Here is a 72089-nt window from a genome sequence, read left to right on the forward strand (position 1 = left end):
TCGGATCCAGACTATACAAGCATTACTGCTGCAGTATTGCAGTATTGTGTGTTCGTCATTACTGCCGACTACATTGCTGCCGCAAATATCAAAAATCGGGACAGCAACATCGATTTTGACAGTGAAGTCTGAATCCGAACGGTACCTTTATTCGCATCGTTTCTACAGATGACTCACCTCCAATCTGTCACGTAGGAGCCCATTTGCGAAACACAAATTACCGTGGCAGCCCTAAGCTCCGGAAATATAGGAACTGCGCGCTTATTTCTACCGCGTACAGAGTGTTTGCTGTAGGATACCGCCAAGTGTGGCTGTAGAACTTTAACAAAATCCGGTTAAGTCTAACAAGCCCAAGCACAAAACAGTAATCGTTTGTCCTTATCCGTTAATTTGACATTTGTATTTGTTAGAAAGGGACAAAATTTAACAAAAGTTTGCTAAGTTTTATGAAACCGTGGGGCTATGTCTCAAGTTGTATGGGAATTTTAATTTAAAATTCTGACCATTTCCAATACCCCCCTGGAAACTACTTAAGCGCTAAAAATGGATGCCGTTGTACATGATGTCGCGACAAGCTCCATTGAGGTCCTTATAAACATATTTACAAATAAATAACATATTAAAGTATACAACGAAAATTATTGTTCAAGTGAGCTTCATGTAAATTTTGACGGAAAGTCGATGCGAGCCGATTTATGTTTTAAAAGGTCCTGCTGTTACCGTTAAGAAACTCGCTTACTAAAATATATGGGCCCATGTTTTCATTACTTATTATAATTTTATGAACTCTCAAAATTAGAAGATAATATACTTACGTACGTTTCGCGCTGCTTTTGTCATTAACCCGCTCGCTTGACTGCGATCTGTGTGTTAGATTTAACTTAAGTTAAGTTTAGTCTTATACTGGTTTAAATGAGATGTACTCAGCAAGCGATGATAATACATAATAGCCCTGCGCACGTTTCGCCCGTTTTCTACCGACGTCTCCATAAAGGTCCTTTTAGCATATAAATGACGGAGGTTTTCACGCCGACGCAACCGAAAAAGGAATCGGCGCTGTATTAACACAGTTGCTTCGTAAATGACTCGTAAGAGTCCGCAGCCAGGTCGGTCAAATCTCTCAGTCTATGCCTGTAATTAGTTTATATAGTTCCAGCTTATAAAACAAGCTGTATTTTTTAACTATGCTATCTGAAGCTACATAATCTAATTACAGGCATATATCTGATATACCTTATCCTATTGTAAGTACAAAGTTTCAGAGCAAGCTAGATGTTTTAAAACGAGAGCATAACTACGTTTGTATGGAGAACCGAGCTTGGTGCGGACTCTAATAATGATTATTTTTAATTCGTAGCAAATTAATGTTGATACACTTTTGATGAGGTTTAAATTGCCCTCATTCGCAATTTGAAGCACGGATTGTGTCCGTGGAGAAGTCTCATTTAAATATAACAATTAAGTTATTCAAAGGCATATCGTAGAAATATTTTTCGTTTGCCGGTGTACTTTCTAAAATAAATTAGGCGTTTGATAAATTTTACTTAATTATAGTTAAAAAATTACGAGTCTGGCAAACAGTTGCAAATAAAGACTCACGTTAAGTTAAATCTCAAATCAAAACCTATTAATATTCAGTTATATTCCCTCAGGTGACAACCAAAACTCACTAATTACCACCACAAGTTCATAGCCATAGTGAACCATATTAGTACTAACATAAGGTTGATTTTTGTTTAATTATTTCTTAGTAATTAGTAAGCTTTGGTTGTCACCTGACGATTTAACAATATATCAATGTGCGTCGTGTCCCAATAAAAATAACTCGTATTTATTATTATATAAGGTAGTAAAAATAGCACGACCAACTCATTTTTACACGACTGCCCAAAAAAGAGTGTAATGTTTTTGCTTGTTTATCTCACTGAATTAACAATTAAAGTTTAAAATAACTATTAGACTTTTTTGTTAAAATTACCCAAGAAACGGCAAGGTTTTTAAATTACTTTTCCATAGGTCGACTGTACCATAAAAACATAGAATTCAATCCTGTAAAATAATCTCCTCAAACGTTCTGCTGACTCGTGTGGTAGGCTAACGCAGCGTCTTACGTAAGCGAACAACTCGCGAACGCGTTCGCTACGAAATCGCCCACTTAGGACACTTCTATAAGTACCAAAGGATTGAGGAGACCCTTTACACCTCTAAGGATAATTTTATGATAATTTTTTTATTATATATATTTTATCCCTGACACCTAGACACTTTTACATCTCTAAACAAGTTTAGCACTTGTCTGTTGTTTGTATATTTTTTATTATTATTATTTTTGTGTAATTTGACATTTAGACGGGATACATCTCTAACAAAATATCTAATATTTTATTCATTCCATATTTGTAATTGTTTTTTGTAATTTTTTGTTAATTTTATTGTTTGTAAAAATTGACATGTAAAAGTGCCCCTGTGGCCTATTTTCTGAATAAATGTTTGATGTTTGATTCACCCCGCGCCGCATCGCTTTGTTGTTCGCCTACGTAGTACGATGCGTAAGTAAGCGCGGAAAACTTATTTTTGGCAAGATAAAACCATTTCAGTCGCCAGTACACACTTCTTACGTACGGATATGCTGTAATTCAGTCCTTATTACCATAGCATAGAGTCCACGTAAATTAAAGCGGCGTTGACAGTTCTCAAGGGCAGGACATCTTTGAAGGTCGACTTATCGACTTTTCAACTCCCCCACATTATATAGCTCTAACGAAGTATTTGAACATGAACGATATTATGTAGAAACTAAGGTCGCTTTTGTAAAAGCTAGAGTGTAATAACTTACGAGCTTGTGTAGATATACGGATTTAGATACCTAGCTAGACGCTTAATAATTTCTGACAAAGCCAGGTATCTTGTTACCAGAGTTGATATTGTCATTGCCAAGCGAAGGTATTATCTCAGCATAACTAATATCATAGAGGAACTTATACTAGAGCGGCGGTACTGTCATAGTAAATTTTGTAACCACAGTAAATTCACTGCCATCTATCGACACACTTTAAAACTAAAAATGAAGATTTATAAAAATACTATAAAATGTATTTAAATGTGGATAAATGTTTTTTTTTTATTTGCATTAATTTTTTTTATGATTTTGACCCATGTTCTTTCACTGATATGCGTAAAAATAGTTAAATAACAAACGAAACCGTCAACGCCATCTATACGACAGTAGGCCAAAGCTAGTAGCGCCCTCTGATCGAGAGTCAAATTTTCTTGATTTTCGAGGCACGTTTTTTCCTTAGACTGTATCCATCTATTACGGAGTTATATCTATCTTTGCTAATATAAAATTGTAGTTGTAACCCCTTCTTTCGATTTTGTGTATGTTCGCAATTTTTTTTTTTCGCTTTTATTATTAACTATTATATTATTACCTATTTAAAGAGATCCCAAGAAAAATCTGACGAAAGAGCATAGATATGGGTAATAAAGGTTGAACACGCCAAAATTGGGGCACTTTCTTATGTTATGTAGCGAAAAAGTTACAGATATCGCAATTTTATGCACGAAAAGTGAAATAAATCATTCGATTGATTTTATATCAATATCATAATTTTCAAGTTTGAATACGCCTCCAATAGTAATTTACGTCTGACAATTACCTATGTCCGTAAAATGAAGTATTTTCCCCGCGTTACGCCCGGATTATGAAAAAGTTCCCTCATTTATAAAACGAATTGAATGATTGTTAAATTTTCATTGACATTTGTTATCTTAAAAAATCTAAGCGCTGTCAGTTGGAAATTAGGAGATAAAATGAATGATTTGAACTCCAAAAATAATAAAAAATTAGTAATAGGCAATGGAGATATAACTGCGTCATTCATACACTTCAGTTATTATTTAGAGACCTTCGCTGCGTCTTACGTAAGCGAAAAACTCGCGAACGCGACGCGAAGCGCCGCGGCTCGGCGCGGCGGCCCACCGCATTCGCGTTCGCAACGAGATCGCCCATGTAGGACACTTCTATAGGTAGGTATTGACCTGTAATTTATATTACCAATAAAGTATGAGTATGAGTATCAAAGGATTGATTCACTCCGCGCCGCATCGCGTTCGCGTCTTGTTCGCCGTTCGCTTAGTACGTACCTATAGTACGCTGCGTTTGGTGTAAATAATTCACATATTAATTGTAGGTATGTATGTACACTTCCTATGCTGCGTCTTCCGGGCCGTGGTTGCCACTTTTTACTCCAACGCCCATCAGTTGTGCGAGCAATGTGCCCCCTACAAGATGGATCGACGATTTGGTCGAAATCGCAGGGACACGTTGGATGAGATCAGCACGTGTGACGTGACCGGCCGCTGCAGAGATCATTGAGGGAGGGTTTGGCCAGCAGAGTTCGTATTTCGGCTGATGTACCCTTTTAGTAATAAACTGATTATTTTTGTCAGGTGCGATATAGACTGCTAAATCATTATTTTTATGTTTCCTGTGTTGATTTAGTATTCTTCCTGGTTTTAAAAAGATTCTTGATGAATACAGATGCAAAACTTCGGTAAAAAAATTTGCAGAATAGATTTTTAGTATTTTAAGAGAAAATATACAAAGCCAAACAACACAAATAAATGTCAAGCCATTATAATAACTTAACCATTCAGAGCATCCAGCCAAACATTTCATTGACATTATTTCGTTGGAGAGTTATTAATTTGTAACGGTGACAGATCGCTTGGGCCGAGGCCAAGGGGACAATTCTGGCATAATATATACTATAGATACGAGTAGTCCATCTACAAGCAAAATAAAATACGCGCTCGCAAAATACAAGTATCGAGTAACGATAAACAAGTCAGGGTGTGTACCCCAGACCTGGGTCTAAATAAAAGCCTAATTCTTTCTGGACTCATGTTCAAATCCTTTATTTGTTTCAACTGTATGACAAAGGCCTGTACTGGACGCATGCGACCGACAATTTGCAATTTGCTTTCGTTCATTCCGCGGCCTTAGTAAAATGTAAATCATTATAGGTCTTCCACAAGGAAGACGCATCTTAATATCCTTGATTAATAAGAACAAACCACAAACCTTATATTGAACAAGAGAAGAAATTCTGTGAAAGATGTTTTCATTATGTGTTCTGGATTCTCAAACTAAATTCGTAGTAAGTACATACTTATTGATTGTGTCGCGAAAAGCTAGCCTATTTACGAAGTGTTCGCTGACAGTTTACTGTCATTGCCCTTATACTCTGTTTCCGGTCAAAGGCTGTATGGCAAGTGTTTCTATTGTTACACGCGCCATTTCGGTTTTGGATTTGGCACAGGCTCTGATGTAGAATCTGAAATGTTTATGAATTTATTACGAATGTTTGTTGCCGTAATAAATATTTGTTTTTATCCTAGCCATATTTTCCTATACATATAGATCAGTTTTCGATAAAAAAATCACTTTATAAATTTCCTTATCTGCTTCTCTATCGCTCTTATATATTCGAAGATATTCAATTCAATTCAATCTTTATTTGCAACCAAGTAGATACAGTTTACACAAATACACATGCAACTTAATGCTAGGTAGGTACATACATAACTACTAGGACCCGGTAAGGGCTTAGCAAAGTATTAGGGTTTTTAAAATATTCCTTATCTAGATTTCTTTGGCTTTCATTCATTCTTTCTTCCAATTGATAGAAGATAGAAATGCAGATAAAGAAATTTCGTTTTCAGATCACCTATTCGAAAAAGGGCTTTTTCTTTCCCGCTAGGAGGGATCAAAGTGGCATATTTATTTCCAGCTAGGCAAGTGGCACTTTTCTTTTCTGGAACAGGATTTTTTTTTCTTTTTTGCGTACAATTTTTTTTAGGTTAAATAATATTTTGGAACATAATAATTTCCTCATAGGTGATGTGAAAAACAGTGTGTCGCATGGTAACAAAATTATTTCCACCTTGAGCGTTAACACTTATTCAAGTATAAAGAAGTAACGCTTCTATTAACGATTCCATTTTAGAATCCTTCGCTTCGTTCAGGATTCAATTTACGCCCTCGTCGTTAATATGACATTTTGCTCCCTTGTGACACAATCTACTATTTTCGCGGTAGAGCCTCTGTTTTAGGCGACCCTACCTCTATATCAGCCAACTTTTCATCATCATCATCATTCAATATAAAAGCCTCTTGTCGGTGCAGCGTGATGAAGTTGTCTCCACATTGGTCGATCTGGAGCCAGCCCTAATAGTGTCCCGGTACGACCATTTGTGCCAACTTTTGTGAAGATAATAAAAGATATTATAGCAAACTAGAACTTTCTCATTATTACAGTTCTTAATGACCGAACAATTATTCCCCAGATAATCGTTATATCTTATGGACCGACTTACAAATAGATTTGTAAGACGTCCGTCCAATTTTATCTAAATAATTAGAATTCCTTCGATAGGAATTTTTCATTTAGTTCTCCGATATTAAGTACTGTTTCTCAGGGATCTCTTATATTTCTACTGTATTGAAATCCTGTTTCTTTAGAAGCCTCCGAACGATTTTATTTATAAAATGTTCTAACTTTATCAAAGGCCAAGTTTTTATTCAGTTTCGAGCTAATTTCCGGACATTCGCTCAAAGTTGACTTTCATTAAAGAAATAATGAGGTATAATATTATTTGGAACTAAAATTTAATTTAATTGGGTTAACTAAATGGGTTATAAATGTGCACTCCCACCCAGTCCAAAAACATGGCAACAATATAATAAACAGTGTTTTGAGAATATTTGTGGCGTTCCGTCAGAGAAGGGTCCTTAAGCTTCATGTGCAAAAATTCCAACAGAAATTCTGATAAAAATGACCTTATTGCACTTGAAACATAAGGACCTTTCTCTAATGAAAAGCCACATTTAAACAAAAATTATTTTTAATAAATCGAAACCATCGCCGTATTTAAAAAAAAAATACCGAAAACCTACGTGTTTTTTTTTTTCGATTTTTATGAAGGCACTGAACTTTTCACTAACTGTGAAATTAACCAAATTTTTGCTATTACATAATTATAGTTAAATAAAACGACACAGATGGATCTATCTGCAAATTGATTATAAACTAAATCCGAAAATTTTAAAAATGAGAATCAAATTCTGATGATTCAAACTTCACGTTCACATCTTGCCTGCTGACTCTTCTCACTTCTCTTATATTTAACCTATTTGTAAGCACTTCTTCTTCAGCCTCGTTTATAATTTTAAAAATGTCTCTTTTGACTCTGATTTGCACATCTGGTGGAAAAGTATTTACGGTTTCTCCTAAATTCGCAAAGAAATTTACCAATGTATTATTTTCTGTACTTTCTTCGTTATTTCTCTCATATTCTGGTACTGCATTTTGTGTGACTTCTACAAATTTGTCTATATTCGTTGATGAAGCACTTTCAGAGTCTTCATCTGCTAGTTCTGTGGGATCCGTTCTTTCTCTATTATCTATTATAGAATCTATAAAGGCGAATATTTTTTCGTACTTTATAGGTTTTATTTTTTTGAAACCTTGTGCTTTTTTTGTTTGACGTAGTTTTCGTGCTTTTCTGTAGTTGTCTCGTAGGCGCTTCCATCTGTCTCTGCACTCTTGAGCTAAAATAATAATATATTATTATGTTGTTATAATGAAAAGGTAGAAGAAAAAAATAGTTAAAAAATAACTTTTTTACCTGTTTGATTTGCTCTCTTAGCAATCTCCTGCCAAGCCGCCTCCCTCTTATGCTGGTCTTCATACTGCTTGTGTTCCGAGTCATACAGCTCACCGTGTTCCTTCACCAGGTTTATAAGTAATTCTTCATCCATAGTCTAAAAAATATAAATTCTAAATGAGGATAAACGCGCAAGACTAAACTCAGATGGCGCTGTGATCTTTAGAAAATTGATCAATGCCCAAACTTTGCTTGTTTAAAAGTCACCGAACCTAGCCGCCGCTACGCCATACAAAAACGAGCATATATACGGTCTCATTTGAAACGGCATTTTGAGACAAAAAATTTGACATGGATCATCAAGTATCGTAAATCTGTGTCTGGTACAAGTTTTTCTTGCTAGAAATTGTGATAGGGTGACTGATATAGTTATTGGCCACTACATAGTAATTGGCCACTCCTAACAAATTTAGAAAGAAACAAGCCAATAGAATTATTATTGTTAAGAGTGGCCAATTACTATGTAGTGGCCAATAACTATATCAGTCACCCTACAAAGAGATTAGAGCTAGTGGAAGTTATGTACAAAACTTCTACTAGCTCTATTTTCTTTTTGTAAAAGTTTTTAGCAACGATAACTAGTACCAGACATATATGTATATATGATACGTCAATGTTCATGCCAAGTTTCATGTAATTCTAGCTTGTCGTTTGAAAATGAGAGCGTAACTTAGAAGTTAAAAGCAGCCGCCAAAAGCAGCTCCCATACAATAGATTGTATGGGAGCTGCTTTTGGTGGCGGTTCGTGTGACTTAAACAAATTTGTATGTTTTGCGAATGTATCTTATGATAATGATTTTTTTTAAACGGAGCGATAGATAATAATAATATCATCATATTCCAAATAGTATAAAATGGATGGCAGAATGTCAACATTTGACATAATTGATTTGGAATTATATAGTGATTTATAACAGCCTGCTACCAATTAATTATATCCAACTAATTTCTCGGTAAATAATAAAGCTACCTCCATCCATAATACACCTAGGTACACAATTTAATACACACACATGTATATCTAATAATTTTAATATTAATGTTATATTAATCCTTTAAAAAACCGGCCAAGTGCGAGTCGGACTCGCGCACGAAAAAAAATCACGTTTGTTGAATGGGAGCCCCACTTAAACATTTTTTTTATTCTGTTTTTAGTATTTGTTGTTAGAGCGGCAACAGAAATAGGTACATCATCTGTGAAAAATTCAACTGTCTAGCTATCACGGTTCATGAGATACAGCCTGGTGACAGACAGACGGACAGCGGAGTCTTAGTAATAGGGTCCCGTTTTTACCATTTGGGTACGGAACTCTAAAAAAATGGAACGTCTATTCGAACACTTCACTCACACATCCAAGAGGGGCTTTAGCTAAGTTTTTTAGCTACATATATAATTTCGTTAGCAATTTTTATACAATCAAGTTTCACTTCTTCACGTAACTAAATCTCGTCGCCGTCTTAAATTGATGTTTGACAAAGCCTTTTTAGGGTTCCGTACCCAAAGGGTAAAAACGGGACCCTATTACTAAAAACAGATGTGGCGTCATTCGACTTTAGGTTTGTAATAATAGTTCATATGTCCTCATTTCTATTATAGTGTGTTTACTAACCACGTAACAACATAAATCATGACATTTAATAAGTTATTATTTTTACACTGACTTTGAAATAGTTATTTTCGATACAAGTGCGGAAAAGAGGAAATTCGAAACGAGTAGCGATAAATTATAACACGACTGCAGGGAGTGTTTTAAATCGAAACGAGTTGCGAATTACCTATTCGCACGTGTATCGAACAACGTTTTACAGTACATATGGCCCTTTAAACTTTCGACATATGCACGAAAAGTGCTATTTACGCACTAGTGCGAGAAAGTAGCACCATATGTACTGTAAAAAAAAATTAAAATATGACGATTCCATGGATTCTAGAACCACGGTAAGCACCCAAAAGTTCCAAGCATAGTCATAATAAGAAGCGGATGAGTGATTACTGATTAAAAATCTATATTATTTCCTAACTTACTATCTACTAGATATAAAATTCAAGTTCATTGTGTAAGAAATTAATTAATTATCATTACTTAATAAAAATAATAATTTTACATTGAATTCAACTAGGCCTGGGCCTTGAATAGGAGTCAAGGGTAAAGGTAGGACTCGTTTTGTTTTGGATAAAAAATCATCAACACAGTTATGGGGATACAAAGTAGAATCAAAACAATGCAACCAGCTCCAAACAATGATGTTGCTGGAAATTGAATTTTATTCAAAATGACATAAAGTTTAAATTTGTAGTGGATATGGATATGCGCGGGCTGTTGCGCCGCCGAGAACACGTGACGCATTTATCACCACGCGCATTATAATATTATACATACAACTAAACAGTGAAATAAAAGACTTTTAAATTGACAACGTACAAGAAACAGATTAAAAATCATTTTAATTAACAATAGATCAATTGACCATACTTTCTTCTAAAAAAATCATGTTTTTGACAGAAACACGGTATTTACCTGCAAAATAACCCCCACCGTTCGTCGCCGCGGCCGGACGCACAGTCGCACACTAACGGATCGAAGTGGAGCGGGGCTCGGCGGGTCGGAGCGGAACGCGCCTGTCTCACCAACGTCCATTGCAAATCCGACTTTACTACAAACTAATAAAGTTGTATTCTGAACGCACACTGTACGTAAAACGCTCGAGCGTTGCCAACATACCACGTTGCCGCTAGTTTATAGTAACCGTGAGTTAATCGAAAAAGGACGTTGAGTTCAAGATTTAGGTGTGTTTTTATTTGCTACAGATTTGTTAGTGAATGAAATTAAGTTCATAGTTCATACTCGTCTGGCGGTTCCACGTTGAGGCATACCAAGGCATACGGAGGCAGCTGCGAGGAAAATAAAATAAATACCCGAAAGATTATGGATACGTTAATTTTATCGGTCTATTTTATTGATTGGAGTTGGAGGTTTATACATAGTTTTACCTTAAGCGAGGTTTAGACTAGCAAGAACTTGCATGCAATTTTCATTACATTGCTGTATCTGATAAACATTTTGAATGCAGTTTACCTTAGTAGTCAGCAATATAACGTAAATTGCATGCAAGTTCATGCTAGTCTAAACCTCGCTTTAAGGTGTATTCGGATGATTTCGAGTCGCTTTGGAGTGTCGGATTATTCCGAAAATAGACTGATGATGGAATGATGGGTGATTTTCGGATTCACCAGACGTTCGGAAGTGATTTTGATCTACCTGAATAGGTACACTTTAGGGTACTACTATTTAACCCAGCGACAAGCGAAGGTCTCCGATGTTCTTTTCTACAGGTCGCATTCCTTAATTAATTCACATAAAAAAACGTGAGCAGGTTAAATAGTTACATCGATTTTTATGTGGTTTGGTTTTTTGGGAAATATTCAAAATGGTGGCAAATGGCACAAAGGACTTAAGCGGCGTAAGGGCCCGGTCTATGGCGTTTAAGTCCTTTTTGAGTTGGCTTTGATAATGACTCAATAAAATACATCTGTTTTTTTTATAAAATGTAACATTAGAACAAAACCTTTTTATAATCAAAACACCAATTTACATTTTCAATATTGTTGTGTATAAATATCAAAACCATTATTAGTACGAGGCGTTTTGGCTGTGATATGACGTTATCGTGTGATAGGGATACCTACATTCATGGTAGTAGGTAAGTATATGATACGATTGATACGGGTAGGTACATACAAATTATAGTGATGATATTATTAGTATTGGTACTTATTAGCGAGTGCGTAAATTAGTTTTCACAAACCTAGGTATTATGCAACTTTGTCCCCTTTCCCTATTTTGTATTGCATCCACATTGCATCAATATCGTGGCGTGGCTACTCGCGTATTCTGTTGTCAAATGAATTAAATACATTAATTATTAACATTGAAACATTCATCCACTCCACCTTCCTCATAGTTAATTAAATTAAATGTTAAATACGGTCCGTTTTCATGTAATCCACACTGTAAAAGATTCTTAATCTACTTATATTGAAAGTCCATTCTCCAATAACGCCCAATCCTTGAGACCTGGGCCTACCGCGAACACCGAAGTTCGTAAATTGCGGGCATCTTTCTCTGTCACTCTAATTACACCTTAGTTGGAGTAAAAGAGAAAGATGCCCGCAAGTTACGAACTTCGGTATTCGCGGTAGGCCCTCGAAGTAAACAAACATAAATCTTATTGCAGTTGACGTCGTCCTTATCGCATTAATATAAGGTCGGTTTCCGAATATTCCCGACTAAAGCCGAGCGATTCGTTTTGTCCGACTCGCCGCGTCTCGCTTCCTTTGAATCGTTAGTATTCGGTCGAATTCCGCGGTGGAAACACTATTCTTTAGCACTTTAGCAGGTAATCACTTGAAATTATGTTTAAAACACGCTTTCGATTTGAAAATTAGTTTTAGATCTTATTATAGCTTTTTAGTCTTATGTTGTTGGTTATTTGTTAGTCATAATTGTAATTTTCGCATAGGATTAGATGGTCTCGCAATACCGAATCATTTCGATGCTGCGCGTTCCGTAGTGCGATTCAAACTTCAAAGAAACGAGGCTTACTTTATTGACTGTCCGCGACAGTAGCGTTGTATTTTTCACACTGCTCCTGTGTGAGCGAGACAGTCGAGCGTTAGTAGTAGATCGCAGTGGATCTTATTGTTTGCTGTTTGCAGTAACGTTTACTAATATCAGTACAGTGCAGCAGTGTAATTAATAAATAACGGTTGGAAAAATACGTGCCTACCCTAAATCCGCCTTTAGTACATAACTTCGCCTCAACTTGCATTAAATCATAATTCCGCTATAAATTGTATTATGGTACTCAATGGGCGTATTCAAAATTTAGAATTTCAATCGGTGGCGAAGATAGGTTGTTTTAAATAGGTTTTTTTTTTACTTTAGGTACTTATTCTATTTTAGTGTGAATTCAATGGATATATTGGTAAAATTATTATTTTAATATTTTGCTTGGGTGAAGTTGGGTATCAACGACGAAGTTAGGGTTTCCTGTTTATAATGAATTGCAACATTGATAACGAGGTTGGTATTAAACGTGTCTATTATCTATCTGTTCTAGACCATGGATGAAGAAACGCTTATAAACCTGGTAAAAGAACACGGGGAGTTATACGACCCGGCGCACAGACAGTACCAGGACCAACACAGGAGGGAGCAAGCTTGGAAGAAGATCTCGAACAAAATGAAGATGCAAGGTAAGTACATTTTAAGGCCACCCCACACTAGCGTCTTTTGAGCGTCGGCGTCTAGTTAGCGCTATGGAAAATGGCGTCGCTGCGCAGTTGCGTCAGGCGTGGCTCACTCCGCGATTTCGTCGCGTCGCTACAAGTACATGCGGCCCACACCAATTTTGGTGTCTAGCCATAGTAGTTGCCGCGCACCGCTACGGAACGGATGCCTGTTCGCGCTTGCGCCATCTAGCGATCATAGTTTTATTCTAACTTTATTTTATATAATTTAAGTTACAGAATTATGGCCCGCCAAGTGCAAGCAGTATTATTTTACATATATGTCTTAGGTATCAAAAAGATCTGATGTAAAGGAAATGGGGTTCAATTCAGGCATGAATTGGCTCACGCTAAAGCTATGTATATAATTAAATTATATGACAGGGATACGAGGTGGGGCCATCCGCTTGGAGAGTGGTTTGTGGTTTTCCTGTTTCTTGTTTACACGCGTAGTCAATTTCACCAGTACGCTGACCAGGCAACATAGGATTATGGTGGTTCGGCTTATCATATCTGTCCCCAGGTTGCGTAATAGACGTAATAGACATATATATACCATATACCAGTGGTCAGATCGAGTCACTGTAATATACTATGTACCTACGTCCGCATATATACCGGGCGTGTATTCATTTTATTTTTTTGGAAACCCCTATACTGCTAGGTAGTTAATTTGCTCTAACCTAAGCTACTAAATTTACAGTCTGAGCGTACGAGGGAGAAAATTTCAACCCATTATATTCGGTGCAATTGGGGAATCCTCAGTAAATACATTTCTTATTTTCAGCTCATGAATGCAAAGAAAGGTGGAAAAAACTGCGTGAAAATTACAGAAAAGCAATTAAACTACGTCAAACACAGAAAGCCAAAGGCATCAAAAAATTTAAACCCATCAAACACGGACACATATTGACGTTCATAGATGACCAAAAAGAAATGGAATATGAAGAAGTCGATACTCACAAAGCCGGGCATTCTAGGAAAACAGAAATATATGCTCTAGAACCAAATCCAATAGATCCACTGGTATTAGAAAGGACCTACGAAATAGTCCCTAGACCTGACACAGTGGTAACTTTCTTCACTAATTTAGGAGAGACGGTAAAAACGTTTCCAAAAGACGTCCAAGTACGTGTGAAAAGAGATATATTTAAAATTATCAACGAGGCAGAAGAAGAAGTGGTGATGAATAAATTCAAGTGGTGATGAACAGTGATTAGACATTAGACTAGATAAAGTATAGTTGGTCAAACCAAATTGTCAGTAAATAAGAACAAAAAAAACTATACTCATCCTTTTCTTTTGGGTGCTAGTACTAGTTTAAGAGAAAGATAGTATGATTATCTCTGTCTCTGTTTGAAATAAGACAGTTCTTTGACAAACTATATCTATTAATCAAATCTTAAATAAATTATCGATCTTGAAAACAATGGTGTTCTTTTATTTAAATTAAAGCAGCAATTTATCAGTCTTCCACGTGCCTTTACTCTTATTAACTAACTTTTGACAACAAAAACCATTTAATTTCATGGGCGCTATCTTACTAGCGATTTGCGAGCCAGTTGAAAGCGAGGCGAGCGCGCAACGTGTTCGAATACAATATAATTACCGGGTGAGCATTACACTTTGATAAAATAAAATGAATTTAACCTCTTGTCTGTGTATGTTAAATTTGACCACTTCCCGACTAGTCATGCGCAAAATGTGTCACTAAAAAGAAAAGATTGATAATTATGCATCTTTCATACGCTGTGAAGTACTTTACTCTTTTAGTTCACTAGTTCAGTTTAGTTCAGTAGCTCAAAAGATCCATCTATATAAATCCGAACTGAACTAGTGAATGAAAGAGTGACATCAAGTGAACTTCATTTGAATCTTTCATTTGCAAACTACTCATTTCTATTCCCGACTTCCATTGAAGCTGAAAATTTGCATACATATGTAAGTCGGGTTACAATGCAATATTATGATACCAACGAGCTGATCTGATGATGGAGACAGGAGGTGGCCATAGGAACTCTGTAATAAAACAACTAAACCGGATTATGTTTGGGATTTTTAGAATGGTCTCAATGAGTATTAAAGTAGTTGCCTGTGGAGAAAAACGTACAATCAGAAAGCTTATACCAATAATTTTGCCAAAAAAATTTAAAAAAATTTTTTTGCTCTATTTATACAGTACAAACGAGGTTTGAACCCACGATTAAAGTTACACATATGAAAGTTTAATAGGACTGTGTTCAAAACGCGAAAATTGTAAATGTTAACTTTAAAACAAATTAAAATAATCCTATTGTATTGTATTCCTCGAAATATTTTTCTCGATCAGTTTCGTCGAAAGCTAATGTTTTGGGCATGCAAATCAGAGCCTTGGCGGAATATTTATGATCCGAGTTTTACTAAACGTTAATTGTTTTTTTGTTTCCGAGTTTCAAATTCATAAAATCAAAAGGGATCTTAACTGTCTTTCGCGTTTCAGCTGTGTCAGGGACAAATTGTATGCCTTCTACCAAAGATTTATAACTCCGTATAAGATGGATACTTTCTAAGAAAAAAACGTGTCTCGGGAGATCAAGAAAATGTAATTCTCAAACAGATGGCGCTACCACGTTTTACCACCTTTGTCCTATTCTCGATTAGATGGCGTTGACGGTTTCGTTTGTTATTTAAAAAAATTAACGCATATCAGTGAAAGAACATGGGTCAAAATCATATAAAAATAATAAATGCAATCATTTATCCATACATAAATACATTTTATGATATTTTTAACCATCTTTATTTTTAGTTTTAATCGTGTTTCGATAGATGCCAGTGAATTTACTGTGGCTACAAAATTTACTATGACAGTACTCTTGTTTCCTATATATCCTCTTTGCTTTTAGGATTTCTACAAAATTGTATAATTATTTTCTTGTTGTTAGTCGTTATTCATTCTTGGGGAGTCAAGGTCGTACCCTCATTAGAAAAGTTGATACTCACATATCACGTTCTGTAATTTTTTTTCGAATAGGTACCTAGTACCTACTTACTACGTTGATCAAATTTAATCACATTCAACATCGAAAAAAATCTTTTAATAATTTAATTATAGTAATTTCGTGACGTTTTCTAAAATTGTTACTAGCGTAGTGTTTTAATAATGTCAGACTATCCTAATTTTTTCGTAATTTTTCGTTAGATTTTAAAACAAAAAATAATGTAACCCTAAAAAAAATTCTTGTATTTCTTGCTAGAGGTTGAATTCCAATCCATAACTACACGCTACACGCTATGAAACGTAGCTACCCGTAGCGTAGCTACAATACAAACAAAGATACACGCACCACCATTTGTTATATAAGTTAAGAGGGTACTCCACTGGATACATACAAAAGTATACAATTTGCGTCTGAACAAACGAAGCTGTCTCAGCCGAGTCACGCCATTTTTCAGGCCGCCACAAGTCATTTGTTTTCACGAAATGATCGGGGGAATGAAATGAATTTTGAATCTTAAACGGGTAAAGGGTACCGGAAGTCATTTGAGAAGGTTACAGCGAAAATGTATTTTAATCCGTTTGATATTTTGACAAATGGTGTTCCTTATGATTGGAGCTTTATGGTTTAAATAGAAGGAGGCCAGTTGGAACTTACATTTTAATATCAAAATGATGAAATTTTGTTATCATTCGCGAGTGTATTTCGCTCATACTCGTATTGGCGCAAGCAGAATTAAAATTCCATCATTTTGACATCAAAATGTTAATTCATTAATTTTTTTGAAAGCGTCTGTCGTCGGCAAGTTCGGCAACGTATACTATGCAGTCTTTCTGAAAGCCCCGCCGGCCGCCAGTCGGCGATACCGGACGGTGGCTCAAACTATGGCGCCACTGTGACAGTACCTATGCGTTGACGAGGACTAGAATATTTAATTTTAATATACAAAAGTGCTGAATTATTTCAGCTCCCAGGACTCCGAGAGACGGTAATGTGCATGTTAGGTTAGGCTGAAACATTAACACTTATATTGTATTTTCATGTCCCTGCATGTTTTCCTCATAATATTGTCTCCCTTCTTAAAATATGTGTTGGTTCATCACTTTTCTATCGCAAAGTGCGAATTGCTCTTATTCTCTTAATATTTTAATTATTGTTAAATAATTTTAAAATCTTATTTATTAATAGCTTAAGTCAAAATGTCCTCATCATCATCATCATCATGTCAGCCGATAGACGTCCACTGCTGGACATAGGCCTCCCCCAAGGCTCGCCACTCCGACCGATCCTATGCCGCTCGCATCCACCGAATTCCCGCGACCTTCACCAGGTCGTCGCTCCATCTCGTTGGAGGCCTACCAGCCTGCAGCAGTTCGTCTTCCGGTACGTCAAAATGTCCTACTGTACCTATATTGTATGTCCTAAGATATAAGCTATAATAGCTGGTATAAGCTGTGGTTACCTATAGGGTGGGCCAGTGAAAAATTCTCTTTTCGTATCGACGTCTTTCGTTAAAATGCATTTATCATTGGCCCACCCTATATAATTGGACAAATATCTAACCTCAGTGTTATGTACGTTATAGATTAGTTTTTCATGATGTATTGTCTGTTGGTGATCCCAAATAAATAAAATAAATAAAACACATGGCATACACAACTTTGGGAACAAATCAAATTATTCATACACTGCATTATTATTACACTGGAGGGCTTCGTTACTTTTTCTTTAATATATGACATCTATTTCCGTTTACATACCTACTTATATAAGCTTGAGTGATTGTGCAAATTCAAATTGAGCTCCTTTTTGTTGTAGATTAAATTACTGCCAGTGAGATCGAAATCAATTTCATAAGAAGCGATATGTTATTACATTTACGATAGGTAAAATGGTAAAGTCTTAGTCCATAACGTTTTTCATCATAACTTTAATAAGACATATTATCGAGACATCATGAAATGAACTTTCAAATGTATGTCTTCAAATTTTTCTGAGTTACAAATGACATGTATATATTATGTGACGTTCTCAATCAAAAGGTACTACATTGTCGCTTGCCATAAGGATGCTCTAACAGGTTATTTGTAGGTAATTGTATTCGCAATAAAATTACCATTATTTTGATATATAACTCAAGCGTCAGACAGATGGGGTGCAATTATCGATTTAAACTCACCTGTTTAAACACGGCAACCTCATAATAGGGACCGGAAAAACATAGGCAACCTAATTTATTCATGTTGTAAAAGTTGTATACTTTCCATTGGAATTTGGAACTTATTTCGTTCGTCAGACAAATCGGTTAAATTTGAAGAATTTTTTTTTTTTTAAATTTATTAAAAACAGCCTTGACTATATTTCTTTAGGCAACCCTATTTATTTATGTTCAGGAACATATTTTCTTTCATAAAATATAAGTTTCATCTTACAGACGTATCGGTGAAGGTCGACCATATATAACGTATCTTAGACTTTAGACTAATAGGATTAATTCACCCCGCTCTCCGCGCCGCGCCGCGCCGCGCCGCGCCGCTTCGCGTTCGCGTGTTGTTCGCCTACGTAGTACGCTGCGTTATACTCATCAATTTTATAACCTTTGTGATTATAGTGTTTAATATAGCTCTTTACTATTAAACGTTGGACTATTGATGTTTAAATATGTCCATAAATCGTAATGGATATCAATTTCTGACTATCGAAATTCGAAACAATAAGTTTATAGGAAACAAAAGGATCCCTTGCCGCTGTCTTAGAAAAAAAATTGTGTGCAACGGTACATAATTAGGTCTTAAAATTCTCGGGCCCGTCTTTACAAAACTCAACTTAGTTTCGTTTCGTAACTTTGGCCCTTGAATTTTAAGAACCCTTATCAAGTCATTTTAAAACGACTTACCAGAATTGAATTACCAGAAGTTAAAAACTAAAACAAACACGTACACATAAAACTAAAGAAAAACACTAAAACTAACTAGAAAATACACATTATCTATACTAAACATAAACCCCATTCCGACCCCCACCCTGTCCAAACGTGCCAAATATACTTGCGGCATTGCCGCGCTGGATAGCAAGCGATATTTGTTGGACCAAGTAGGAGCCTGAACGGGGGTCGCAACCTCTATCACGTAAACGCCGCCCCAAGTTTCTTACCAACTTCTTCGCTTCCAAACACCACGGCCCAGCCGTCACCACCGCGACCGGAACAAAGTCGTACGCCGGTTCCAGATTGGCGTATTTGGAGTGCTTTAGGCTCGCGGCATTTTCAGCGGCCGCGCCTGCTAGCCTTACTGGCGGGAGCTAGGTGAGTAGGTGCAAATGTACTCACGCACGTAGCGTCCCACAGTAGGCAGCGGCCTTTGGCCCACGGATTACCAGAACATTAAAGTAACATTTATCTATATTTGTATCTTATCTTGGTATAAGATTTTGTTATTAATTAATTTAAATAAGCACAGAAAATACATCGAGTAGAAGTTTGTATGTGTTTTTTTTTACTTGCTGTACTTTCTTTGTATTACAATTTCTATCTTCGTGTCTTAATAGGTACTGGCACGTTGGAATCCTTTGAGACGCGATCCCGCCCACGATCAAAGGGTATATTTAATTAATGAAAACAATAACCAACCCTTTCCAATTGGGGTACGTAGCCATCAAATTTGATTTTAGAACTCCAGTGATCCGGTGCTCCTTCCTGTTTGTTTTTACAACTCGGAATTAGAAAATTGGTCCTTTTTCCGGGAATGCGTGAACTTGTGAATTTTGTTTTGCGGATCCTGTTATAATCGACACCCTGTTTGTTAATTACTGAGAGCTGGCTTGATGAATATGTAATCAAAAACAATGGAAACGGGTCGCATTGAATCAGTAGAAATTTCCTAATAAGGTTAGCTATTTTCACAGCTGCTTAGTGTTATTGGATTAGTACGTGTTGTAATCATTTTGTTACGTGTTTTAGTTTTAAAAACCGTATCTAAACGTAAGGAGACAACGTTAGTATCCAATAAATATATCGTTGTCTAAGTACGTATCCACAACACAAGCCTTAGGTGTGTAGTCAATTTGTGTCGTCGCTTCGCTTTGCGTTTGCGAGTTGATCGCTTAGAAGTGCGAGTCGGACTCGTGCACGAAAGGTTCCGTACCATTACGCAAAAAAAGGCAAAAAAATCACGTTTTTTGTATGGGAGACCCACTTAAATATTTATTTTATTCTGTTTTTAGTATTTGTTGCTATAGCGGCAGCAGAAATATATCATTTGTGAAAATTTCAACTGTCTAGCTATCACGGTTCATGAGATACAGCCTGGTGACCGACAGACGGACAGTGGACCCTATTACTAATAATAGGGTCTCGTTTTTACCCTTTGTGTATGAAACCAAAAAAAATAAGTTTGCCTCGAGTATCTCCTAAAGGGGCCCACTGACTATCAGTCCGCCGGACGATATTGGCCTGTCAGTTAGAACAAAAATTTGACAGTTCCGAACAACTGACAGGCCGATATCGTCCGGCGGACTGATAGTCAGTGGACCCCTTAATGTAGCTACCTAGGTATTCATTGGTAATGTTACTCGTGATTTGATACATTTGTGTGTTTAAATCATTTAACCGCGCGTACCCGAAGACGGCGATAAAGGTGATGTATATTGTGCGTGTGCGTCTTAACGGTCGGTGTCCCAAAAATAAATGATTTGCGTTCTTAAACGACCAATCAACAAGGTCTACCAGTTTCATGCATAAAGATATATTTTTAACCAGAACCAGTTATTCTTCCAATTTATACTAGGAGCAAGTTTATTGGCTTTTGGTATATCATCATCATCATCTTCCTCGCGTTGTCCCGGCATTTTGCCACGGTTCATGGGAGCCTGGGGCCCGCTTTTAATTAGAACCAGTTATTCTTACTAGGAGCAAGTTTATTTGGTCTTTGGCTAACATTATTTTGACGACCGGTCTGGCCTAGTGGGTAGTGGGTAGTGGGCCTGTGAAGCCGATGGTCCTGGGTTCGAATCCCGGTAAGGGCATTTATTTGTGTGATAAACACAGATATTTGTTCCTGAGTCATGGATGTTTTCAATGTATTTAAGTATTTGTATTAGTATTATATATATCGTTGTCTGAGTACCCACAACACAAGCCTTCTTGAGCTTACCGTGGGCCAATTTGTGTAAGAATGTCCCTATAATATTTATTTATTTATTTATTATTTATTTATTAACTCAAGTTGGATAACATAACCCACGCCGCCACGCCACGCCGTTTTGTCGCCTAAATAGAGTTTAGTTTTAAGTTTATAAAATGCATAAGTATATATATATATATGTTAGTATGTAAGGTATTTGTAATATCAGCCTAATAAATAAATAAATTATTTTATTGCTTCATTGATTGGAGTACCTACCGGCCTAGGCTGCATTTGTCGCGGGAATCATGCTGATTTACTTCTCCAGTTTATCTCATCCTGTTTGTCTTTATTACGCTGGCATATTATTAGGGTCCAGAGTAGTTGCTACTAAGGACAATTTACCACTACGTAAATATGTGTATATATGTAATGTATGTATGTATGAGCTCTTTATTTAACAGAATACAAAACCACAAATATGGCACAGGATAGGCAGTACAAAGGCGAACCCTTTAAGGGATCTCTTCCAGGTAATCTTTGAGTAGATGAGAATTGATGAAGAACCGTAGACAAAAATGTTGCACTGATTACAATAGACTAGCTAGAGGATAATAGTAAGTCATTAAAATTATAAAAGGGCGAAAATAAATAAAAAAGATAAAAATCTGAGACGTCAGCTGCTGGAGGTTAATGTGCAGAGAGTTATGTGTGGCGGACTACACTTGGCCGTTTTATTTTACCTGGTTACTTTTGTATTGTCACTGCGACCTACCACAGTGGATGGCACAGAAAACCTTGGTCTGTCGTGGATGGAAAGCCAATTAAGCTGCGATAGAAAGAAACATGGTCGTATTTATGCAAGATTTGATATTGTATAAGTTGCAACGCATGTCGCTCTTGATTATTTGTAAGGAATGTGAGGACATATCCTAGGCATATCTTTAACTTACATTAACATAAAGGCAAAATATCACTCAGTTTTCTATATTCTGACCTTAACACATCCCTAACATCTGTAATAAAAGTAAATAACCATAAATATGGTTAACAGTACCTCTTAGCAGTATTCATTTTATCTGAAAGCTACATAAAGACCACTTTTCATTTACCCTCCCTCCAGTTTCGGCATCCAGTAGCGCTCTTAAAAGGTGAGCCGAGATAAGAGAGCGTTACGTAAATGAAAGCCTACTCGTTGAATTGTAAGTTGGCTTGAGACCAGTGGATCTTGAGGGGTGCACATTTTAAGAAGTATCGATATCGATAAATAAAATTACCCTTTTATTTACCTATTTATTAAACTTTATTGCACAAAATATATACAACAATGTACAAATGGCGGACTTAATGCCAAATGGCATTCTCTACCAGTCAACCATAAGGCCAAACAGAGATAGAGGCTACCTTTTACCTATACCTTTTATGTCTGTTTACCAGTTTTCTTTATTATATAGAAGGCAAAAAAGCAGACGAATCGCCTGGTTGGAAACTTAATGCCGCGTTCAAGGCAATGAATGAAAAGCAGCACAACTTTTTTAACCATGCGTCCATGGGTTCAGCGGAGAGGGCTGGTGCAGTTGTTGGGCGAAGAACAGGAAGTAGACTTGATGATGGTCACATTATATTTATTATTTTACGGGCACAAAATGTATATAAAGTCAGGTGGGTTTAGTTAACAATGGCAACGGATTGCTCCGACCGACGAGAGTATAGAGCAAGAGCGATTAATGAATTTTTGTTTTGGAGTTGCCAACACCAAGAACTTCAAGACACTAAATTCGTTAATCAACCCCAAAGTATCGATATCAACTTTTCCCATCCCCTTTGTATTACGTAACTACCAAATGGGGCCCTCAGTCTATCAATCATCTCTAAGATATTGTTATTGGCCATTCACGCTTTGGAAGTGGGTTCGGTTCGAACCCGGGTTGACGAGTTCGCTAACAGCGTTTTGATTACAATTCTATTTCAATTAAAATTTGAGAAATGTTTCCTTTATCCGCTAAAAGCGGGAATTGTTTTTGGAAGCTTTGTAATCCATTTACATTCATCTCTTCAGTATAGGGCCATTGCGCTAGTTTCCGTCCATGCTCTAGTTTACGTCCACTTCATAATATTATTTTCGATTGATAGCCTAACCGTAAAAGCGTGCGACTCAATCTGGATGTAGCGGGTTCAAATCCCGGCTTGTACCAATGAGTTTTTGGAACTTATATACGATATATGATTTGATATTTACCAGTAGCTTTTCGGTGTAAGTTTAAGTAAAACGTCGTGAGGAAACCGGAATCTCGCGCGCGTCGCGTACTGTGCGGTTTAAGAGGAATTTCCTCCCGCGTACGCTTCGGCTGTGGAATGAGCTCCCTGCCGAGGTTTTCCCGAGGGGCTACAGTATTGGGTTCTTCAAAAAAGGAGTGTACAGGTTTTTAAAGGGTCGGCAACGCGCATGTAATATCTCTGGTGTTGCAGGCGTCCATAGGCTACGGTGACTGCTTACCATCAGGCGGGCCGTATGCTTGTTTGCCACCGTCGTGGTATTTAAAAAAAATCTCAATCTCAATAAGGAATAGTTTCCCCTCTGGGTTGGAAGGTCAGATGGCAGTCGCTTTCGTAATAACTAATGCCTACACATGACACAAGAGTGCTTGTAGAGCAGAGGGCCTACCGCGAACCACGTTCGACGTGTTGCCTCTCTGTCGCACTTGTAAATACGTACGTAAGTGTGTCAGGGAGGCAATACGTTGAACATGGTTCGCGGTAGGCCCTCAGTAATTTTCAGCCGAAAATGAGAGATAATAAGCTAGAATGACGTCTTGTTGCCTATGATTCAAGGGCGTCGCCAGCTGATGGGCTAGGGGGGGGGGCACTTTTATATGACCGTTGGGCAACGGGAGGAAATTTTATTCTCTAGGGAGGGACGGGGAGCTGCCCTCAAAATTACTTCAAATTTTCTCTTACACGATTCATGACTTGTGCCGTTATTATAAGTACTACTTTTAGGGTTCCGTACCCAAAGGGTAAAAACGGGACCCTATGACTCCTCTGTCCGTCTGTCTGTCCGCCTATCTGTCACCAGGCTGTATCACATGAACCGTTATAGCTAGACGGTTGAAATTTTCCCAGATGATGTAATTCTGTTGCGGCTATAACAACAAATACTAAAAATTACGGAACCCTCGGTGGGCGAGTCCGAACGGAAATAACTAAAACCAAACTTACGACTCGCGACAAAGGTATTAAAATCCCTAGAGCGATGATAATTCACAGATTCAATGAATAATAAAGTTGATGAAGGCCAAACAGCAATTGTTTAAATGTGAAGAGTAATGCCTCAGGGACTGAATACGCATTTAATTTCACATTTCAGTGTTGCCAACTTCGTCAGACGTAAGTGGTTAATTAATTATTTCGTAGAATACCTGGTGCCCCTGATGCTTCTGTTTTGTTTATATGTTGTTTCATTTACAATTAACTAATTGAGCAGAAGATTGTTTAGGATATAGGGTCATTGCGCTAGTTTTTTAGTTTTCGTCCACTTGAAGAATTTTGAATATAAACCTACATTGCTTCACAAATTTGGACTTAATGCAATCCTCAATGTCTAAACAATATAAGTATCTATCTACATAAAAATCATATTTTGCAAGTAGCAAATTCAAAATGAAATATATTATTTGCTAATCCGTCAAGTTGACGAAAACTAGAGCATGGACGGGAACTAGCGCAATGACCCTTTTTACAACAATAATGTAACTAATAACGAGTCTAGATAATTCAATTGAAGTTTAACGTTCAAGGCGTTCGCGTTCTATATTAGGTATCAAAGGATTGTTTTTTTTTTATATACCACGTCGGTGGCAATCAAGCAAGGTGCTCCTGCCCAAAGGTGATAGCAGTACTCCATATGGGGTCTGACTTGCGATTTATATAGCAGCAGTCTTTGCTCCGGGGCCCGGAGTAAAGTATCGGCGTGCTTTATTGACCACATTGAGTTTTTTGGATGCCAGATCAGCCTTCCCTTCCTACGCTACGGCTACGGAATTGGACGTCACTGGAAATGTCGACACCGAGGATCCCAATACTCCCTGACATGGTAAGGGCTGTGCCTTCGAACTGTGGGACCACAGTAAATGGGGTTTTCTTAGCGGTAAACGCGCAAACTTGTGTCTTGGTGGGGTTGAATCGCACTAAATTTTCCCGGCCCCCACACCGAAACTCTGGATAGAGTGCCCTCAATATCCGACACAAGCTTTTCACGACTCTCCAGCACCACGGAATGAAGAATGTTGGCACGGCCTGCGTAATAGGCATCCCCAGTACTGTCGTCACCCCACTCCGCGCCGCGCCGCTTCGCGTTCGCGTGTTGTTCGCCCGCGTTATTATAATAGGGTCCCGTTTTGGGTACGGAACCCTAAAAACGAAAAGACACGAAACAATATATATAGTCGTTGCAATAACAAGAATAAGGAACTGAAAATGATCGACATATTTATTAGGCACTTTAATTAAGAGGCCGTAGTCGATTTTGGAGCCAAAATTTTAAATTGATAGATTTAGTCGTTGAAATTATACACGTTTTGTTACGTAATATCTAAATAACAAGTATTGGTTTCTATTAGCACGTTTTCTCATCTTGCCTTTTAATAATGAGGTCGCGAGCGTGCGTCACCAGTAATATATGAAAAGAAGGGTTAGTTTTTAAAAATTCATCAAAAAATTATGGTGGTATATTATACAAATTGATGTATAAGAATAGTTTCAGCAAATGTTGTAGATTGTTTAAGTATCAAAATTACGTTGAAATTAAGTCGATTTTCAGAGAAATTGTCACTTGTTTTGAAGTAATTTCTGGAGAAAATTAAATTCGTTTAACTTTCATTTCCTCGAACTCTAAGTCATATAACAAAAATGTAATCTGATAAAGGTCAAGTACAGAATATGCATAATACAAATTTACCACTTTAAGCAGTCCAAACTTTACGAAATTTATAAATAAGAGCGACAAATTCAGTGCTTTACGCGCGTTTGCCTAAACGTCCTTCAGAAAAAAAAACATTACTAATTTAGTGAGTCCGTTTTCAAAAAATTGATCTGATAAAAGGCAAGATAAGAAGACGTGCTAATAGAAACCAGTACTTGGTATTTCAATTTGGTAACAAAAGGTGTACAATTTCATCGACTAAATCTATCAATTTTACATTTTTGCGACTAAAATCGACACCGGCCTCTTAACTCTTGACTCATATTTAGATAAGATCTCATACATCGAATCATTATCAATTATCTATCTACCAACAATTTGGTCTGATTATATCAGTATACGTTATGCTCTGGTAATGTAAATTGGTTTATTATGAAGTAGGTCTTCTTTGTATGATAAGAAGGTAAACATAGTAATCTTTGTGTCAACAGAACATAAGTATTCTTTATCAGTAACAAAGACACCGCTAACTAGACCGTTATTTTACCTTTGAGGCGATGGACACGAGTTTATATTACATATATGGGCACTGATTTATGTTCCGACTTGTTGGCATTGTTTTAACCTCTAGCCGCCCAGGGACCTATAAAAAGGCCTGCCGTTTACATATTTTGAATCTTCATTTTGACAAAAATCAAAATCGAATTTGTCTTGGCAAGTTTTGATTCGTGGCGGCTAGAGTCCCTGGCTAATCGTACCTACATGATGCCAGTACGAATAAGAGAGATCGATAGGAAACAAATTAAATTATCGGCGTCGACGCACTTCAGCTTAAACGTCTTTTCTTACGGCGTACCATATATGCTCAAGAGACAGTTTTCCCTAAACACAACACCGTAACGCGGTGATGTAGTGGCTACATAACCAAAATACGACGCGCAACGCTGTTAGGGCAAATATACGATGACTAATTTTCAGCATATTATGACGGCCATTATGAAAACTCATAACACACCAAACGTAATCTTGACGTTAGCAAACTTATCACTCATATGTATGAAGTAGGGTAAATAAGACTCGGAGATAGACAAATTGCCAGCTGTGTAAACATCAAATTGCGATGCGAAATATAACAGAATACAGCTGTTTTATGTCAATAAACGTGAGAACGACTGTATTTATCCAGTAAGATATTTACAATCAGTTTACAAAACAACATCCACTAAGCAGGTAGCGAAGGCGAATATATCCTGGAGGGGTCTCTATTGTTTCCCGTATAGTTTTAAGTCGTAATGTATTGTTTGCCCACATTTTCGTTAGTCATAATTTGGTTTTTCTCAGAAACGCGTAACTTTTCAGGATTGCCATAAAACAAACCTAACCTACCTATAGGATAACCTGAGAAAAATCCTGAAAAGTTAACGGTTTCAGAATTATGACTAATGATATTATGACAATCATTACATTATGACTTTCAATAATTATGTCAAACAAAGGGACCCCATCCTGGGTGTGCCGATGTATTTCCAAAGTAGGGAGCAAAATAGTAACTTTTTTCAATAGATATAACGCGTTCTAGACATTGTTAGCTCGTAAATGAATAAACTGTGTGAGTAGGTGGACGAACTACGTAATGTAACATCGCGAAATGGACGAACTGCGTAATGATATATTGCGATCAGAGACCACCTCATCACACAACGGACGGAGCACATGAGACAAAGTTTTCAATTGCACTTAGGTATGTGTGGTGCTCTTAGTAAACGCTTCATAATGCAGTATCTGTCGTAGTCTGTGATCGCGATGCAAAATGCAGAATGACGAATCGCGATTTGAACGTACTGCGTAGTAGGTATATACGAATATCGAAAACCGATGTGGACGAACTGCGTGTTCGATGAACGGCTACCAAATCGCTTACATAAACTGAGTCTGCTTTAAAGGCATGAGAGCATTTTTAGGGTTCCGTAGCCAAATGGCAAAAAACGAACCCTTATAGATTCGTCATGTCTGTCTGTCTGTCTGTCTGTCTGTCCGTCCGTATGTCACAGCCACTGACTTTTCTCTGAAACTAGATAGAGAACTTGGAAAGTAGATGTACTCTGTGAACCGCATTAAGATTTTCACACAAAAATAAAAAAAAACAATAAATTTTGGGGGCTCCCCATACTTGGAACTGAAACTCGTTTTTTTTTCATCAAACCCATACGTGTGGGGTATGGGTATCCATAGGGATAGGTCTTCAAAAATGATGTTGAGGTTTCTAATATCATTTTTTTCTAAACTGAATATAGTTTGCGCGAGAGACACTTCCAAAGTGGTAAAATGTGTGCCCCCCCCCCCCCCCCCCCTATAACTTCTAAAATAAGAGAATGATAAAACTGAAAAAAATATGTGATGTACATTACCATGCAAACTTCCACCGAAAATTGGTTTGAACGAGATCTAGTAAGTAGTTGTTTTTCACGTTTACTCACGTTTCACATAAAAAGTACATTGTTAAAATTATGTCATGTACGGAACCCTCGGTGCGCGAGTCCGACTCGCACTTGGGCGGGTTTTTTTTACAGGTTACATACTAAAACGACATGTGGGCCAAAATTCATGTTATACCCCTGATGCGACAGCATTGGAAACTTATGATTGCGCATAAGTTTGACAGCCATAAGTATAATTTTATAGTTGACTATACCCCAGACCTCTACTTAGGTCACGACGAGGCAAAAATAGCCTAGCATCCTTCACTCTCCCGCATAAACACTAACGCATATGAAGAAAAGGACAGCATACTACGACATAGAACGTAGAACACATAATATACATTGCTTCACATTCACCTAAGCTCTGCCAATCGCTTACCAAGCGCAAGGGAGCAATCTAAATAGAACAGGTTATTTGTTTCATACATATTTATTAAGGTGTTATGTAAGTGTGACTGGAATTCCCGATGGGGCTGTTTACACATTGATTAGTGTTTATTTATTGCGAGTTCAAATATTTGACACTAAACACAAAGTTGCAGGACAATCTTAAAATTTCCGCAATATCTGGAAACTTTCATAAAAAAATCTCATGCAAGTTTCCACTCAGGATGTTCCCGTTCAGATTACAGATTATTAGTATATTACCCAATGTTTTTAACCCTTTATAAGGCATAAGGGTGTCAAAAATTATGCAAAATACCCTCACTTTGAGATAAAGGTCAAAATTAGGTGGGAAATATGTTCTCTCTACCTTATAAAGGCTTAACTGTTGACGACTATTTCATTTGACATTTAAGGGGCCCACTGACAATCAGTTCGCCGGACGATATCGGCCTGTCAGTTAGAACAAAAATTTGACAGTTCCGAACAACTGACAGGCCGATATCGTCCGGCGGACTAATAGTCTGTGGGCCCCTACATATTACTTCACTCATTGGCGTCAATTTCATATGTAAAAGAAATCAAAACTATTCAAAACTAACTAGGTACTTATAAGAAGGTTTGGCAATTAACGTGCAGAAAAAATACCGAGAATATTAAATAAATAAATAAATATTATAGGACACTTACACAGATTGACTAAGTCCCACGGTAAGCCCAAGAAGTCTTGTGTTATGGGTACTCAGACAACGATTGGAATTTTGCAATTTTTGAAAATTCTCTTTGGCATATTGCTAATAATGTTTAGTGTTTATTAGCAATGTGCCAAAGAGAATTGTACGTGTAAACAGGCCCACAGGCCCACAGGCCCACAGTTGCAGGAGATGGTAACTAGAATGCATGGATCTTTTGAAAGGAAAGGAATGAAAATAAATGTAAGTAAGACGAAAGTTATGGTATTTGAAAAGGAGGAATATATGACAAACTGTAAAATTTTGATTGGTCAAGAAAGAGTAGAACAAGTGAAAGAGTTTGTGTATCTGGGAACATTATTCACTAGGGACGGTAAGCATGATAAAGATATTGCAAGGAGAGTGAGTGCTGAAAATCGCGTGAATGGGGCACTTAACGCTTTTATGAGCAGCCAGAAGGTGTCGCAAAAGGCACGGTTGGCTGTGCATAGAGGGGTGCTGGTGCCTAAACTTATGTATGGTAGTGAAAGTTGGGTATGGCAGAAGAGGCATCAGAGCCAAGTGAATGCAGTGGAAATGAGAGCGTTGAGAAGTGTGTGTGGTGTGAGATTACAAGATAGAATTAGGAACAATGTGATAAGGGAAAAGTGTGGACTGAGCGAAGATGTAGTGACAAAAATTGAGAAAGGTATGTTGAGATGGTTTGGACACGTGGAAAGAATGAGTGAAAGAAGGCAACAAAGAGAGTGTATAAGGGAGAGGTAGAAACGGGAGTTGGAAGGGGCAGACCTCGGCGGACTTTCGCTGATCAGATCGGGGAAATCCTGAAGAAAGGCCAGGTCAAGAGCACCCTAAACCGGCGAGCGTGCTGTATGAGGAATGTTATGAAAGTGAAGGAAGCGAAAGAGGTATGTCAGGATCGTAGCAAGTGGAAATCCGTGGTCTCTGCCTACCCCTCCGGGAAATAGGCGTGATTATATGTATGTATGTATGTATGTATGTAAACAGGCCCACAAGTGGAGGACAGCCAGACTATCCGTAATCCGTATTGACCTTATTACCTATAATTGGCGTAATACTAGAAAAAATACACTGTAAACAAATCGTCACGTAGCTACGAAATCGCACGAGGGAGACCGATAATAATCTCGTCTTCGAAGATTGAATGTCTCTGTCTAATCTCCAATCTCGACAAGCGAGACTCGTAATGCAATTCTCCGAAAATGGTTTGTGTGATATTTTAAGAATGTATAAAAATATTGTGGTAAACAATTTTTTTATCACATTTATAAATACTTAAATAGGTAGGTATCGTGTTATTGTGCTGCTTTGTACGGTACAGTAGCACTGTTATCAATTGTAATACAAATACGTTCCTAGATTTGCATCTCATTTACCTATTCTTCATAAAAAAGGTGTTTGGTAAATTCTACCATATAGTTGACATTTTGGGACCTTAAACCATATTTCAAAGCAGCCGAAGTAAGTTAAGTTTTGATATTTTTATTTTTGGACCCAGTCCAAAGGCGCGCTGTACGAATCGTCGGCGATCCCAAACTCACAAGCGGTATTGAACTTCTAAGTCTAAGGAAAGACTTCGCCTCCTTGTGTGTGTTCTACCGCTTGTACAATGGGCTGTGCTCTGAAGAATTGTTTGACATGATGCCAACGGCCGCTTTCTATCACCGCACCGCTCGCCATCGGCGGGGTGTTCATCCTCACACCCTAGCTGAGCACCTAAATGGTCGCGTACTGTGCTGCGGTTTAAGAGGAATTTCCTCCCGCGGACGCTTCGGCTGTGGAATGAGCTCCCTGCCGAAGTTTTCCCAAGGGGCTACAGTATGGGGTTCTTCAAAAAAGGAGTGTACAGGTTTTTAAAGGGTCGGCAACGCGCGTGTAATATCACTGGCGTTGCAGGCGTCCATAGGCTATTGTAACTGCTTACCATCAGGCGGGCCGGGCGGGCGGTATGCTTGATTGCCACCGACGTGGTATAAAAAAAACTTAGGGGTCTGCTAAAAATGACAATCTTTGATAGGAAAAGCCAAAAGAAACTTAAACAATGTATGGAAATAGTCACACGAGTTTGGCGTTTATCGATGTATAGGTGCAACTGTAATCTTGGCTATGCGCCCTGAACAATACTTACATGCAGTGCCTCCCACGCGCACCAGCAATAATACGACTGTTCATTTCACGCGCCCTAATGAGCACGACAAACGAGAGATCAATATGAAAACCTTAAAATTACAAAATCTGCCAATGACTGGTACTTTCAAGTGCCAATCTACTTTACCCTATTCCTTTCCATACACAAGCGATCAATCGCGTATCGCAACACAGCCTTGTCGCCTTCCGTCCCCCGCGGAACCTCTTACTGTTGCCCAACCATTGTTGGTGGCCTAGATATGCTTGGTACATCTAGACGTCCTGTATTACTGTACTTTGTAATTGATAGTTTGAAAATTTAACAAAATTGCCGTACTTTGGTCAGTTGCTTTTTAAGCGACCTAGAAGAGATATTTAATCGAATTTAAACTGTTGTGAAACATACTAATAACATTATTAATACACGGTCTTCGTAAACGCTGCTCGCAATATTAGTGCTTGAGAAAGGAAACCTAGGCTCTCCGAAACATGTCGCGCGAGTGACTAAAACAAGTGAGTCTAAACCGTGAAATTATTTAATATAAGAAATATTTATTTTCATAAAAATCCCACAGAAAAACTATTTTGTAATAGGTGCATACATGCTATATATATATATATATATATATATATATATATATATATAAAATAATTATGTATATACTAACATTAGCCTTAAGATAAAACTGTCACTAACACAAATTGATCCAAGTTGTGGTCCTTAATAAATGAATTTATTTATTTATTTATTATTATTATACTTGTACCGGAAAGCTTATAACGGTATTTTGTTCGATTCTGGTTCATATTACCTAATACGAGAATCATGATATATCCATTTAACCAACACCATCAGCTATTATAAATTACTTCCAATTTGCCGCACTTACTTCCGCCGCGGTCGGTAAAAGCCTAAAAGGACTAAAGCACGGGTTTATTTGACTCTCGTTAACAATTTCTGCCATGTTTCCCTTATTACACAATATATTAATAACGGTAGCTATTGATCACGGGGCTATGCAAAAGATGTAATACGTATTTGCGTAAAAGATGAGAATATAACCGGTTGTAATTCATTTCAGAGTAACAGAAGTCACCTCCTTAAGCCGGCCCGCTGTTTATATGAAACTTTTTTCCCCTGGCCTGAGGGAGCACGAAGCGAGCGTTTAAGGTTGCCACTCGGGAGTTAAAACTGATTTAAATAATCGTTTTTAAATACATTGGTCATTAAACTAGGTACTTGCCTACAGGCGCGGCTTCCTCTAAGGAGCGCTTGTGCAGTGCACTCCCATAAATAATCATAATGAAATTATAGTGCCTAATTAATATATTACTCTTTAAGATCTATCGTACAAAAGTAAAATACCAATTAAATAATTACCTTTATTCATTATAAGTTTATAGACGGCCTATACTACTCGGCCTACTCCTATAATTTCATAGGAATCATAGGTAACGCGCGAAGCGGAGCGCTTTGGATTGCGCTCCTATGAAAAAGATTTAGTACATAAAATCAATAGGAAATTCAATGAGAGCGAAAGAGAAGTTTCGCTACAGTTCCGCACGTGAAATAGAAGATTTTCTATGAAGAAAGAGGTAAAATTGGAGCGGCGCTCCGTAGCCCGTTTGACCTTGCGCCCTCTCGTCGAATGCGCGCGCATTGTGCGCCCCATATTGTCACTTGTTTGTAAACAGACCTTAGTTAGTAGTCAATTTTAAAGTACGCGCGTGAATGGAATTTTGGCATTTTTTTATTATAAATAATTAACCAAGAGTTTAAGCAGTAAGTGCACATAATTTGTTTGTTGTGAGGTATTTAAAATGAATGAATTTAACGGGAGAATGTGAAAAAAGTTTACAAAATCGACTCGAGTTCAATATAAAAGGAAAACCTTGAACTTTCGTAACAATGTTCGTCAAAAACAAAAACTTATATGTCATTAAATAAGATCAATATGCAAAAACACCGTGGTTGTGTTATGTCGCTGTGATAAAAGTAACTAGGTGTTTTAGTTTATCGTGTTACCTACCTAAGTACATATGTCTTGTTTGGAGCGGGCGCGGGCGGGCCGGGCGACGGCTGTGCGGTGAGTTTGCTTGGACCGAAACCGATGTGTTAACAATTTAGCACATATTTCCATAAAATTTTAAAACAACATTCACAACCTAGAATCCATTTGTAAAATGAACTGCAGTTAGCGTCTATCGGTCGTCAAGATATTCGTAATAGCGAAATTCTATAAGAGAGTTCAATGACCGTATTTTGTGTCGGTTAATTGAATGTGTAGTTTTTTACTGTGATAGTGAACACCCATAATATAGAATCACCAGCCGCCGCTGCTTGCCTACAGTCAGCAATACGATTAGCTTTAGCACCTCTTCATACATATTTGTAGTCGTCGTTGTACATATACTCTATTACACATAATTATATACTCTGATATGCCTTTATTATATTATTATTTCCTTAATAATAGTTCCATTTCCCATATGCCATCAAACCTGTGGGAAACCGATAAATTCTACAGAGATCTGAGTTTCGTATACCGACCTCCTACGCGACGTATTTTGTTTGTGAGGCCAAAAATGTTACAATCGTTAATAGTTAGCATGAGCAACGGCAGACAAACATTTCTTAAATAAACCCCAAGAACAGTTTTATTCAATGAAACTAAAATTTGTATGCATGAATATGATTTCTCAAATAGATTTTATAATTAGTTCTTTTAAATTAAATGAAAGACAGCGTTTTCTTGTGACGGTGATTGTACCTTTGTATGTAAAACCTGTCTAAGCACCGTCTTGAACAGAACAAAGTGAGGGAGTGTCATTATAAACGGCATAATTTCAAAGAAATTTAACATTCATGATGACATTGCCACACTTTGTCGTTGAAAATGCCATGCAGAGTTAGCTTGGTTCAACTCAATAGGTTTTATTTTTCTTATATTTCTAACATCAACAACAAATTACAGCAAATCGACAACCCTAGCGTAAGGCTTTGAGCAACAGCTACATACATTCACAGCGTATTACCTCAGGGCACACTGGGTATGTACATAATACTTAATTCTTAGACCCCTTTGTTTCACTGTTTGCCGTATTTACCTGGAAAGTAAAAGGAGATGTATTAGAAAATGAGGCAAAGACACTTAACACATTGAGTGCCGGGAACTCGCTCGGCGGGTTCTCTGTTCGTAGTCGCTTTCCTCTACAAAGCGGGAAAACGCTGGGATCGGCTACGAGCGTAACGCTACGAAAAAGTTTGCAGTGAATGTGTTAATATACTAGCGTTTGTGAGGAACTTTGAACATGACTCAAAATAATCGAAAGCTCTGTTGGACAAAAGCATCATTTATTCTTACTAAGTACACAGAAAATGGTAAGATGACGGCAGTGGACATCTGCGGAGATGATGTGGACATTGTGGACGTATCTCAGATAATATGATGATAATGATGTACTGTCATATGAAACCTTTATCCCTGTTTCATTTTCAAACTACAGGTTGGATTTTTTATAATTTTGGCAGAAATTAATTTTTTGTCCCTGATTGTACCTTTTTCCAGGATTAGTAAATGCCAATCGGCGTTTATTAATACGTTAAGGAAGGTCAAAGATCATTTTGGCATAGCAGCACGGGATCTGGTAGCTGCCCTCAGTGCCCCGTTTAAAAAATCCGCCTTGTATACTAAGTTAGAAAATATCTAATTTCATATAATATAGGTGCTTTCAATTAAATGAACAGGGTTGGAAAACTTGAACCTTTGTTCTATCAAAGTTGGTTAAAAATGTAGCCTAGTTTACCCGCGTCAATAAAACAAATGTATTGACAGCTCATTTACCGAAATCGGCTCAATCGGCGGTGGGAGAAGCGACAACTTACGAGGTACCCACAATACCCACATGCATACATAAATTATAAATAATAATAATATAAATCGCTCAAGAGCTCAATAAGGCTTGTGTTGTAGGTACTCAACAACGATATACCTAATACATAATATATAATTACATAGTAAACACCCATGACTCACGAACGTTCTCGTCACACAAATAAATGCCCTTACCGGGATTCGAACCCAGGACCATCGACTTCATAGGGTCACTACCGTCAAGGGCAGCCCAGTCGTCAAAAATATTATATATATATATAAATTTATTGAGTCTTGCTAATATGTTCCGTCGGGTAAAGTGGTTACATTGTATAAGACGCATGCCGAGTTACTGCGTTCTAACCTTGAATAACATTATGAGATTCGAGATTTTATAAGTAGCGACTATATTTTCATTACTTTGGTGTCACGTGACGTCCGCATGAAACATTTCATTTTACCGAAGTCATAATGAATTTTACCGTGAACAAACCTGTAAATAAATTTCAGCTGAAAGTTTAAAGCTCACAGGTGTACAACGTCACGTGTTCGTAACTACTACCTGAAGGCCTATTGGAACTTTAAAAATCTCAACTTGATTATTGGTATTTCATTATAGGTATTATCTATCTCTATGATTAGAGAGCGGTTGGTATTTATAAATTTATAGTTTTTTTCAATTTCAATCAATTTGTAATTTGTATCCCTTTTTGTAGTTTAAATAAACAGATGTAATTTCGTACGAATTAATTAATTAATTTCGTTTCGTATTTCATTATTTATTGAAACAATCATGGACCTAAAATACAACGGGCTTTACGTCGCGCCAAAATTGTGACAAAACAAGCCGATTTTATTGAATTAAGCGCGTCACACATTCAAAACTCAAGGGCCGAGTGGTCATTGGCTCGAACCGGTGAGTTTGCGTACGAAATCGGCATGTCAAGAGGTCACAGCACCGTCTTAGCGTCCTTGTTAGCGTCCAACCGAAACCGGACTTTTTCCGAACCTTTTCGGTTTCGACTGAGTTACGGCCGAAACCTAAAGCGCAACTTTTATAGACGTGTTAAAAACGTTGGAATAAATTCGTTTTCGTTTTCGACATATGAAGTGCGTGTCGGCCCACTCCTATTGTAAGAATTCACCTATCATCATAGAAAACTAAAGCACAATCTTGTAAGTTTTGGCGTGGCCGAAAAGTTCGGCAAGTTTTTGGCCGAATCCAAACCAACCGAAACTTGATTTTTATGCCGAAACCGAAACTTCGGTCGGACACTAGTCCTTGTATTCTTCGTCCGTGTACCAATAAACGTAAACACAAACGGCTGCAAGTCCATACATGTTCTTATCACATCAAATTCTGGTTTTTAATTCTCGAATATGCCTCTTGGTTTCCAATGTGTTATTTGTAGACGTTTTAATGGAGCTATCGTGAAGCAACAGATAATTAATAATATATGACCGAATAAACTAGGGAAAACGTTTTTTTTGCTAAAAATTGGTACGTAACTATCTAAAATATTTTTTCTATTCTAAATTTAATTCAAAACGTAGAAGCTGCTTTAGACACCTGATTTACAAGCAAAACGACAAAATGTATATCGTTTTTTAAAAATTTCCTGCCTTGGAATAATGCGGGAAGCTTTACTTATATATTATAAGTAATTTAGTATAATATAAGTTGTAACCATTTTTTTTATCAAAGTAGTTTTAAGATTTAAAAATGTACCATAATGATCCGATTGAATGTATACCTTTTAATATTCAGTTATGTATTCTAACAAATCTAATAAATGTTTAATTAAATCTCCAACTAAACATGAACGATAAAACGATAATATCTCTTTTACTTCCTTCTTGACAATACGTTCGCACAGCCTTAAATGCATAAGTAAAAATAAAATTGCAAATGCGTTTTTAACGATGTCATTACTAAACGTCTCCTTCATAAAGGTACAAGATAAAGACATAAGTAACCCTTGTAATAATCGCGTTGCTTAAGTAACGAGATGCAAATATTTTTTTACAATATGAACGTCAACAATATGTGCCGCTACGTCAGTAGGTCTACAGGAGCCATCCAAACACGTAATAAAATGTGGTATTTTCTATAAAAAGGGACCTTATTGTCGCTGGCGCTTACGCCATTATAAACGATGTTCCGATATAAATACAATGCCGCGCGACGCTGTGCGGCGTAAGCGCCATCGAGAATAAGGTCCCTTTTCATAAAAAAAGCCCCAAATATTTTTAGTTCTTTTCTCCGGGTGGAGAATATGTCAAATTATAAAATTTATAAATAAGAGCCTAAGAATATATTATATGTACATATTGACAAAAGTAAAATGTTATCCGTGTATTCATTTAATTCATTTAGGTACCTGCTAAAAACGTATCTGAGCAGGGCGGATTTTTATATTGTTGTAAATTTTTTATTTCGTTAGATTTGTATAGTATTTGTCTGGTCTGAAGAGATCCCCATTCTGGGCGGAATAAATACGAAATCAAAACTTATCTCCAAAAAATTATGTAGGTACCTATTTATTTCAGGACAAACGGTGAAATTATGCTTGTATTGTACAGAATAGGGAACTCTAGTTTCCACCAAATTTTATTGAAATATGACGAAAAAATTTCAACAATAACATAAAAATCGGACCCACTATGGAATTGTTATATGAATACTCCATACGAACATACTCATGCAGTTGTAATAAATATCCGGCTGTCCCGACCTCGCTCTGAATGAAGCCGAGCGTAATTTGCTTTGTTTATCATTACCTAATTAAATTAATTATATACTTGTGTTCAGATAATGGAGAGATACTTTATAACGTATTTTAAACGTGATTTTTATCAATTACCGGTGGTTTTCACGTCGGTAGTTGTAAGTTGCGCTCGTTAATTATATCATCATCAGCCTATGTACGCCCCGCTGTTCGGCATAGCTCTGTTTTAATTGTACAAGACGGTTGGGAATATACTATAAAAAAAATCGGCCAAGTGCGAGTCGGACTCGCGCACCGAGGGTTCCGTACTTTTTAGTATTTGTTGTTATAGCGGCAACAGAAATACATCATCTATGAAAGTTTCAAATATCACGGTTCATGAGATACAGCCTGGTGACAGACAGACAGACGGACGGACAGACGGACAGACGGACAGCGGAGTCTTAGTAATAGGGTCCCGTTTTTACCCTTTAGCTACGGAACCCTAAAAAAACATATTTAACAACTTGTTACGGTATTGAACTGGTTTTGATACGACCTTGACGATCGTTTTGGCGATTGGCGCGCATCTCACGCACGACGTTCACCTCATTTCGCATGCCCCAATCACCGTGGTCGTATCAAAATAAGATCAAAACCGTAACAAGTTGTTAAATACGCGAAAGTAGCGTCTTCACTCACAACATTAAATTTATTTGCAAATATATGGCAAGTACCTTACTAACCTATTATTTATTTGTGACGAAAAATTGTATCCGCGCGAATTTGTTTGATTGACGCCTGATTACCATGAATTGCGTAGGAATATTTAGGAGTGACTCAAAAAGATCTTCACGTGCTCAGTGCGTGCATCGGGCGCCATATACATGTGAAAAACAATGAGCTACACGCATGAAAAATATTTTATAACGTTGTTAAAATTAAAACACAAAATTAATGCAAAAATGTGAATTCGACAGTATTTTGTAAAGTAATTCGATTTTATAAACGTGATTTTCTTATATATTTAGGTACATTTTTTATTGCACAAATGTATATTAAACGGGATACCGCCGTTTAGCCAAAATATTTTTCGCCAAATTTCACTTCCCAACAAACTTATGGCAACAGTTTCGTTTTTTACTTCGCAACCATTTCATTTCCCAACCCCATACTTGCGAAATGAAAATGACGTACTAGGTTGGGTTAGGTTAGGTTGGATTATGAAAATTTGCGAAATGAAATTTTGCCAAATGATAATTTGCGTAAAATAGTTTGGGAAGTAATACTTTGGGAAACGATTTTTGGCAATACATTAGTAAACCATATTAAACACTCTTATTAGATTGTTTATTTCATAACGAGATTTTTTATTTATTTCAACTCTATATATCTACTTAAACGCATTTTTGACGTCGTAAATAACAAAAAACTTATTTATAGGGTTCCGTACCCAAAGGGTAAAAACGGGACCCTAGTACTAAGACTCCGCTGTCTGTCTGTCCGTCTGTCTGTATCTAATGAACCGTTATAGCTAGACAGTTGAAATTTTAAAAACTAACAACGCTATACCAACTAAAAAGAGAATAAAATCAATATTTATTCCCATACAACAAACGTGGTTGTTTTGCCGTTTTTTGCGTAATGGTACGAAACCCTTCGTGCGCGAGTCCGACTCGCACTTGCCCAGTTTTTCATGATTCTTTCCATAATAGCGTGGGACTGTCTCATTTCCAACTTAAACGGAGAGAATCATTCAGTCTTTGTCTTAGGCTAGTACTAAATAGTACCCAAAAAAGGGATAAGTACATATAGTTTTTTTTCTTCTACTATACTCACAAATTTGGATTATGATAGCACACGCAGTGCAAGTGTTATTTTAAACGTCAATCTTCTATGACATTATGACGTACAAATAACACTTGCACTGTGTATACTAACAAAATCGTTGCAGACTTATCTTAGTCCTAACTCTATGCATGCTAATTGCTAATTGCTGATGCGTGCAGCGGAAATTCGCTCTCACAATCGGGCCAATGAGAATGGTATTTCAATGGTGTCATTTAGTTATCATGCATTTCGATCGTATATCCGTACATGTATTGGCGCGAGTGTGACGCACGATAACTAAATAACATCATTTAGATATCTTCTGATGTCAGTGCATCTTCGAATTGGCCTGATTTATTTTTCGTGGCCAAGGCAGTTCGAATGCCAGGCAATTGTCAATGTTTTAGACTAATTGTAATTCAGGTCCAATTAAGTAGTTTGAGTGCGATTTCGTGTCAGTCTAAAGTTTTTAACGCTTTAGAAGCGAAAAGCGGTAGAATAGATTTAATCCCAGAAAAGGTAACAGACAACTAAATCGTTCAATGGTTAACAAGAAGAGATCCCTTATAGGAATAACTTCGCCTTTGTACATTGTATATTTTGTTTTTATTGTGTTTGTAATCTGTCTTATGTACAATAAAGTGTTTACATACATACAACCAAAAATTAACATCGCAAGTTTATCGATGACCTAATAGTGAACGACATATTTTTACCGTAATGTCTAACGTTACTAATTTTAGTTGAATCTAGTTTCCTGCGTCAGTTTATAAAACACGTAAGCTCGGCATTAACAATAATTACCCTGTAATACGACTGACTTAAGAAGCCGTACCAAACATCAACATTCACCTTTAGGTACCAAGCGCACATAACCATGTACCTACGTTACATTTTCCCTAACAATTTAAAAACCGTCTCATATACGTTCAGAAACCATACTAACATAGGTCGTTTTGCTTTTACAAGGCGGTGTTGTAACCGGAGCGAGTCTGCCACACTCGTTGCGAGAAACATTACGTCATGCCTCACAGCTGTTTATCGATCTACGGAAGTCTACCATATTTATGTTCTATCTCCCGGTATTGGCAGGATAACACAACTACGCCAATGTAGGTATGTTAAACAAAAACTAGGAAAACATTGGCTGTCTGCTCGAATTTAAAGCGATCGCGTTTGAAATTTGAATATGTAAACTCACCTCTAAAGCCGGCGATCGATAAGACACGTGCTCAGCCACTCCACCCGGTAAATAACAAAACCAAAACACAAGATTAATATAAACTGGCCTCCAGCAGGTCCAGGTCGTCACACAACACGTACACTCAACGTTATTGCGTACACACAGAATTTGACAGCCGGCGTTTTCGCGGTTAAATAAAACAAAACTAAAAACGGAAAACAAACGTAAAACGGAACGGAAAACCCCAGTGACAACGCTTTCCGAACGTTCTTAGATCGTATTTAGACGTTAAACACTGTTTAAATGTACATATTTCGCATCTGTTTTAGCGTATTTAGCGTTTTTCGCTGAGCAGAGTACACAGTCTGCCTCGATGGCGCGACCAATACTGAGTGAAAAAAACAAAAGCCGGCTGGAAGCGTTTGCCGGCTCGGCGAAGGGAAACGCAACTGGAAAATTGGTGCGTTCTCGCTTATTCCTACGTATTTTCTGGGGGTTGGGCGTCCTTTTTACTTTTCCAGCTTATCAGTATGGTGCATAGTGTGGGCTATCAAGTGACTCACTGAGGTAGGTACCATATTAGCTAGGTGATAAGCGATGCAAACACCATGTCCGAACGCCTGTTTAAGCTGTTGAGCAAATAATGTAGTTTTGTTTCGGTTCATTTACGTAAATTGGACGTAGCAAATCTGTTCGTTTTAGATAATTGTTTAGCTTTATACTTACGTACGATGTGTCAACACATCAACTCGATTTCCATGGGCTTGCCTATTCTGAGATTTCTGAGGCAAATGTGGCATTTTCGACGATATATCGTTCTATAAAGGGGCCCACATGACTATCAGTCCGCCGGACGATATGGCCTGTCAGTTGTTCGGAACTGTCGCATTTTTGTTCTAACTGGCAGGCCGATATCGTCCGGCGGACTGATAGTGATAGCCCACCTTGTGAGCCTCGTTCTGGGGATTCGTATGTTGCCTACAAATATGTATAAAGAAGATGTTCTTCTTGACAGGTTTTTAATTAATATTAGTTTTACAAATCTGGTTTTCTCATTTAAGCCGTAATTCTTTACAAGTTGACAGGCAAGGCTAAGTTGTCACAGATAACATTTATCAGCCCTACACGCTCAAAGTATGCTTTTTGGCGGGCTTTCAATAACTGTCATTAGAAATAATATTACAATCACCTTATGTTGGTACAGTATTAGCCATATTGTTTTATTAAGCCGTTACGTTGTTAAGCTTGAAATAATACTATATAATATAAAAATAGTACAGAATATAAAGTGCTAACAATAGTCAGTGGGCCCCTTTAGAAAAATGGTAAACATTCTTGACATCTTTTTATTAAAAAAAAAGTTTTGAAAAAAATTGTAACATTCTATTACTTATGAAACCAAAAGGATGTAAATGAACATATATGATATATAATTGCCGTAAGTTAATTACGCCTATGACAAAAACAGCTGCAGGAGAGTGCCACTGGCATTAAGTCCGCGTTTTTTGCGTTATTTATAATTTTCTAGTTATAATGATTTATTAAATGGATTAATCCCCTAAACATCAACTGCTTTCAGTTGTATTATTATTTAAGCAGATACATATAAAAGGACACAATTAATTGGCTCGGCAATTAATTTCGGAGGTCGGTTTTTCGGAAGCAATTAAAGTGTAATTTACGAATACAGTGCCGAGGAATATGCACCCAATTTAATGAAATTGGATTAATTTGCCCAATTAATGAGAATGAAAGAAAGCAAATTAATGCAAATTATTCATATTAGAGGTACTAATTCGTTTTATGTATTATAACATAGGTAGGTATATACATACAGATCTACCGTTTAAAGACCCAAAACTTTTAGAAACCTTCTAGAAGAATAAAAAACATAACCGAATTGAGAAGGAACCTCCTTCTTTAGGAATTTTGAAGTTGGTTAAAAATCACCAATGTCTTTACCAACAGCTAGAGATATGTATAAAGCAACTGAAAAAGTCGAATGTATGCGTTCGGATAATTGAGGGTTCAGATAATCGAGTTTAAACTGTAAATCATTCTGTTCCACATTGAAAGAGTTACGCAGCGTACTACGTAGGCGAACAACACGCGAACGCGAAGCGAAGCGATACGGCGCGGGGTGAATCAATTATTTGATACCTATAGAATAGTGTCCTACGTGGGCGATCTCGTTGCGAACGCGAACCCGCCGCGCCGCTTCGCTTCGCGTTCGCGAGTTTTTTGCTTACATAAGACGCAGCGTTAGAGGTGCAACTATTTATAACTATATGTATATTAATACTGTAATATTGGACATATTTTTATTGCTCAAAGTCTCATAACACGGAATGCCTATAATGCCTATAATGTTGAGTTTCTCATGAAAATGTTATAAGTATGCCGTCGAAATTACGATTTTTCCTATTTCCTAAAATAATGGAATATTTTTAGAAACATTGCATCCCCTCTCTTTGTTTTTGATGTGTTATTGTTTCCGTATTGAGTGTTATGTAAATAAACTTAGTTATAGTATGTATGTACCTATAACAGGGGTTCCCAAACTGTGCACCGCGGCGCTCTGGTGCGTATCTATTTCAAACAGCCTAGCTAGGTTAGGGGCCGAGATTCAATTTTAAACTTGCAAGTGGGCCCGGACTGAAAAAGATTGGGAAACACTGACCTATAAGGCTTGGTACCTACCATAGAGTAACTTATACTAGAGCGGTACTGTCATAGTAAATTTTGTAACCCCAGTAAATTCACTGCCATTGGCGACACACTTTAAAACTAAAAATAAAGATTTATAAAAATACGATAGAATGTATTTAAATATAGATAAATGATTTTTTTTATTTGCATTAATTATTTTTATGATTTTGACCCATGTTCTTTCACTGATATGCGTTAAAATTGTTAAATAACAAACGAAACCGTCAACGCCATCTTTACGACTGTAGGCAAAAACTAGTAGCGCCCTCTGAACGAGAATCAAATTTTCTTAATTTTCGAGGCACGTTTTTTCCTTAGACTGTATCCATCTATTACGAAGTTATATCTATCTTTGGTACCTACCCAACGGCTGGGCTATATTTTCCGCGTAATCGAGATAAACCGTTTAAACCCGCGAGATATTCCTCCTATCTTTCGACGCAAGTTCCGCGCAGCGCGCAATATCTGGTATGTATGCTTTATTGCAACCAAGGTGGTACAACATTAACGAAAGGCCCTTATTGAGCTGTTTACTTATAGAGCAGGTACTGACTTTCCGCCATTCAGGCTTCTTTCCGCCATCGCTCTACGCGACAACATTTCCATCAACTGAAATAAATAGTAGTGTGTCTACTTGAAAAACCACAAATTAAAATATTTTCACAGAAAATAATTTAATTTCTTCTTAGAACATTTCCATCTTCACCACTTACCTAGATGGTTGGCAGTCCTTAACAGTGCGAGTCTCCAGAAACTTCATGCCTCGCACACTTGCCCTCGGTATTGCCGGACCGATACGACCAACTTCAAACCACTTCCAAGCCCTCCAGGTGTAGCAGGTGTCCAGGTGTCCATGGTGTAATCTTACCAGCAGGTGATTCGTCTTCTCGTTTGCCTACAATATCATAAAAAAGACACTCTTAACTGACCATCGCATCGGTGAACACAACAACAACAACACAACACTTACACAACTTATTATTAGTGACAAGGTTTATAGAATGTCAGTTAAAAGTGCGGACGATGGTATGAATCACGCTTAGCACGAATTACCTAAATTGCCCAAGACCCGAAGCTAGCATTAACTCGTAATGCAAAATAAGTCTATCGTGATTGCAGTTAGGAATTATTGGCTTCGTCCTTGATGTTCCGTTCACCGTAAACCTTCACAGTTGACGTTTGTATCTTTATATATCGTAGTTTATGAATGCGATGGTTTTATAAATATAATTTTATATCTTTTTGTAATAATCGTCATCAGTGCTCGCATTCTGGGAGCGTAGCTGCACACCGACACGGCCATCCTGCACACGGCGCGTTATCGTCACTACTATGAACTCGTTATCTTAATCATACTCTAAATACCTATAATGTAAAAGTAATACAGTACAGCGGTCACCGTAGCCTATGGACGCCTGGAACTCCAGAGGAGCTACATGCGCGTTGCCGACCCTAACACCCCGCACCCTCGTTGAGCTCGTTCATTTTGGAAATGGATAATTTCGATCCCCAAGCAGAAATGAGAGAAGTTTCCGTTTTTCTATGTAGAATTTTAGCAATTTTGAAAACTTTTCGAGGGCACATCAGTAGTCGTAAATATAAACATTACCTACTACTTAAATAAATAGTTTTAAGATTTTTCGGTGTCCAATTTTTTAAATATAAGTACAAAATCAGAAATTGATATAATCTAGCAAAAGACCGTCTTATCTTTATTTATAAACGATCTCTTCCAGACAACCTTAGGATAGAATAAGAATAAGAACTTTCTGAACCCTTATGTTTCTTACAAACTACAATTATTCGACAAGTCGACTTTCATAATAATCCACCTCATAATGTAATTAATGAAGCTTGTTTCAGTTTATTATGATTCTAACCGTTATAGAAGACAGGAGGCGTTCGGTTTATTACAAGCCTTAATTTTGCCATGCTAACTAATAGTAAGTATATGTCAGTAAAAATTTGGTACCAGTATTCTACATATCATATAACATGCATTTGCACAATGACATAAAGACACCCCGCAGCAGTTCTTTACTAGTAAAAGCGCCTGCAGTTTTTGTCATAGTAAAAAAAATAATATGACAATGACACCAAGACGCCACGCAGCAGTTGTATAAAAGTAAAAGCGCCTGCATTTATGTCATAGCAAAAATTAATATAAGACACCCCTGTCTAAAAGTATAAGCGCCTACCATTTAGGTCATAGCAACCATTTTTTAAATACATGTGCAATGTCAAGTGGCAGGAGATGGACTTTGTTAAAAGTATTGAAAGCCCCTATTTCCAGTATAAAAACCGTATAAGGACCGTAACCGTACGTAAGAACTATCATGCTGTCCCTGTCACACGATGTAATATAACATTATATAACATTAACATCCAATGTGGGAGTGCTGGCTGGAGTAACTATCAACTCTTAAGTTCCCTCAAGTCTTAGCTTCACTTGTTCACATAATAAAACACTATCAACACTATCATGCTGTCCCTGTCACAAGATGTTATAACATTTTATGTACTTAACAGGTAATGACTAATGTGGATTAAATGTGGCGTTCCATGCCTAAAGGGTTATTTTGCTCCATGTGCATAAGGATCGTTCTCTGATGGAAAGCCACAAATTAAGTTTCTCGTAGTTTTAACTTTTTAAGTTCATAAAACGTAGTTTTAAGTCCTTAATATTTATAATTTGTGTATTATAATTCATACCCACCCACCCATTTCCAAATTGTGTATTATAGCTAAATTATTAGAAAAAATAGTCCACATACAGGTTTCATCTGTACTCAAAAATTCCATAGATAACTCTCAACACGGGTTTGTCCAACGTAGGTCAACTGTGTCTAATCTTGCTTTACTTAATGACTTTGTCTCAGAGGCAATGGACAATGGCCGTCAAGTGGATGTAATCTATACTGATTATAGTAAAGCTTTTGATCGAATTGATCATGATATTCTAATATCTAAGCTTTACTTAATTGGTATAAGGGGTGATCTTTTAAGATGGTTCATATCTTATATAAAAAATCGATGCCAGTCGGTGGTGATCAATAATTATATGTCAAGCTGGGTAGCTATACCAAGCGGAGTGCCCCAAGGCTCTTTATTAGGTCCACTTCTATTTAACATATTTATAAATGACATTAGTACCTGTTTCCAGTTTTCAAAATTACTTAGTTTTGCTGATGATATGAAATTTTTTGCTAAAATTGATACGCTTGCCGATACATATGCATTGCAATCCGATCTAAGCCGGCTAGATAGCTATTGTATAAGAAACAAGCTAGATTTAAACCCCTCCAAATGTTTCACTGTAACTTTTTCTCGTAAACGTGACATAATTCCTGCTTCATATTCGTTAAAAGGTAGCATTCTACAGCAAGTAGAGAGCATGAGGGATTTAGGTGTTATTCATGACTCCAAGCTTATTTTCAATGACCATATTGACAGTATAGTGGGTAAAGCAGCTAAGTCACTTGGGTTTATAATGCGTAGTTCAGCTTGTTTTACTCGTCCTAAGACCCTTAAAATCCTGTATTGTGCTTATGTAAGGAGCAAGCTGGAATATGCATCTCAGATTTGGAATCCTCAATATCAAATTTATGTTGATAGGATTGAGCGATTACAAACTAAATTCATAAAATTCCTCTGCTTTAAAATGCATGTAAATTATAATTCTGCTAATTATTTTAGGCTGTGTAAAAAACATCACTTAATCCCACTTGTTAAACGCCGGGAAATTGCGGATATTTTGTATTTAATAAACATTATTAAAAGCCATGTTGATTGTCCTAGTTTACTTAGTAAAATCTCTTTCACTGTTCCATCGAGAAGGTTAAGGCACTTACGTCCCATTAGTACTAACGAGGCTTCCACTAAATATAGAAAAAACAGTTTTTTGTGCAGAGCAGGCAAGACTTTAAATAAAGTTTTTCTTAATTTAGACTTCGATATATTCAATGATAGCATATCTGTAATAAGAAAGAAATTAATTGCATTTTATATGGGTGATACTTCTAGCGCAGGTTCGGGCTCGGCTTACTAAAGTTGTCCTTTATAGGTGTATTTGCTTTTTGTTTTTTTTTATTTATTTTTTGTTTAATCTTTAAAGTTTTGTGCAGTCAGCGGTTGAAGTGCATGGTTACTTTCTGAATGAATTCCATTCCTGTTGTGTCTATGCGGTTTTGCAGCTGGCAGTACACACTAACCTTGGCTTGTGCTGTCGGTACTTGTGTGTTGAACTGAATTTTAGTTATATTTGATTTTTGTATATTTAATTTTTATAAGTGAGAACCTGTAATTGGCTCTGTAATTCTATTGTAGCTTTAAAAATGTTTATAGCTGTTGGTTTTCCATGTATGAAATAAAAATAAAATAATAAAATAAAATAAGAAGACAAGACAATGAAAAAGAAAAGCACGAAATGAAATAAAACTATGAAATAAACTATAAAATTCAATATACGCGATATAATCCGTTTTCATAGTTTTATTTCATGAGTAACTATTGCGGTAACCGAAGACAATATCACGAAATGAAATCTAAATTTCAAATTCGTAAATGTTAAAGCAACCTATTGTCTCTGACATAGGTAATTATTAAAATAACTATAAGTACACTAAAACAACTATAAAACATAGTAAAAATAACTATAAAACATAAATTCCTGATATGTTTCGAGATTTGTATGATAAAAGCGTCCGATACAATACACTCGACCAACGCTGTTGTTCCCCGTTCGTATATTCAGTTTAGTTATTTAATCACTGATTTATCCCACCAAAAGCCACCAGCCAAGCGTAGAACCTGATTGTTTATCGATTTCACGAGATGGCTCAGTATCCGGTAATCAGTGGGTGGGCAGTGTTCCAATGTGTAGCGGTTAGTTTGCTACGTTGTTGGGAATTTCTATTCAAAGTTCAGTATCAATAGTAGAGAGTATCAGAGTATGCATCAAAAGTATCTACCATTCATTATCTAATAACTTAATATAAAGGGACATGTTTCTACCCAGAATCACAGGCTCTTTCCATCCTTAACGAGAAAAAAATTGTCCTCATTTTATTTGGTCCATTTGATTGCTATTTCAATACAACGTTATATGACCGAAACACATTTATTCTCGTATCAAGATCAATTGAACTCATGATTCTGAGTGGCAATATTTAAAAAAAAATCCAAAATACGGTCCTGATACAAAAATTTATACGTTATCATAAAAGCCGCGAGTTCTTTATAAAAAAAGCACGGCTACTACGAGATGGCATCCGACTATTCGACATTTACGTTAGCGACTGCGTGAACTCGATCGCATTCCCTCTCTATCGCACCAATACATCGGTTTGAGCCCAATGGACTGTAATCGAGTTTAAGCAGTCGCTATTAACGCCAGTCAGTCGAAACATAAATAATGTAACTATGGAAATAATCACGTGATTTTGCTTTAGAACTTAGGTATGTGAAACAGAGCGATGGTCTGAAAGTAAAGACTCCTGACAATGTACATTTTAAAACATGTAAGCGCATAAGTCGACAGCCGACTTGATCAACCTGCGTAGACTGATACAAATTGAACCTTATCACCGAGCCAGAAAGGTGTTCGTACCAGACTAGAGAAAACGGTCCACATGAGATAGCAAAAGGGGGTCGCGGTGTCCCACTCGCACATGTTGCCAATGTTAAAAAGATACCATTTTGGTAGTATTTATATTAATAACTACTAAAATTAAATACCTTCTTATAATATTTAAGTGCTATATTCAGGGTACGGTTCTGATATCTTTTACGTAATTTGTAAATAATTATGATGTCAATATTATTAACTGATTTATCCAAGCATGTGCACAACAAAAAATACTATAATTTTAATATGGTAGACATTGTAGTAACTTTGAATATTACTTGGTATCCCCAACTTGATGAAGAAATTTTCAAAATACGTGAATGGCGGCGCTCAGGATTTATTTGCGAAATATAGTATAAAATGGGTAAAAGATGTGGGAAAGGTTGCAGGAGTGAAAGTTTTGCTGATTATATCTTTTCACAGGTAAGCCTCAACTATTCAAGTTTACGATAAAAATACAATACAAACATTGTCAAACTCATTAGGGTGACTATGATGTCGGCACGATGTGAATCGGTCTTACAGAATTATTATTACCTACGTACTGTAAAAATAAGTTTAGCTAAATAAGTATATATATATATATATATACACCGTGTTATTTTTGATTTCCGTTAATTTTAAAGGGAGATTCTTCAGGTTAAATAAAGTTAGTTTCTCTAAGAAACTAGTATTTTAACTCTTACAGTTTTTGAGATATTCAATAAATAAATTTAATTGCTGAGCCTGTGTAAAAGATTCTTCATTGCCTTCAAATTTTATTTATTTTTTAAGTTTCGTCAGTAAAGAGTTTTCCATTGATAGCTATTCACTACAAGAAGGTTACTGAGGTGAGTTATTTTGACAATTCCGACATTACCTACTTTTCTTTCATTATGTGTCACACTAACTTTTACGTAACTCTAAAGGACCTTTTACAATGCAATATTCATTTATTTTGTATGAAAAAGGAAAACAATATTTTTTTTCTCGAATTTTACAAAAAGCGATATACCAGGTAGCTTCTATTAATGTACCAAGCAAACACGAAAGAAAAACACGGTGTATATATAAGTTAAAATCACCAAATATCACCAAAGGGGAGAGGGGGTCATAAATAGGGCAAATATGATCACATGATTTCTGGACGACAACAAACACACATAATAAAAATCTTATATTTAACTTATCACACCTAATTTATCATGACATTTCGTGATTTTTAATCCCACTTGGTCAAAAAATATTTTATTACATGCAGGTGTACTCCGGTTTATTAAATCTACATCTACATCCGTGATGCCCGCTCATATACATTGGCACACCGTTTCCGCAACAAAAAATATGGCAAAAATACAAGACGCTGGGTATGGTGCTGTGAAGTCGGTCCATAGCAAGTTCTTTTTCATTCACTTGGGATCGGCGTATTATTCTTTCATATCTTTATGTCGCTCGTCTCTTCATCATTCTTATATTTTCCTCTCATATCACCGCCTCTCACACGGTCTTTATTTCACCATTCCTTGGATATAGTTAGACCAAGCTAAGTTGTTATTTAAACATCATAATTTCGTAAAAGTCCCAGACACGACCCAGAAACGATCTCTGGAGAAGGAGGATTAGGTGAGTCGACCCCAATTAGAAATGGAAGAAGGCCGGAATAAGAAAAAGAGAGAATTTCGTAAAAGTTTGAAGCTGCTAACTTACTTACTTACTGCTTACTGCTAGCCTTTCTTCGCAGACGTCTTGTCTGGTTGCCCTTGGCATAGGCCTCTCCCATATTCCTCCACGAGTCCCTGTCCAGAGCCTGTCTTCTCCAGAAGGCTCCAGCCACCTGTCTGAACTCGTCTTCCCATCTCATTTTTTGTCTTCCATCATCCCTTTTTCCGTCTCTTGGGTACCATGTTGTGATGTCTTTTGACCATTTTTCTCTTTTGTCTCGGAGCATATGGCCGGTCCACTTCCATTTTAGTTTTTTCATAGTGTGGTTTACGTCGATTATTTTTGTTCTCTTTCTAATGTCCTCCAGTTTTATTCTATCTCTAAGTTTTATATTCAACATGCTTCTTTCCAAAGTTTGAAGCTGCCAACTTAGCTTGGTCTAACTCTAATAGGCTAATATATGTATCCTTTCATGACTCATCCCTCCGCATCACATTATGCCCGTATCACGCTAGGAGACTTGCTCGAAGTACAGCAATCATTGCACATAATATTTAGTCACTGAAATTCCTAATTTGAAAGGATTATTATGAAGCTAATCCTTGTAGCGTAAGCTAAAGCTTATCCAGCAGCTAATAAAAGCTGTTAGACCAGATCGGAAACTGCGGTGAGCTGGATAATTGGGACCAAATTGCTGTTAAATTCGCGTACTAGCTTTGGAAGCTTTTGGGCCAATTTTAAAGCCCGGTTCTCCGACCAAATTAGGCATAACAAGTAAAAAATAAGTAATTATTTAAAATTTATCGACTGCTATAAGATTGTAAACAATGTTGAGAAAATTGCAATTTTATTGACAGATTTAAAGTATTAAACAAAATATAAAATGCTTCACTAAGAGTTTTAGACTCGATTTCCAAAGTTTTATATCTCCGGTGTTGTACATAAGATTTTATCACAATACGGAGGAAATTAATACATTTTTTTTTTCATTTATTTATTAAGACAAAGCATATACATTCTAAAAATTATGACAGCAAACAAAACCCCGGCTTAACTGCCGCTGTAATTTCAAACCTAAAATAAAAAAGTACAAAATAAATCATATTACAAACGTGTATTTTATGTGAAGTACCTACCTATGACATACAGAGAACCATTCGGGTTATTTGTCGTACATACTTGTACATCCATTACTGGAGTAATTAGGCAAACAGGCATAAAAAATCATGTAAAATTCCAACAATATAAATATGAGTCTTCGACAGTTGAAATATCTTGTATTACCGAAATAATCCCTGACTACCTATGGCATATATTTCTTTAAAGGAAGCATACTAAACTGAGAGACCCAACAACCAATCGTATTAGCTTTACTATACATTGAAAATTTTGATACATACACTCCATAATCTCTACCTGATCCAGGCAATGTGGAATCAATTGCATCAATGTCACCACTTATAAGATACTTTCCTTTCTTAAGACGACATCCTTCAATCGGAATACCAAATGTTCGAAAAAAAGATCCAACCATTGGACTCCTGCAATTCAGATCCTTAATCGTCATTATCCATTTGGCGGTCGCATATTTTCCTTTTCCAATCAAAATAGATTTTTCTATGTCTAATCCCGATATATCTGTAGGCACTGTCAGATTTCCTCTGATGAGAGATTGGTTTTTTATTCCTTTGTAGATTTCAATTTCCAGGTTGTAAGGTAATGGTATGATGTAAGGGGGTTGAGGATTCTTACATTCGTCTATGCTGATGATTTCTAATCTGTATGGTTTGCAAAAGATATATTGAACCGAAATTGATAATATTATTATAAGTAAGGATTTCATTTTACCGAGTACTCTTCTAAAACGCGTTCGGTAATAAAGTGACAATATTTTTTCGAGATTCTAACCATTTTCACGGGACATTTAACATGAAAATAACGAAAATTACGCATGAAACAACAATAAAAATGAACATATTACTAATACTTATCACAAAGATCAGACAAATTTTCTATTGTTTAGTAACCGTAATAGTCGAAATTAAAAAAGAATAAAACCCGGCCAAGGGCGAGTCGGACTCGTGCACGAAGGGCTCCATACCATTACGCAAAAAAACGGCAAATAATCACGTTTGTTGTACGAGAGCCCCACTTAAATATTTATTTTATTCTGTTTTTAGTATTTGTTGTTATAGCGGCAAGCGGCAACAGAAATGCATAATCTGTGAAAATTTCAACTGTCTAGCCATCACGGTTCATGAGATACAGCCCGGTGACAGACAGACGGATAGACAGACAGACAGACAGACGGACGGACAGACGGACAGTGGAGTCTTAGTCACAACCAAAGTCAAACCTTATTAATGTTAAATGAGTTTTTGTTTAGTAGTAAAAGTAGTTAGAGAATTCCTATGTTTTTAATTACCTATGTTTTTGTTTTTCTATGTTGTTGTTTTTTATGTTTGCCATGGTCGGCAAAAGGCATCTTTCCAGTAGGTGTTGCTGCAAAAAATATTTTACCTGCTTCCAAAGCTACACACATAGCAATATTACCTAATATAAAAACCAAACTCCTGCCTCCATTTAAACGAGGTTCTACATAAAATGGTCCCATAATTTTTTGACTGATTTGACATAAATTAACATTTTATTATTTTCTTTCACGGTAGGAAAGACACTTACATAACCTGTCCAACAATTAAGAGGCCGGTGTCGATTTTAGTCGCAAAAATGTAAAATTGATAGATTTAGTCGATGAAATTGTACACCTTTTGTTACCAAATTGAAATAACAAGTACTGGTTTCTATTAGCACGTCTTCTTATCTTGCCTTTTATCAGATGAATTTTTTGAAAACGGACTCACTAAATTAGTAATGTTTTTTTTTTCTGAAGGACGTTTAGGCAAACGCGCGTAAAGCACTGATTTTGTCGCTCTTATTTGTAAATTTCGTAAAGTTTGGACTGCTAAAAGTGGTAAATTTGTACTATGCATATTCTGTACTTGACCTTTATCAGATTACATTTTTGTTATATGACTTAGAGTTCGAGGAAATGAAAGTTAAACGAATTCAATTTTCTCCAGAAATTACTTCAAAACAAGTGACAATTTCTCTGAAAATTTTCAACGTAATTTTGATACTTAAACAATCTACAACATTTGCTGAAACTATTCTTATACATCAATTTGTATAATATACCACCATAATTTTTTGATGAATTTTTAAAAACTAACCCTTCTCTTCATATATTACTGGTGACGCACGCTCGCGACCTTATTATTAAAAGCCAAGATGAGAAAACGTGCTAATAGCAACCAATACTTGTTATTTAGATATTACGTAACAAAACGTGTATAATTTTAACGACTAAATCTATCAATTTAAAATTTTGGCTCCAAAATCGACTACGGCCTCTTAAATGTATTAGTTTTCGAAAATATTGCTGCTCTAACGACATATACGCCGAAAACGCGTCCAACACCAGGAAAAATAGAGTCCAGAGCATCAATGACTATAATATATCCTTCACAGTATAGTTTCCTTTCTTGAGTTTACACCCTTTCGTGTTGATGAATGGTCGTAGAAGATCAAATATACTCTTAGCGATAATATTTGGCTTATCTGCGCAACTAACCAGATTCACCACTATCAACCATTTTATATGATCAGATATCAGATATCTGTTTACCAATCTGAATGACGACTTGTTTGTCGAATCCTGCCGGGCTAGCACATGATTGGCGCGAGAGTATCTAGCCGCGACATAGACTACCCGTCCCTCTTTATTTTCATACTGTTAGTAAAAGACGGGTAATCTATCTCGCGGCGAGATACTGTCGCGCCAATCATGAGCTCGGCCTACTGTTATGTCATTATGCACTGTTAGGTTTACTTTATGAGATTGAAACCTCTGCTAATCTGCTTCCTCTGAAGATTTCAATTTCAAGATCGTAAGGAAAAGGTTCGATATAAGGTGGTACTGGGTCTTTACACTTCTCTACACTCGTGATATTAGTTCGGTATAGTTTACAGAAACAGTTAAAAAATAAAATTGTTGTATATGGTAAAATTATGAACACTGAGAGGAGTGCAAATTTTTAGAACAAATGTACCAAGTATAACTTTTTATATATTATCAGAAGCAATAAAACGATACAGCGAGTAATGGATTTAATAAACCAAAAAGTTTAAACATTGCGTTTTATATGGATAGACTAGTAAAAAAAATCTTAACGATATTTTAACGATATCTACTTACCTATTATTATATGTTAGTCTGGTCATCATAATAGCGATTTGAGTGACCTAATCGTCTGTTGTTATTTGTTCAGAATTTTTACATTCCTGTTGTAACTAAGTAACACAAGTAATGATGATGAGATAATTGACAACTTTGGATGTTAAGATGATTGTTTTTCAATCAGACCTCTATATTCTAAACTTCAAAATCGTCACACCCGTTTCCAGAAAATTTTAAAGCAAGTTTCACAATAGTCATCGCTCCGTTACTGATGTGCCCATACTGACTGTTATTCATTATTGAGATAATTTTCATCCATAACTTATAGACGCTATTTTACCATAATAATCTAATAAAATATCTAGATTAACATTGAAGCGCCAACGCCACAGATTCAGTATCTAAACCTCCGTAAAGCCGGATCCACATAAATTTATAGGCGTGCCGCTGGCACGTAAAGCTCCCTCACACGACGGAACGACCGCAACCTGCGGCGACCTTCATACGAAAATTAAAATATAGAATAATAAATAAATAATAAATATTTAATTCTGGTATGACAGGTGTAATTTCAAGACAAATTTTTATTATATATGAAAGCATATGAAATTGATTCTTCTTCCTAGCGTTGTCCCGGCTTTTTGCCACAGCTCATGGGAGCCTGGTGTCCGCTTGCTGGTAAACTTATCCCTTAAGTTAATTAAATAATACATAAGTACGTTAATAGTTAATACAACAAACACTATTTAAGTTTTATATGGGAATTTTGTAGATTTTTCATTAGTCGGGGACTTAAATTTGCCTTGCTTGTCCGACATATAACTCATCTACGAATCGCCATTTCCCAGTTCATACAATAATTTTATTACTACTGTATTCTATTATTATACATAATTTACTGCTATTTACTATTATATCTTCGTAGCAAAAATGCCCTGAATTCAATCTAAAGATTAGGCTACATTCATCTTGCACACGTCAAAGGTAGGGCATAAAGTTCCTAACCTATTTAGGCGACCTATTTAGGGAACCTGCGTAACCTTAGTTCGTGCATGTGAAACTAAATTTGGCTGCGAATCCTAATATAGTAGCCCTAGTAGCCTAATAGTAGCGGATAAAACAACGCGCTAAAAATTTTGGCCACTGGATTCTCTGGAATACTTTTCCAAATAGGGACACATTTTTACAATTCTGGCTGAAAGGTTCATTCTACATAGAGAGACATATCTCTTTTTATTAAGATGCTAATTGTACCATCTAGCAGTCTGAAAAAAGAAACCCGTAACTAGAGTCGGACCACACTTACGCTGCATGGTATTTGCAATGTCTACCTCTAAGAACACTTCCAGCCTTTGTTTTGTCAAAGTCGGTTTAGTTAGCTTAGACAGACCCTATAAGGATAGGGACTCTGTAATAAAGCAATGCAAATGTTTTGATGGGTAGTAGATGCTTACAAAAACTTTTTGTCACTTAACTTGCGGGCCACTTAATATTTGGCTAAACAGGCTATTCGTATTTTCGTTTTTTTTTTATTTATGGCGTAGAAAGTGTACATACTGGTATGACTTCGGTAGATTCAAAGTGGCGGCAATTTTCGGAGAGATCGACCTTAAGAGTCAACAGGCAACATCTGTTTAAAAAAACTATAAGCACTATAAACGATTATTATATTACGGTTAACTATGAGAGTTTGCGGGATACCGAGTGGCCAAATAAAGCGCTTACACGGCAATAAAACAACAAACTACGATAAGTGGCAAAGTTATCGCATTTTTCACTCGGACTGCCCGGAACACAGCCAAAACACCTTTAATATAATACCAGCGTTGTTTTCATGGCAATAAGCGTCATTTAACAGCACTATCAAATTACACAACTTGTCAAGAGCGAAATAACGAAAAATTACATGTTTTTTAAGACTTTCTACGTTTTTCTTACATAATAGTTATATTTTTTCCTTGGTAACCAAAAAACGTAAACACAAGTTTTGTTTATAACAGCCGATATTTCAGTCTTCTCCGAGACCACGGGGACAACGCCGTCCTCGAAACGTCGGAGGTGGGTTTAATACTTATTTTACGCGATTAAGTCCCGTCGTTGTAAATAATAATAAGCCGATATTTTTCTTTGGCTTGGTATATGATTGTTACAGTTAGAAGCAAGAAGACGTTAATCTTATGTTTAGTATTTAGTACCTATGTAAGTTATGACTTTTTTGTTTAAGTTTATTTAATGTCCGGAAAATTGGCATCGTATAATGATTATTAGTTTATCATTTCAGGATACCTAGTCTAGCCATAAATTCCGTTATAAAGTAAATTACACATAACAACTATAAAAATTAAAAGTGATTAAAACAAATTCAATATTATCAAATAGACAAACTAATGATGAAATTAACAAAGATAATGATTATTAGATTTTGTCATTTCTTGCGTAATTACGTGCTTTTTAATGAAGCAGCGAAGGGCTTCAAAAATACGGATGTCTTTTTCACCACCTTCGTCGGGAATTTCGACCCATAGCTTTAAAAAAAATCTGTAACTAACTATTTTTAATGTATCGCGTAGATCAGGCCTTGTTCTCTAAGATACATTTTTTTAATCCAGTGGATCAAATTTGCTCTGCTGAATATTTTTTTCAGAACAAGAATGACATATTTCCGCAAAAAATGGTGCGTAAATTAGGCCCTCTTCGCTTGCTCCTTAAAAGGCATGTATTATATTATATATATATGTAAGGCGAGGGCTGGCAACATGGAATCATTATTAGGCATTTTTTATTCGTTATTAGTCCCTTTATTAGGTATATAAAACTTAATTAAATAACTTTAAAATTATAGTCTCAGACAATTAACTATGTAACGGAATTTATGGCTAGATTGTTAAATAAATATAACGAAAGCCGAGTTTTATTATGGTTGTATTAAATTAAAGAACATAAAAACAGGGTGATTAAGAAGGAAATACAATATTTAAAAAGCCACTTGTTTCTGATGCCATACAAATAATAATTATGATATGACTAAAAATAAATATTGCACATTTAAAGTAACATTCTTTCTTTTTTGAATGGACGTAAGACTGAATAGTAAATTCTACAAAAACATAACTGTCAAGGAGCACGTATCAGAGGGTCTACCGCGAACCACGTTCGGCATGTTGCCTCCCTGTCACACTTACGTACGAATTTACAAGTGCGACAGAGAGGCAACACGTCGAACGGTTACGGTTTTGATCCGACCTTGACGATCGTCTTGGTGATTGACGCGCATCTCACGCACGACTTTCACTTCATTTCGCATGCACCAATCAGCGTGAAAAATGAAATGAAAATGAAAAAATGAAAAATGAAAATATTTTATTATATTAATAAAATGTTACATTACAAGGTAGTAGGTTGGGACTTCCTATCAGCGTGAGTGATCTTCACGATCGTATCAAAAATAACAAAACCGTAACAAGTTGTTAAATCTGAATCAGGCCTTAGGTAGTTTTATTAATTAAATTTTGGTCTCCGGGTGCAAGATCTCTAGCTCAGAACAGTGTTCAATTTTATACATGGCAGTGAGACCGTGAGTAAATTCAGTGCAACAATGAAGGCTTTGCTATGACGTGTGAGTTAAACGTGCTGGTTGGAACAGTTACAGACATATTACTTGAAGAAAGAACACTAAGGGCGGATCCGCGTAATCTAATCAAGGAACTAATCAACGCTAAATATGTAGACGGCAGCTTTCATCCCATAGAGGCATAGACAACTGACAATCTTTTCATACAAGAAAATTAAATTAGGTTCGTCATCTCACGCGAAGGCAGGCACTTCAGTTCCATTAATATGTACTAGGTACTCACGAAATTATGAATTTTTACATAATATCAATATTATAATTTCTGGGTTGGAAGGGTTGGAAGGTCAGAGGCAGTCGTTTTCGTAAAAACTAGTGCCTACGCCAATTCTTTGGATTAGTTGCCATGTTGCCAAGCGGACCCCAAGCCGCGGACCCAGGACATGAGCCGAGGCAAAATCCCGGGGCAACGCGAGGAAGAAGAAGATTAATATTATCATAAATATAGAAACAATAAATAAAGCCTTACAGAAAAAATTAAACTACAATTAACTAAAATATTAAAATAAATATTACATGACAAATATAATCGAACGATATCTTGATTTTTTTAAATAAAATAGAAAACATTTTTGAATTTAGTTCGTGTATTATACTTGAAGTTTCTATAAGATTACACTAAAGACATATTCTTTCAAATAAAAATAAATTATTGTATCGATGACACATTTTTAAGTAGCGTTCGACTTGCCGGCACTCAGTAACCGCAAAGACCAGACAGCTATGGAATATGTTTTCCCATTAGTTCATTCTAAACCTTATTACAATCTTCATAGAGTGGTAATTCAATAAAAGATTAAAACGGCCCTACCATTGTTTTACGCTAGTAAGTAGCACGTGCGGTTTCATTTAACAATAGACAAAGGATAAGCCGTAAGGGGACTGTTTGAAATCTAAACACAGTAAACACTATAATCAGTTCATACGATAAAGAAAAACCAACATACGTACATTACGTCGCGCATATTAGTTAGCCGCTTTGCCGATAGATGGCGCTGTGCACAATTATAATTAGTATACGTCTGGTCAAAAATCTTTCGTCTGTATAATTGCATGCAATTTTGTACGGATCCTTTGGTGCGCGAGTTAACGAACTCGCACTTGACCGGTTTTTATTATGATTTTTGTTTCAGCGAACTTACATTATTTTGGGAGTTATAGTGTTTAACAAAACTAAAATGTGTATGAGTGAAAAGTATTGTAAAGCGAATACTGTTCAATGGACATCCTTCCTTGACGTACGCTGTAACTGTGCCAGGCCTGCGGTTCCGCCTGTCCCTGCAATTAGTCAGGCGCAAACCTCGGACGCGGTCGCGCTTTGCGTGTGTCAGGAAATTACGGTGTTATTCTGTTATAGTCGTTGCTTTCATTTAAGCTGTGGATTTAAGTATGCAGTACTGGGAGAAATCTGAAATGACTATCTCGTTCGTAGGTACCGTCTACACGAATTTGCATACATAGTTATATTAAGTAATCTTCATAACGATGGTACCCGAAAGAGAAGTTAGTGTTACGTCACACTGATAGAAATGTTTGCATAACAGTAACAAAATAATAGTACATTACCACAGATTAATAAATAGTTACTACGTTACATTACTACAGAGGCTGGGAAGTAAGGGGTTGCCGGCCGAATGCATATATACGGCCGGAGATAGCTAGTTATGAGGCCGACAACCCCTTTCCACGCCGATGTATATGTATAGTGCTTTTCTCGAACATGCAATGAAATAAATAAAGAAATCTCCACGAAATTAAAGTTTTATTTCTAAATAAACTAAAAGTAAACGAGGCACAAAATATAACTACCACCTATCCATATCTTTATCACACGTGTCGTATATTTTACACATGTAGTTTATCAATTTATTACACAAACTTTCAATATATATTTATGTATCGTTGATTTTTTTGCCTTGCATCCGTCTGACTGTAGTTTTAGCCACATAACTAAGATTACATAGTTTTTTATGTTGATATTATGCTTCACATACATCGTTGCCTTAAACATGTAATATAATTAACAGGTAATATTCATTTAATATTTTCGTCGAAACTCATATTAAATAACACAATCAACAACGCACAATAAAATAGAATTACAGAATGAAAAATGTTCAACTTTACCTCCAAAACGATTAAAATAATAGCTACGCGTGTTTGAGTAGACATTTTTACCGCTAATATTTAAATGAAATATTTTAAATCTGTATTTGTAATTATTTATAATTTTGCAATACAATATTATTGGAATTTGTTAATAATGTTTTATTTATGATTTTTTTGGAAATTCTATACAAATAAAACTGCAAAATATATCAAATATCGTTTATTGTTTTTTTTTATAGTTGTATTGGCAGAATGTCATTCCGAACCAAAAAGCAAATGTTGGTCATAGTATTTTTTTATGACTGAATGCCATGATGCTGTGTCACAAATATATGTGAAATGGAAATTTAAAAAAAGCCACTTCCCGGCCTAGGCATGCAACTTTGTATGAAATTCATTACAGACCTCTCGTCTAGCCGCACCTGAGACGTGATACTTCCCAGCCTAATATAAAGAACGTAATATCAATATTACATAGCATGTTTGAGAAAATACATATATTACACAAAAAATGGGACTTGCGGACTATGTCACAGAATAAATAATAGTATATCATACAGAACGGCCACGCACCGCCCCGCCCCGACTCGAATTACCTCGCCCCTCGACAGAAGATTGACGAGCTTTTGGCGAACGCTCACAACGCATGACGCGTGTACAGACGGGCCGTTCACACATAGAAACGCAAATGATTTTTGAGGGCATGTCAGCCCTGTGACTATGTGCTACCTGATACAAAGTCGCCATTAGGATATTGAGCAAAATTTATTTCTTTATTACTTAAGGTCAGCTTCTCATTCCAACTTTTATACATGTCAACGACCGAGAAAGATGCAACATATTTATGCAAGATTGAACATACCTCGTAGGCCCTAGAGGTTTAACATACCTATGGACCGGTCTCGATAGGGCAAACGACCAATGAAAACCTTAAAAAATATCTACCTCAGTAGTTTGTAAGTACATTAAAGTATGTACTTACAAACTACTGAGGTAGATATTTTTCAAGGTTTTCATTTTTCAAGCACTGGAAATAGATAACATACACTAAAGAAACCGGCCAAGTGCAAGTCGGACTCGCGTACGAACGGTTCCGTACCATTACGCAAAAAACGGCTAAAACATGTATGCAACAAACGTGATTCCCATAGGAGCCCCACTTAAATATTAAATATTTTATTCTGTTTTTAGTATTTGTTGTTATAGCGGCAACAGAAATACATCATCTGTGAAAATTTCAACTGTCCATCTGTCACCAGGCTGTAGCCTAGTGACAGACGGACCCGTTTTTTACCCTTTGGGTACGGAACCATAAAATAGTGACCACCAAGCGACAGCACAAATCAACATCAGATTGTGTCACAAGGGAGCAAAATGACATATTTACGGCGAGGGCGTACAATTGAATCCTAAACGAAGCGAAGGATTCTATAATAGAATCCCGAGAGTAGCGAGGGGTTCTAAAGTAGAATCCTGAGCGTAGTGAGGGATTCAAGTGGGTTACGCCCAAGATGGAAATAATTTTGCTACCATGTGACACATATTGCATTTCACATCACCTATGAGGTAATTATAATATTTAAAACTATTATTTAGCAAAAAAAAATGTAAAAAAATGTAAAAATACTGTCCTAGAACAGAAAAGTGTTACTTTGATCCATCCTAGCAGGGAAGAAAAGTGCCACTGGTCCCTCCTAGCAGGAAAGAAAAAGCCCTTTTTCGTATTGGTGATGTGAAGAAAATATTTCATAAAATAATTTGATTTGTTTCCTAGTTCGGAAGTACATACTTAGGAAAAAATCGCCCTTTTTATCCCTTTATCTCTGTCATGATGAAGGCTAATAATAAAAAGCTGCTTGAATGTTTGATGAGTGAAGCCTCGGATAATGATGTCAGCCATGAGTGACGTAATTCCCTGCGTGCAGGGCGTGTGTCGGTTAGGCCGGCGGCACACTACGACTAATGTAGGTAGGGAATGGAATGCGCTCCCGCCATTAGTATTCCCTAACATATAATATGATCTTGGTATTTTCAAAGCAAGAGCGAATAGCTTCACTTTCCATCAGGTGTGACTAATAGGGTCTATCGCCGGTCAGTTTATAATAAATACATAAATAAAATGCACCAAAGAAGGCTCGGTTTTAAGCTTGTCTTGCTTTCAAAATTTAATTCAAATAATTTAACACGACAATACGACAATAGTTTGAAGATGATACGTTTATATTCAGTTAAATGATTGTAGATTTATAATAAATATTCCTCAAAAAAAATTATCTACTTATTTTTGAGCCACCCTGTACTAAAAGCTGTCGATTCATCTGCGAAAGTATGACTAAGAGGTGAAGCACCCTAAATTATTTCCCCCCACTGTGCCTATAAGCGTGCGGGAGCCGTGGAAAACCCGCTGACTCACCGGCCGTCGCGTCTATGGCTAAATTGGACGCGAAAATTAGTTGCTGAAACGTTTACTTTTTTAGACACATCTATCTTGTTAACGGAAAATGAGGAAATATCCTAGTTTACTCAGAAAAACTAAAACTGTAGTAAGTAGTCCTTAAGGGGCCCACTGATTACCAGTCCGCCGACGATATCGGACTGTCAGTTGTTCGAAACTGTCAAATTTTTGTTCTAACTGACAGACTGATATCGTCCGGCGGACTGATAATCAGTGGGCCCCTTTACCACGACTGCCTTAGCAGTGTCAAACTGACATATTCGCTGACGTCTGCGTAACCTTTTCTATACATCTCGCTCGCACTAATATGCCAGTACGGGCGGACGGGTCCCGGACGGAGAAGAAGTGCGAAACATCCGGGCATTAGCCCAAGTAGAGACACTTCGCCGCTGGAGGGTATTAGAGCTTGACGCATCAGAGTATGGGCTGACAACGGTAGGGGCAGTGCTGACGCATCTGGAACCCTGACTTTTTACATGGTGCAGATACTTACTGACCATGGATGTTTTGATAAGTACCTGCACCGCATAGGGAGGGAGGAATCTCCCCATGTGTCATGAGTGTGGCGCACCGGTAGACACGGCGCGTCATACTCTCGAGGAGTGTCATGCATGGGTGCTTCAACGGGCTACCCTTCAGGCAATACTGGGAGCAGACCATTCGTTGCCGAGCGTTGTCAATGCCATGCTCGACAGCGAAGAGGCATGGAAAGCGATGTCCTCCTTCAGTGACGAACTAATGTCGCAGAAGGAGGCAGCGGAACGTGCGCGCGAGAATGACCCTGACGCGCACCCACTCCGCCGGCGACGGGCTGAAGGCAGAGCTAGGCGCTATGCGCACTTGCTGCCTCCGCAGTAGTGGGCTGCGGAGTGGGTTATAGGCTCACAGGACTAGGGGTGCCTGACCAACTGGCGCCCACAATGTCTGCGGCCCATGGGCCGGCTGCCGGGGGCGTACGCATTCGAATGCTGATAGTGATCCTGCGGCGCTCCTCTACAAGGCGGAATCGGCATTCGTTCGGATTTACCCGAGTGAAGTTAAGCGACTAAAAACCAGATCAAATTCATTCAGAATGCTAGGGCCGATTGCATAACAACTTGTAACTAATACTCGTAATAAATTAGCGGAAGTCTTTTTCCAATTCCTTTGATTAGAAAGAGACTTTCGCTAATATTATTAGATTTATTAGTTACAAGGTGTTATGCAATCGGCCCCTGGGGCCCGTTTCTCAAAAGCTTGTAACTTGTAATACAATCAGGGGCCCGTTTATCAAAGCTTTTAGCTTGTAATACAAGTGGAAGTCCCTTTCTAACAAAAGCTGTCAAAAAGGTACTTCCACTTGTATTACAAGCTACAAGCTTTTGATAAACGGGCCCCTGATGTCACTTTTTGACAGCTTTTGTTAGAAAGGGACTTCCACTTGTATTATAATTTATAACCTGTGTTGTGTACAATAAAGTGATTACTACTACTACTATAAGCTACAAGCTTTAGAGAAACGGGCCCCTGGTCTAAGAAATGGAATTTCTAACTAAACAGTCAGGTTGTTCCTGCGTGCTGCGGTAAAGACAGTATATTACTAAATAATACAAAAGATTATCACGGTCTATATCCCGGTCAATATAATTCTAGTCTATTACTCTCTGAAAAATGTGATACCATGACTAACAACCCCAAATCGTTGTAAAAATACTCTACACCCAAGACTGAGTCAGGAAAGCTTATGACTCAGCGATTCCATTCACGTTTAGACTATAAATAGAATCATCCGCGAGAGCTGACTAACAAAATTACCCTAGGCTTCAGGAAAAACACGAGCGTAGTATGCCCCATTTGATTTGTTTAGGAATAGCTCCTGAGTCAGCGTTCCTTAAATAAATTACTTTGTAGATAAGAAACCTGATTGAACTTGACTTTGATACAAATATAAGATTGGGTATAGTGTAACGTTAGGGTATAAAGAATTTCCACGCAACAGTTTATTACAATTTTTCATTCGTTTCAGCGCATGTCGCTAGATTTTGGGCAGTACAAAACGTCTTTGACTAAAATTTACATTGAGATCAACAATAATTTGACGTTGTGATTATAAAGATATTTGACAGTTTTTTAAAGAAAGAGAAATTTAAAGCAAAACATAAATAAAAGACAAAGTTAACATTTAAAACTTTCGCGTTTTGAACACATATTAAATCACATTTACAATCGATCACAGAGTACAGACACGACCACACCCATACACACACACACATACACACACACACACACACGCACGCGCACACACACACACACACATACACACACACACACACACACACACACACACACACACACACACACACACACACACACACACACACACACACACACACACACACACACACACACACACACACACACACACACACACACACACACACAATATGTTATAGCGGCAACAGAAATACATCTCATCTGTGAAAATTTCAACTGTCTAGCTATCACGTTTCATGAGATACAGCCTGGTGACAGACAGACAGACGGACAGAGGGACAGTGGAGTCTTAGTAATAGGGTCCCGTTTTACTCTTTGGATACGGAACCCTAAAAAAGAGAATTTCACAGTAAGAAGAAACTCATAAATATTTAAGTCACGTCTCTCCTAATCAAATCTAATAACTAAATACTTTTAAACAAGTGTACCCCGTATAGTAATTTTGAAAATTAGATCTTAAACATCTTGGCATTGAGTTCAAATTGCAAGTAAATGTTGTAGTTTGACAAGAGATTTGAAAAGTAACTCGGGATATTCATTATTACTCGAGTGCTGAATACTTTGAGTTAATTGTCAAACAAAAATGTGACGTGTTAGATTTACATTGAAATTGTATAGGTTTGTAATATTGTCCATCCACCTATAGATGACCTTCGCGTTGGATCCGAGCCCGTTTGTTTTAGTCCCTAAACTGTGCAAGCAAGCAAGCAAGCACATACGTGCATACTTTATACCTATACGATAACGGTGACAAGACAAACAAGCATAATTATTGAACCATCAATTGAAGTCTTAAAACTCTCGCGGGTCTCCGTAACTGACATTGTAATTATTGTAAAGCATGTACCTAACTATGCATAAATATAAGACACATAAATTATTTTTTAATTTTCTGGATCTAGCAAGATTGATAAGATAGGAACCTAGTTCCTTAATAATTATATGTCTTAAGTTAAAGATTAATAACTTATTCGAGGCTAATCTATCCTCATTCATAAATTATTATTTACTATTATTACTCGTATAGTATGCGGTCTATCTACTGAGCTCGTTCACTTACCTGTACTAACAACGGCATTATGTTAAACAAAAGCCATTATTTCTTTATTGCCTGAGCGCGTGGCCTTTGTGCCTGAGGCTCACACACAATGGCCACGCGCTCAGGCACGAAGGCCACGCGCTCAGGAACAAAAGAAATAATGGCTTTTGTTTAACATAATGCCATTGTCAGTACAGGTAAGTGAACGAGCTCAGTAGAGATAGCGTTAACTATACCTATGCTGTTATCATGAATAACGCCAGTTTATTAAAAAAAACTCACTCATATTGATGTAAAATTGGTATCATCTATTATGGGTATTACGCTTATTTAACGGTTAAAAATCCGATTGAATCAGAAGTAGATATGGATTAGATCAAGACCAGGCGAATGTAGGCTCTGGATCTGGATATTAATTAAACATAAGACGAAACAATAGCTTCTTTAGCCGAAACTTTTCGAATTAAAAGCGTAATTTAAATTAGGGAGAACGAATTATTATTGCGAACAAGAAAACAGTTTTAACGCTGCTAGTGTGTGTTGGGTATAAATTCGGTATCTGTTGAAACCAGAAATATTATTATTTTCTTTTGCCTCCTTGACTTGGCGCCACTTGCAAGTAATAAGGTGTATTGGGATAACTTCGAACACGGTCCCCAATACACCTTAAATACCATTTTGAATAAAATTACCATTATGAAGATAACAAAAATCTAAATAGAAGCATTTTCTGCTATAGCAACCAGTAAGCAAAATGCCTTGGTAGACTCTGAAGTAGCGTAAGTGTTGGCTTTCAAAGTATGAAGTCCTTCTGGTGGAGTATTAGAATTAGTGATTTTCAATATTACCCCTTTTTAGAAGGCATCCCAAGGCACCTTAGGTAACATGTCAATGTGGGGACATCCCGATGACATTTGAACTTTTTCTGTTCCGTACAGGGTAAAATAAAGGGTTCATGTTATTCCTCCGAGCAATATTTTGGTGTATAACGTCCACGTTCAGCAAGCTACAAAACTGCATGGACATAATGAATGTAATTCATTCATAAAGAGGCAGCCTTAAAGAACCTACATTTGGCTTGTACTAATTTACTTCTTATGTTAAAGGGAAAATGGAACAATTGGGTGTACATAATCCCACGATAACCGTTTTCATCATATGCTCGTAGCTTTTACTAGCTAGCGTTACTACGGCCCCGGCGATTTTTTTTATTCAATTAAATTTTTTTGCGGAACTTCTGAACTGTGTTGGGTATTATTTTATCCTTTTTTCATCAGCCGTATTGGATTCAACATGTTTAAGGTAAATTAGCCTTTCGCGCTATACTTCGTTTTTTATCAGGATCTAATTTTTGATAATAATGGATTTATCTAAAGTAGCATACCTAGTTAATACTTATAATTTACTTCAAAATTTTACCACAAAAAGTGCATATCCGATTTGGAACCTCAAGCGAAGTTCTTTCTAATGCTAAAAAAAGGCCACTAGGTGCGTATGCAGCACAGCTGTAGGAAGATTACGTTACGAGCGCATAGCACAAGCGGTATACCATCTCACATATAATTGTGTACATTACATCCGACGTGTGCACGCGCGTAGACACGCAGTGTCGCATTCCGCACGTCAAACACGTGTTACTCGCAAGTTAAGGCAAAATGTAGATGTGCAAGTATGATTCAATGATATTTTTTAACCTTCGCATACCTTAATCAAAAACCCATTTACACTTGATACAAATTTCCCATCCCTAAGCAATGAAACTCATTCAAACATCATTAGAGCTCGAGATGAATGAAGTACACTGTTACAGGATTTACATTATGATTGGGCGCGTCGCCGAATAAACGTTAATTTGTGAAGGTTGAACGTGTGAAGGTTGACAGACCCTCTAAAGGTTAAATAAATAGGTAAATATCCTCGTGAAGGTTATGAGTTTACAAAGGGCCAGGCATAAGTTGCCGACCTGTCGCTTAGTTAGAGGCTCGTCTTGTAAAGCCACATTTTCACTTAATGTTTGAGCAAACATTTTATTTTGAGCAAATGTTTGCTTTTGCCCATTTACTGTTCTGTTGAGAACACTAATTGAAAACGCGGCTTCAGGAAATTCTTAGGTTAGGTAATCTCGTATAGGTCAACTTTCCACTTCTCCGACAGTAAGTAAGTAAGTAAATAAATGTTCTTTATCGCACCAAAATTATACATTTCACATACATGTAAAACTACAAAGTATTTGTTTTTATTTGGAAGGTTGGGATTTCTAAATTGACGTGTAAAATAATATTGTCTTCGGTTACCGCGATAGTTACTCATGAAATAAAACTATGAAAACAGATTATATCGCGTATATTGAATTTATAATACATCCCGACGTTTCGAACCCTTTACAGCGTTCGTGGTGACAAGTGACTGAGGAAAAATTACAAAGTGCAAAAATACCCACATACTAAAAATAATGAACAATCATAGACTATAAACTTTAAGGCTGGTTGTACATGCAAAATCGGTCCATCTGATAAAGGAGCAAGCGAGACATAGACTGTGAGACCTTAGTGTTGGATGATGTTGGACATTCCGAGTATAATATGTTTTGAAAAGATGTGTCCCGCCGAGTTTGTTGCCGGTATAAATACAATTTAGGAGGGAATTAAATCTTCTCGGGTCCGTGGTGTAGGGTTGGAGCCGGCGTAGTTTTTATCGCGTATATATATATATACTATATATATATATATATATATATATATATATCTTTACTTGAAAATAATTGTAGTGTATAACTAGCCTTATGAACCGATTTTGCATGTACAACCATCCTTAAAGTTTATAGTCATGTAGTAGTTTATGATTGTTCATTATTTTTAGTATGTGGGTATTTTTGCACTTTGTAATTTTTCCTCAGTCACCCGTTGACCACGAACGCTGTAAAGGGTTCCAAAGATAGATATAACTCCGTAATAGATGGATACAGTCTAAGGAAAAAACGTGCCTCGAAAAGCACGAAAATTTGATTCTCGATCAGATGGCGCCACTAGTTTTGGCCTACACTCGTATAGAGGACGTTGACTGTTTCGTTTGTTATTTATAATTTTAACGCATACCAGTGAAAGAACATGGGTCAAAATCATATAAAAATAATTAATGCAAATAAAAAAAACATTTATCCATATTTAAATACATTTTAACGTATTTTTATAAATCTTCATTTTTAGTTTTAAAGTATGTCGATAGATGGCAGTGAATTTACAGCGGTTACAAAATTTACTATGACAGTACCGCTCTATCTTATTATATCCTCATTGAGGGTTCGAAACGTCGGGATGTATTATAAATTCAGTATACGCGATATAATCCGTTATCATAGTTTTATTTCTTGACGTGTTAAAGTTAAAATGTATGATTTGCTAGCAAACGCTATTTTATTGGCTATATTATTTCAATATTTTATATGAATTATAATTTATCATATTGCTCAGCTATAAACCTGTGCTGTAACTGAAAATGAAGTATCCATAAAGTGAATCAATTAACATAGGTAATAGTAATAATACTTTTTAGTAATAATTGCATATAAACAGATTAACCTACTAACATGTTTTAACGGCCTAGACGGTAGTGACGCAGCCTACAAAGCCGGGTTTGAATCTCGGTAAGGGCATTTATCATTTATTACTTATTAGGGATATTTATTTTTCTAAATACTACCGTCCTATAATGTTTTATATATTATTTTCACATCACCAATTCGAAAAAGGGGTTTTTCTTCCCTGCTAGGAGGGATCAAAGTGGCACTTTTGTTCCCTGCTAGGAGGGATCAAGGTAAAACTTTTCTATGACACTATTTTAACATTTTTTTGCGCATTATTTTTTTAGCTTAAATAATACTGTTTAAGATTATAATTACCTCACAGGTGATGTGAAAAGCAATATGTGTCACACGGTAGCAAAATTATTTCCATCTTGGGCGTAACACAATTATAGAATCCTTCGCTTCGTTCAGAATTCAATGTACGCCCTCGCCATAAATATGTCATTTTGCTCCCTTGTAACACAATCTACTATTACACAACCTGAAGCAGGAAAAATCTTACATAAATACGGACGTGTAAATTGCGGAATGATTCCAAAAAGTTGGAAAAGCTCTCGAAAATTTCCGGAAAATTTCACAGGAAACAAAGTAAACTTTGGAAATGAAGGATTTCGATTCCTAAAAGTTTCCAAAAAATGTCCAAGTGGAAACTTCGCAATTTTGGAAATTTTCCGACGGCACATCAGATGATCAGACACAATATCCAACAAAAACAAAGAAACATTCAAATAGATCAACCTGAAGCTAAACAAGAAACAGAATAAACAATTTATCCTAAAACTACCCCTAAATCAAATAGAAGCCTCAAACAATCCAACGGGGTGGTAAATTCGCTCGGGAGTCCGAAACCGGAAATGGATCTGCGTGGCAATGGCCGCCGCTTCCGGGGGCTGATCCCGCTACTTCCGGGGCGCTTTGTTGCTTCATTCTTCACTGATGGTTGCGCGTCGAGTTTGATGGTTATGTTTACTTAAAACAAAGTATTAATATAACGGCCTCCTAGCCTAGGACCCTACCTACGGCACGGCGCAGGAGGTCTCAGGTTCGAATCCTGGTAAGGTCATTTATTTGTGAAATACTTTGTTCCTGAATTTTCTATGTCATATTTTTATACAGTGTGAAATAATGGGCCCTGGAGGGAAAGTACCTTAAAACCTTAAGTTAGCTCATTTTTCTTGAAAGGTACATTCTTTTATTTAAAAAAAACGCAACTGCATTCAAAGATTTTTTAAATTCGCTTCCCACGTCCGGGAATCGAACCGACAAAATTTTAGTTTTTACGGATATTTTGTAGGACACACGAGTGTAAGATCTAATGTTTCTTAGAGAAATTTTAACATTAACATGAACTGTATCGAGTAGTGGAATAAAATAGCAAGCTTTTTTTTAATTAGATATTAGTCTGTTCAATTCACAGGCGATACAAGAGAATTGAAAAAAGTCTGTAAATGCAGTTTTGTTTATTT

The 72089-nt window shown here is 36.8% G+C and overlaps 2 protein-coding genes across 3 annotated transcripts; one reads left to right on the top strand and one right to left on the bottom strand.

Annotated features, from left to right (window-relative positions):
* Nucleotides 1-6692: 6692 nt before the first annotated feature.
* Nucleotides 6693-41925, bottom strand: LOC134747124 (transcription factor Adf-1-like). 2 transcript variants are annotated; one of them, XM_063681704.1, is made up of 3 exons: nt 41359-41925; nt 7693-7828; nt 6693-7615 (listed from the first exon to the last, which is right to left on the bottom strand). In XM_063681704.1, exons 2-3 carry the CDS (start codon nt 7823-7825, stop codon nt 7110-7112), a joined length of 639 nt encoding a protein of 212 aa, XP_063537774.1. In that variant the 5' UTR covers nt 7826-7828; nt 41359-41925; the 3' UTR covers nt 6693-7109. The 2 variants fall into 2 exon arrangements, with proteins under 2 accessions (XP_063537774.1, XP_063537773.1); XM_063681703.1 differs by lacking the exon at nt 41359-41925 and adding an exon at nt 10251-10385 and having other exon boundaries at nt 6694-7615.
* On the top strand, nt 12080-14426 carry LOC134747127 (uncharacterized). The gene is made up of 3 exons (XM_063681708.1): nt 12080-12129; nt 12853-12988; nt 13809-14426. The coding sequence occupies exons 2-3, from the start codon at nt 12856-12858 to the stop codon at nt 14225-14227; spliced, it is 552 nt and encodes a 183-aa protein (XP_063537778.1). The 5' UTR covers nt 12080-12129; nt 12853-12855; the 3' UTR covers nt 14228-14426.
* Nucleotides 41926-72089: the final 30164 nt, after the last annotated feature.

The sequence above is a fragment of the Cydia strobilella genome, chromosome 14 (genome assembly GCF_947568885.1).
Source record: "Cydia strobilella chromosome 14, ilCydStro3.1, whole genome shotgun sequence".
Taxonomy (NCBI): Eukaryota; Metazoa; Arthropoda; class Insecta; order Lepidoptera; family Tortricidae; genus Cydia; species Cydia strobilella.

Bases quoted from the DNA above. Each gene is read 5' to 3' on its own strand.
- LOC134747124 (XM_063681703.1), bottom strand. From the start codon at position 10,370: ATGGACGTTGGTGAGACAGGCGCGTTCCGCTCCGACCCGCCGAGCCCC. The intron at 7,829-10,250 runs GTAAATACCGTG...TATATTTTTTAG, and splicing joins CGGTGGGGGTTATTTTGCAG to ACTATGGATGAAGAATTACT. The intron at 7,616-7,692 runs GTAAAAAAGTTA...TTATTATTTTAG, and splicing joins TAAGAGAGCAAATCAAACAG to CTCAAGAGTGCAGAGACAGA.
- LOC134747127 (XM_063681708.1), top strand. From the start codon at position 12,856: ATGGATGAAGAAACGCTTATAAACCTGGTAAAAGAACACGGGGAGTTA. The intron at 12,989-13,808 runs GTAAGTACATTT...TCTTATTTTCAG, and splicing joins GAACAAAATGAAGATGCAAG to CTCATGAATGCAAAGAAAGG.